The 72,089-nt window shown below is 35.3% G+C and overlaps 4 protein-coding genes across 15 annotated transcripts in view; 2 read left to right on the top strand and 2 right to left on the bottom strand.

The window, feature by feature from the left end:
- Positions 1 to 6,358, top strand: part of LOC112775238 (uncharacterized) — a 7,305-nt gene extending 947 nt beyond the window's left edge. The window contains exons 2-5 of one of the 2 annotated variants that reach the window (XM_072227948.1): positions 165 to 479; positions 710 to 1,106; positions 3,260 to 4,662; positions 5,978 to 6,358. In XM_072227948.1, coding sequence (XP_072084049.1) covers positions 326 to 479; positions 710 to 1,106; positions 3,260 to 4,613 — 1,905 coding nt within the window. In that variant the 5' untranslated portion in view covers positions 165 to 325 and the 3' untranslated portion in view covers positions 4,614 to 4,662; positions 5,978 to 6,358. Of the gene's footprint in view, positions 480 to 709; positions 1,107 to 3,259; positions 4,663 to 5,977 lie in introns of both variants that reach the window. The other variant, XM_025818732.3, reaches the window with a different exon arrangement.
- Positions 6,359 to 27,203: 20,845 nt separating this feature from the next.
- LOC112777120 (putative pentatricopeptide repeat-containing protein At5g37570) lies at positions 27,204 to 40,723 on the bottom strand. Of its 7 annotated transcripts, none has more exons than XM_072227699.1 (5): positions 38,809 to 40,708; positions 38,251 to 38,377; positions 37,641 to 37,855; positions 37,326 to 37,392; positions 27,204 to 27,627 (listed from the first exon to the last, which is right to left on the bottom strand). In XM_072227699.1, the coding sequence occupies exons 1-2, from the start codon at positions 40,441 to 40,443 to the stop codon at positions 38,366 to 38,368; spliced, it is 1,647 nt and encodes a 548-aa protein (XP_072083800.1). In that variant the 5' UTR covers positions 40,444 to 40,708; the 3' UTR covers positions 27,204 to 27,627; positions 37,326 to 37,392; positions 37,641 to 37,855; positions 38,251 to 38,365. The 7 variants fall into 7 exon arrangements, with proteins under 7 accessions (XP_072083800.1, XP_072083797.1, XP_072083799.1 ...); XM_072227698.1 differs by lacking the exon at positions 27,204 to 27,627 and adding an exon at positions 32,051 to 32,355 and having other exon boundaries at positions 38,809 to 40,653; XM_029295875.2 differs by lacking the exon at positions 27,204 to 27,627 and adding an exon at positions 36,929 to 37,216 and having other exon boundaries at positions 38,704 to 40,708.
- Positions 40,724 to 44,148: 3,425 nt separating this feature from the next.
- LOC112776209 (protein ACCUMULATION AND REPLICATION OF CHLOROPLASTS 3, chloroplastic) lies at positions 44,149 to 51,293 on the top strand. 4 transcript variants are annotated; one of them, XM_025820264.3, is made up of 16 exons: positions 44,149 to 44,745; positions 45,439 to 45,497; positions 45,960 to 46,024; positions 46,358 to 46,492; positions 46,719 to 46,767; positions 46,966 to 47,078; positions 47,158 to 47,229; positions 47,372 to 47,482; positions 47,742 to 47,923; positions 48,031 to 48,309; positions 48,422 to 48,492; positions 48,609 to 48,994; positions 49,893 to 49,997; positions 50,119 to 50,256; positions 50,572 to 50,738; positions 50,961 to 51,293. In XM_025820264.3, the coding sequence occupies exons 1-16, from the start codon at positions 44,426 to 44,428 to the stop codon at positions 51,016 to 51,018; spliced, it is 2,310 nt and encodes a 769-aa protein (XP_025676049.1). In that variant the 5' UTR covers positions 44,149 to 44,425; the 3' UTR covers positions 51,019 to 51,293. The 4 variants fall into 4 exon arrangements, 3 of the variants coding, with proteins under 3 accessions (XP_025676049.1, XP_025676050.1, XP_072084048.1); XM_025820265.3 differs by having other exon boundaries at positions 44,173 to 44,745; positions 48,034 to 48,309; XR_011877763.1 differs by having other exon boundaries at positions 44,210 to 44,745; positions 49,871 to 49,997.
- Positions 51,294 to 57,740: 6,447 nt separating this feature from the next.
- Positions 57,741 to 61,709, bottom strand: LOC112777483 (uncharacterized protein At4g15970). Of its 2 annotated transcripts, none has more exons than XM_025821865.3 (5): positions 61,611 to 61,709; positions 61,070 to 61,333; positions 59,579 to 59,941; positions 58,244 to 58,725; positions 57,741 to 58,117 (listed from the first exon to the last, which is right to left on the bottom strand). In XM_025821865.3, exons 1-5 carry the CDS (start codon positions 61,611 to 61,613, stop codon positions 58,063 to 58,065), a joined length of 1,167 nt encoding a protein of 388 aa, XP_025677650.1. In that variant the 5' UTR covers positions 61,614 to 61,709; the 3' UTR covers positions 57,741 to 58,062. The 2 variants fall into 2 exon arrangements, with proteins under 2 accessions (XP_025677650.1, XP_025677651.1); XM_025821866.3 differs by lacking the exon at positions 61,611 to 61,709 and adding an exon at positions 61,459 to 61,584.
- Positions 61,710 to 72,089: the final 10,380 nt, after the last annotated feature.

Genomic DNA, 72,089 nt, shown 5'->3' with positions numbered 1-72,089 from the left:
AGGAGAAAGAACACATATATATCATCAAGTAATAGTGTTCATGGAGCAGCTGATTTGCTTTTTCTCCTTCTTCTTTTGCTGCTTCTGCCTCAGCTCAGATATTATTTCTCTGCTTTAGCTTCTTTTTTCTTTTCTCTAATTGGTGCGATTTATGTGAATTGAAGAGAGGAACCGAATTGCATGCGGGTTATCCAGAATTCTGATTCAGTTTTGGAAGGTTGAAGAAGTTGAAGAAGCAGAAGAGAGAGAGATATATACATATACATATAGATATACTTGGAGAAGGTTAATTATTATAGCTAGAGAGGACTTGCTTTCTTAAGAGATGGCGCAATCATCTTCATCAGCATCGCTGTTTGGATTTAGAGGAGAAGATCAGAACCAGATGAAGGAACAGCATTCCTTGCCTCCATCATCTTCAACCACCTCATCTGCACCACCACAGCAGAAGAAAAAACGAAATCAACCTGGAACCCCAAGCAAGTATCTTCAAAATTTTATCGCCAAAAAAAAAAAGATCCAATCTCTAAAATCAAGCCTTCATGGCTTCATCATTTCATTTCCCACCAACAACAACACAATTCTCTAGCTATATATATATATGAATTATATTATTTAGTCATTTATTTTAGTGAACCCTAATTGTTAGAAAAAAATAGAATAAATTGTAATAATTTGTTGTTTGGCATTTTTGGGGGGTAACGTACAGATCCAGATGCGGAGGTGATAGCACTATCTCCCAAGACCCTAATGGCAACAAACAGGTTTATATGTGAGGTATGCAACAAAGGGTTCCAAAGGGAGCAAAACCTACAGCTCCACAGAAGAGGACACAACCTGCCTTGGAAGCTTAAGCAGAAGACTACAAAAGAGCCTAAGAGGAAGGTTTATCTCTGCCCTGAGCCCACATGCGTCCACCATGACCCTTCTCGTGCTCTTGGTGACCTCACTGGCATCAAGAAGCACTACTCTCGCAAACATGGCGAGAAGAAGTGGAAGTGCGACAAGTGTTCCAAGAAGTACGCTGTTCAATCCGATTGGAAAGCTCATTCCAAGACCTGTGGCACTAGAGAATACAGATGTGATTGTGGAACTCTCTTCTCCAGGTAACAATTTTTTTCAATTACAACTAATTTGGATTTGGGGTTAGGGTTTGTTAGATTCTTTTAATTTTATTTTTTTAGGAAAGGGGTTGAGATGCTTTCGTTGTGTATTGAGTTTGGTTTCCTTTGAATTTGATTGATTAAGATTCTGTCCTCTCTCTTGGTGCCTTTCTCTCTCGTATGGTTTCCTTTGTCATCTTCTTTCCTTTGAAATATTGGTACGATTATGGAGGAAACATCCCACCCCACGTGAATGGTCTATGGAAACTGCCATGGTCATACGGGTTTCAGTAAAAAATAAAAACACACACACATTTATATACACATACACACGGAGGAACAGCACCCCCTCCTTCCTCTCTCTCTCTCTCTCCACCTTTTTCATTCTACCTCGAAAACACCGCTTATTTTTTCTTTTTTTTTTCTCCTTTTTTTTCTCTATTCACGTGTTGCTATGCCATGAAGAGATGATAGAGAGAGAGAGAGAGTAATGTAATGTAAGTGTGGGGTGTTGTGTTGTGTTGTTATACAAGCTTTGTTCTCTTCTGGGTTGGCTAGATGTGTTCAGAATTGCAGGTGCTCCTTTTCATGATAATGTTAGGACCTAATCAACTAATTTCACTCCCTTCCTCTCTGTTTTATTTCGATATAAATTCATATCCAGTTAAATTATTATTTAACCATTCTAAATTATTAATTTTATACAAACGTAACTGTAATTAATTTTTTCATTGTTTTGTGTTACTGCTTTTTTAATGTAATATATAAGATTCCAAGTTTAACTGCACTGCCTAATAATAGCGAGTTGATTTTATAAAAAAAAAGTGGGAACAATTTTGATCTCATCTTGTTGACCATTTTGATGGCTTTAGGAGGAGTCAAACCTCAATCCAGATTCAACACAAACTAGCTAATATAATAACCTCCGTTATCGATCGTTGTTTCTTTTGATTGATCCATTTTTTCCTAAACATTCAATATATTCTCCTGTTCCATTTATTGCACACACAGTTCTTAATATGGCAAAACCAATTGATTGATTAAGCTTCTAAGTAAGCTTTTGGAATAATTGCTTCACCTACCGGTCTCTATCTTAGTCATGTCTTTTTGGGAGTTTTAAGTTAGTTACCATCTTAATCACTTGTTGAGTTTTTCACACTATTACTTTGTCCAACTATATATATACTCCTTTCAACCCCGTTTCTTCAATTTTTTTTTTTCTTTTTGGTTGAGATATACTTATATGTATAACTAAACCCGTTTCATAAAGACACGCAAATATTTGTCCTCGGGTTAATTAAGATATTTATTGTTTTATTCCCCAATGCTAATGTTTTTTACGGGATTTTGGAGTTAAGGTTATCACTGTCTTCTACATGGAAAAGCCAAAGTCCTATTTCTAGTAATTCATGAATACTTCACGGATCCGTGACAGCTTAAATTCCATTGTTTTTTTTCCCCCTTAGCGTTTCTGTAGTTAACTGTATCATTATTATGCATTTTCTTTTAAAGAAAAAAGAGGTCATTAAAAGTCTCCTGAGGAATAATTTTCATCTTGAATTATTTTATGCTTCAGGAAAATTAAATCAACGGAACCTGAAAGCTTTAAGAATGTTGCAACTGATCATTTTATTAACTAGCTGATAAATGAAATAATTCTTAATATATAATATAGTTTGTTAATCAATTTTCATGATGATGAACTTCCAAAATTCTATATATCCCATAGCTGATATATATAATAATAATTATTTTATTTAAAAAAATTGCATTTTGTCTAGCAAATTTACGCCTTAATTACTTTTAACTCAAATCAAATTTATACTCATTACCTAATCCAATTACAGCTCCTAATTATACTATCTCAAAACATTATTGTTTTGCCTTCAAATTTGTTTTTTGGGTCGCTATATTTATTTTACCTCTGAAACATGTACGGCTATATTTATATCATCATTATAATTAGGGTACAGTGTATGTAGTGTAGTGAAAACAAAAGCTAAAAATATTCTGCAATGATAGGTACATGATGTTGATGATAATGAATAGTAGTAAGTACAAATGAAAATTACTACTACTACTACTACCACTACATCATCATAGCTACCACTTATTACAACATTATCATTAAAAAATCTATGTGATATATGATGCAGGAGAGACAGTTTCATCACCCACAGAGCTTTCTGCGATGCATTGGCTCAAGAAAGTGCAAGGCAGCCACCGAACCTGAACAACGCCATTGGAACCCACCTTTATGGAAGCACCAACAACAACATGGCCCTTGGCTTATCTCAGGTGGGTATGGGTATGGGTGTTGGTGTTGGTGTTGGTGTTGGTGTAGGTGTGGGTGTGGGTCCACAACAGATACCCACCGCCATGCAAGAATCTAGCACTGATCTCTTGCGTCTTAGTGGTCGAACCGGTCAATTAGACCATCACATGCTTCCACCACCACCATCATCCTTTAGAACTTCACACCATCAACCATTCTTCATGAATGATCATCAAAACTTCCATGGCCACCAGGGACTCATGCAACTATCTGATCTTAACAACAATAGCAACAACAGCATGGATAATAATTCTCCATCAGGAGGAGGAGGAGGAGCTAATAATAATAGTAGTAACAACAATAATAATAATAATAACAGTAACCTCTTCAACCTTCCATTCCTTTCAAGCAACAGCACTAACAGCAGCAACAACTCTTTCTCTGATCAGCATGGTAACAACAACAACAACAATGAAGGGAACAACAGTTTCTTCACCGGTGCAGGTGGAAGTGCTATAATGCACCAAACAACCTCATCAACTGCACCATCACTCTTCAGCAATTCCCTCGAAACAAGCAACAACAACAACAACAGCGGTTCCATTTCTCACATGTCCGCAACTGCACTCCTTCAGAAAGCAGCACAAATGGGTGCAACTACAAGCAACAGCACCGCCTCACTCCTCAAGAGCTTCGGAGCCACTTCCACAACCAGCGCAGCTGCAAAACCACCTCATGATCATCATCATCACCTGAGGGCGGCAACAATGGTGAGCAGTGCTGCTGCTGCAGCAAACTATGGAAGCATATTCGGGTCAGGGAGCGAGCAGGGTAACCTCCAGGATCTGATGAACTCGTTTGCCACTGTAGCTTCCGCTGGACACTCTTCTTCCATGTTCGAAAGCGGTGGAGGTTCTTCTGTAGGGCTTATGGCTGGGTTTGATCATGCATACGATCATAGCTCAAACAGTAGGGAGCATAAGCTGCATGGAGTGAGCATTGGTGGTGGCTCCGATGGGCTCACTAGGGACTTTCTCGGTGTTGGTCAAGTAGTTAGAACCATGAGCAGTGGCGGCGGCGGTGGAGGCGGCGGTGGAGGAGGAGTTTCTCGAAGAGAACAACAGCAACAACATTGCTTCACGTTGAGCTCGATGGAAGCTGAAAGGAATAGTAATGCTGCGCCGTCAGGGCAATCTTTCGGTAGTAGTGGCGGTGGAGGAGGGAATTTTCAGTGAGCAAAAAAGAAAAAACATCATCAGCTTCAGCGTAAAAGAAAGTACAAAGGTACGTCAACGTTAAGATTAAACTGTAATAATTATTAATTAATATTTACTATTATGACATGATTAAAAAGGGATTTCGTTGGTAATTGTGTGTAAAGTAAGTAGGGAAGGGGGTGGGGTAGGGCTTACTGTTTCATTGGTCCATGTTATTTACAAAGATGCTCTGCTTTTTGGGTTAAGTTAGTGAAAAAGAGAGAAAATAGTAAAATAAAAATGATGTTCAGAAAAGGGTGTGCTCTGACAAGTTGTCTTGCATGGGGTGGACAGCGACGTTGAGCAGTACTTTGTTTCTTCTCTTGTCTTCTGGTTTTTATTTTCTTTCATTTTTGGATATATTTTGGGTTGGCAGAGTCACGAGTAGTGCCTAACTGGTGGGGTGTGACTGTGACCCAACGACTATCTGCTCTTATCATCAACATGCTATTGCCACATCATACAACCTATATTATACATATCTATTATTATCTATATCTATTATTCTAATATTAATTATACCCTGCACTCTCCATATATATTAAACATAAAACAAATATATTTTGACAATTTTGTTAAGTACTTACAGGGAATGTTTGATGTTGGACCAATTCCATAAATTCAGTCGTCATTTTTAGTGTCATAGTAATTCTCAATGTGCGTGACAATAAATGCTAGCTTAATTATAATAATAATAATAATTATTATTATTATCAAATTACGAGCTTTATAATCACAAAAAAAAAAAAATTACGAGCTTTATCCTACGTATCTATACTGGTATGTGTTTTGTTTAACTTTATTTAGTTGATGCAATTTTTTGTTATGAGTGTTACACGTGTTTTAAAAATATTATAAAAAAAAATTATTAAAAGTTATAAAAAGATACGATTTTTTATATTTTAATATATTAAATATATCAAAGGTTTTAAACAAATTATTATCATATTTATTAAAATGTATTTCAAGACAAAAGATAGCTAAACTTGTTAATTACTTGTAAGAAATTATATTTTAACTAATGTTTCTTTTCTTTTAAGCTGAGCCAAAATTAGCTTTCGTTCCACAATAGTAATTTTCAATTTTTTCATTCATTGCAAGAGATATCCATGTCAATTAAATTAGATTAATCCCAACTAATAACGATATATTATAATAGGAAGAATTTGTTTAATAAGATGTTACAAATTGTCATAATATGGGATTCTATTTAATTGTTATGAAGTATGATCCCCCCCCCCCCCCCCCTTTTCTCCTCCTCTTCTCTTATGAAGTTACTCCTTTTAGTGTTTCACCTATCAAGATCAGTTTAATCCAATTATTCATGGTTCCGCTGTTTGCAGGGGTTTCAACTTTCAACTTGATCCATTAAAATATGACTACCTAGCTTCACCTAGTTCTCGCCTTTTGAGAGCAGTAACTTGGAATCATATGGGAGTTCCTGGACTTTACTAATGGCGCAAGCGAATTAGGCTTGCTCGACTTTGTTACCTCTTTATTTTTATTTTTATTTTTTCCTTTTCCCCCTCTAATTAGGATTATAAGCAAAACTAGTTTCAAGATTTTCGTGGTTTAATTTTATAGATTCTGTTATTGGACGACACAGTAGTTATATTTACATATTTAAATTAGAGCACCAGTTATGACCTTGATCATATGCTTTTTAAGCATCAATGTGATTGGACAACTTAGATATTAATGGGTCCCTCACTCCCTTGATATCATATGCTTTTTTATTTCTTTGGTCGGAAATATACTAATTGCTGAAGATGTTTTGGTCAAAGACATCATAAGGCTTTGCTTTTTTGAATGCCTTGGGCATGTTCTGGGCCATCTGTTGGGCCCGTTAAATTTAGACCTAACTGGTATTTTGAAAAGGATGGCTTCATCAGGTCCAAAAACAAATGAGAAAAGCATGGCTTCATTGTATAATATAGCATTTTTTTTAATATCAACTTATCATGTTCGGTAGGATAGTTTCTGATAATCTTCTTTTGGGATTTGTCCCAAAAAGTGTTCACTCAAAAACTGATATGTTTTGATAAAATCACCAAAATCTTATTTAGATTAATTATAAAAGCTTTAATTAATCTCTTACTCTAATAAAACCTTAAATAGTTATGCAAGTAAATGGCATGTTAATTTTGTATGTTTATTTGCTAAGATTTAAATTTTTCGTTTAAATTCTATGTGACTAAGACCTATTAGATCTTTTAGAAAATTGATTGTCTTTCTAATATTCTTATGAAAACGAGATTTTTTGTGGCTCTAGAAGTAATATTCAAACTTCTCTTAATTACATGGAACTTAGATGAGGAATCCAAATCACAAATAGTTAATGTATTAAATCAACATATCATTGAGAGAAATTAGCTCAAGAGTTAATGTGTTACGATTATAAATTTTAGGGTCCAATTTAAGTCCATTAAAATTGTAAAGATCAAATTAAATTCGACTTCAAATTTTGAAGGACCAAATTGAATATTATATCGCAGTTCATGGAGAAAATAGCAGAGATTTAAAAATCAAACCCGATATTAAATTGAGTTGGAGTGTAAGCCATTAGTTCAAAGTTTAATTTTGTTTTTGTTCGTGTAGTTCAAAGTTCAATCACTCGGTTTTTTCTTTTTAGCTTACAGGAGCTAATCAAAGTTTATAGAAAAAGTTTAGGGACAGTAACTTTTGTATTTTCGGGCTAACAGTAAATGATTTTTCATTATTAGATATAATCTCACACTATTAAAAATACTATTAATAGTCAATTGATAGTTATAAAACACTAAAATGACTGACTCCTGAGATTCCTCAAGTTTATATAGCATATAAGGGCCTAAAAGGCTAAAACAGTAAAACACTAAAGCTAATGCCGGTGAGACATAACCTTTTCAAAAGGAAATTATCTGAATCCCATATGTTCCATTTGCTTGTAGGAAGAAGAGACTACGAAAAATGCAATTCTCCGGTGTGAATAGACAAGGCCGACTTGGTTTGGCTCACAACTACATAGTGATCTCTGGAGTAAAATAGGACAATTGATTTGGGCCATATGAAAAACTAGAGTAAGGAGCTAGCTCACACAGTGGCCAAGCTCACTCTTCTTTCAAATTGTGGCAGCTATAGACTATAGTAAGCAGAGAAGAATCGAGGAGAAAGGTGCGCCAGAGAAGCAACAACTACAACACCTCGGTAGGAACTAGCCCGGCGGTATCTCAGCCACCGCTTCGGCTTGGAGATGGAGGCCTCTGAAGTCAGGGATGAGTATCACAACCTCAAGGACTTCCTCCCACTCATCTGAACTATATTGCCAACCTGCAGCGATGAGAAGAAGAATCAGGATGCGGCGGCGCCGTCTCTTCCCTGTTCTGGCGAGCCGGAGTCCCATAACCACAGCACCGTGCAACCATTGGAGAAGTGAGAACACAACCAATTTCAGCAACATCTTCTTCCTAATTTCGAATTGGAGCAGCATTTGGAGATGACAATTTGATCAGAGAATCTCGTCTAATAGGAAGGCGCGAAGAGAAGCGTGTATTCAATGGAAAAGGCTACTAGGTGTGGAGGAGTTAAACTTAATTTTATAAAAATGTTTAGACGCAAACTGGGTTTGGTTGGAGCAGCAATGGGGCCAGTTTTGATGTCTTTGCTGCAGAGAGTCTCATTCTACTTGTTCTTCCTCGCATCTTTGATTATTATTATTATTATTATAGTCTCCATATGATACCTACATCCAATGCTACCCATGCATGTCGCGATTTCCATGATGGCTCACCAAATCTCTGCTTTTCATCTGGTCGCATAAACTCTGCTAACATGTATTAAATTGTATGAATTCCTCTCTGGTGCTTAATCCAAAAATGAGTTTCAAGCCAGAATGTAGAAATAAGACAGGATTCCGATGTACAGGATTCAAAATATTTCAGTAAACATTTAGCGAACTTCTATAAATTCGATTATGTCAAGTCTTATATCATGAAACCATTTCTACAATATTAATTAAAACAGAATTTGACACCTTGGAACCCCGACGATTGCAGGGGCGGAGCTAGATGAACGATTAGAGGGGAGCCAAAAATATTTATATAATAAAATAAGACTAAAATAAAATTTTAAGAGGAGCTAAACTGGAATTTACATATAATTTACATGTAAAAAATTAAAATTGTCCCTTTGCTACAATGTAGCTCCGCCCCGGATGATGGAAATGTTCCTCCTCAACTAGACTAGACGCCCTGGTTGGTATAGATGACAATTCAAAGTATATCACACTGCATTGCACCAACGAAATGTATGCAAAATGTGATCCAGGTTTAATAAAAGTATACATGAGATGCTGAAACACTAGGAAAACCATAGGTCACACCTTTCAATATGTAATCTGCCAAATTATGAGTAAATATCCAAATTGGTCCCTGAAAGATTACTCGATCTCCAAATTGGTCCTCAAAAGAATAAATTAATCAAAATTTTCCCCCAAAAATTTAAAAATGGTAACGTTAGTCCTTCCGTCTATTATTTGACTGACGGCGTTACCATTTGCTTACCTGGCCATTAGTGTGACATGTCAGCCAAAGTTTAAACGACGTCGTTTTCTTTCCTCATCCCTTACAACGCTTCATTTTCCATCCCTGTTTCGTTACATTTCTCTAATTCCAACCTTCTTCTGAAAGCAAAACATCTCTCTAATCCCTTCGTCTTCGGTTCTCACCTCCACCAAGACGAAGCATTAAACGACGACTATCGGCCTAGACCGACGACGACATTGTGTTGGAGTTGAAGGTGACTGGTTTGCGACAACTTTGGTCAACCGAAAAGTGCACACCATCAACTTGCGTGAGAGGTAGGTTACCTTTTTTTTGTTATTTTCTGAATTTGATTGTGGTTTTATCTCTTGATGAATGTGCTTCTATGATCGTTGGAAGTCCATTGTTACTGTTTGCAATGTTAGGGTTTGAAAAAATATGTTCAGACTTAAGGATTTCGTGGTGATCCATGAATGACTTTGTTTTTCGAAATTTGAGAACAATGTTTGCGCTCTGTATAACTGCATGTGTGTGTTTTATTTTCGTTTTTGTAGTTGATGATGAATTTGCTTTGCTTGTTTATGAACAAAATTTCCAATAGTTTAGTGTGTTGCTATTTTGGTTGTAGATGGAAGATCCCCTATGACCTTTGTATTTCATCATGGTGGAAAGTTCAAAACAGATGAATCAGGATATCTGTTTTATGAACCAGATAATACTGAAGTATTAATGGGTGTAGAAGCAGACACTCTAGATGTGTTTTTTGTGAAGGATATTACAAGGAGTTAGGATATACTGAGATGAACAATTTCTTGTGGAAGGTTCTTGGAACACTTCTGGATAATGGCTTGAGGAGGCTAGAAAATGATGCTAATCTGTTGGCATTGGTTAAGGATTGCAGGAGGAATCATCACCTCATAAACATCTATTTTGAGCATGTAGTTTCTAAGCCACACGTGGTTGACTACATGAGCGAGGATGATGATGATGTACTATAGTTGCTAACCATCCCTGAACCCCCAGAGAAAGTGAATAAGGACCACAATGAAGCAATGTCTCAACTTTATTGTAAGACCACAAAAAAATTACCTCAGCCAAAAAAGAACAAATCTCAGCCCACCAAGTTACTTTCTCCTCAACCCACACCTCAACCCAAACCTAAGCCTACACCTAAGTTCACACCTGAGCCAACTCCTCAACCCACACCTCAGCCCACACCTAAGCCAACACATCAGCCCACACAAAAGCCCACTTCTCAGCCCACATCTAAGCCCATAAAAAAGCCCACCCATCAGCCCAAGTCTTAGACTAAACCCCAGGCTGCTAAAGGTTCTGCCAAGCCTACACCAGCCGATAAGATCAATAAGAAGGTGAAAGATACAACCAAAAAAAGATCTGGAAGGCAAGTTAAGGCAACTTCAGTTGATAATGATAGTGACTCTCATGATTCATATGAGAGTGCTGACGATAGTTTGTACAAGTCTCCAAAAGTTGTAGGAGATTCTATATACAGTAGTGACAGTGACAGTGGAGTTGATGGAGGACAGTCTTCTAGGGCCAAGAAACTAGATCATAGAGAGAAGCATAGGCCTGCTGCTGACAGAGCAACGGACAAAGCTATTAACACTGACGACTCCAGCTACGAGGATATCGAATCTGATGAATGCTCTGATGCAGGTATTGTTTATTTAATTGTCTATGAGTTATTGACAAACCCCAATTTGACGGTTTGTTTTGTATTGATTTTTGGGGATTTTATCACCTTTTACCCATATTTATTCAAGAAATAGCATGGTTTTGTATATTCTCCTTTAATTGTGCTTGAATGTGAAAACATGCTTTTTAGGACTCAAAATAGCTAAATTTATTTCACCTTGATTCTATTAAATGTCTTGATATGTTTGTTAAGTGATTTAAGGTTTAGGAGGCAAAGATTGGATCAAGGGAATGAAGAAAGAAAGCATGAAAAGTTGGAGAACTCATGAAGAAATGAAAGAACCGGAAAGCTGTCAAGCCGACCTCTTTGCACTTAAACGACCATAACTTGAGCTACAGAGGTCCAATTGATGCGGTTCTAGTTGGGTTGGAAAGCTAACATCCGGGGCTTCGAAACGATATAAGATTTGCCATAGTTGCATCGCGCATAGGGGCGCGCACGCGCACGGTACGCGGACGCGCCGATGGTGGCACATGACCCACTTAATGCAAACGTGGCCAGCGATTTTAGAAGCCTTGTGGGCCCAATCCAACTCATTTCTGATGCTGTTTAAGCCAAGGATTGAAAGGGAATCAACATACTTTTACAGACTTTTCATACTTTAGATGTTAGTTATCATTAGTTTAGTTTTAGCTTAGTTTAGTAGTGAGAGTTAGTTTCTAGAGAGAGAAGCTCTCACTTCTCTCTAGAATTAGGATTAGGTTTAGTTCAATAACCTTAGATCTAGATTTTAATTCATGCTTTCATCTCCTTCTACCTTTCAATTCCTTGTTGTTACATTCATTCTTCTTCTATTCTTTTGTTGTAATTTCCTTTATGTTGTTCTTATGTTTTGTTGTAGATCTACTTTTGCTCCTTCTATTTTCTTTCAATTCAATTAGAGGTAATTCATAATAATTGTGTTCCTTTTGATTGTTGTTGTTAATTCATTGCCATAATTGTTGTTAGATTCTATTTTTGTTATCAATTTACTTTGCTTTTCTTTTATGCCTTCCAAGTGTTTGATGAAATGCTTGGTTGGATTTTAGTATAGATTTTGTTCCTCTTGGCTATGGTAGAGTAATTAGTGACGCTTGAGTTATCTAATGTCTTTGTTGATTGATAATTAGAAGTTGCTAATTGATTTAGATACCACTAAAGCTAGTCTTTCCCTTGGGAGTTGGCTAGGACTTGTGGAATCAAGTTGATTCATCCACTTGACTTTCCTCCATTATTAGAGGTTAACTAAGTGGTAGCAATGGACAATCGTGGTCACAATCGAGGAGGATAACTAGGATAGGACTTCTAATTCTCACAACCTTGCCAAGTGCTTTTTAGTTGTTAGTTTATTTTCATTGTCATTTACATTTCATGTCTCTTATCCCAAAACCCCAAAATACAACCCCTAACCAATAACAAGACACTTCATTGTAATTCCTAGGGAGAACGACCCGAGGTTTAAATACTTCGGTTTATAGAATTTAGGGGTTTGTTACTTGTGACAAACAAATTTTTGTATGAAAGGATTATTGTTGGTTTAGAAGCTATACTTTACAACGAGATTTCAATTGTGAATTCTAAGCCACACAAAAATCCATTCGTCAAAATGGCGCCGTTGCCGGGGAGTTGCAATGGTGTTATGTTATTGGTTATTGTATATATGTGAATATTGTGAATAGCTTGATTTTTGGATTGCTTGTTAGTTTTGCTTGTTCTAGGACTTTGTTTCACTATTTCTTGTTAGCTTTTGTTTCTTATTTTTACTTTTACTATGAATTCTCACTTTGGCTATGAGTGTGATTACAACTATGTTGTAGGAAATGGGAACTTCAATGAAGATGTGCATCAAGGATGGGATAACCAAACGTGGGAGGAGCCATATGCATATGATCAATCCTCTTGGCAACAACCTCCACCAATGCACTATGAAGAAGAGCCATTCTATGATGCATACCAATCCAATGGTTATGGTGACTCACCTTGTGATTTTCAAGAACCACCACCACCATATGCCTATGATCCATACCCTCAACATAACTCCCAACCATACTCACAAGCCCCTTCTTACCAACCATCTTCATATGACCCTAATCCATATCCATCCTACCAACAACCATATGAGCAATATGAACCACACATAGAGCCACCTCCTCCACATTATTACCAAGATGAACCACCTCCAATATATGAAAATTTTCAACCACAAGAGGAATTCTACCTTCCACCACAACCTCACATGGAAGAATATTCATGTCCATCGATCCAAGACCCATATGATCCTTATCATGATATCCAAGCGGAACAAAAGTCAAGGGATCGTCTCAAGGAAGCATTGGATCAATTTCAAGCAACCATGGAGTGTGTTGTGCAACAAGTGGAAAGAGTGGAGAATATTGAACCACCACAACTCTACCAAGAAGAACCATCTTCCTACTATGAACCCCTCTCCCAAAATGATGAATCCTTCCATCCACCCCAACCTCCAATGGATGACATCCTTGATGTTCTTGTTCAAGGACAAGAGGAAATGAAAAGGGATGTGCAACAATTCACGGCCGCCTTGGATGAGGTGGTAAACCGGTTAGCATCCCAATGCTTGAACTCTCAAGGAACTCCCATGGCTACATGTGGGGAATCAAATGAAGAGCATAACATAAAAGAGAGATTGGTGGAGAATGAGGGAAGTTGCTTTGTATTGGAACAATTGGAGGAAGCTATGATTATTGAAGAAAGGGAAGAATTGGTTGAAGACTTAGGAGATGCGGAGCCTCCATGGGAATCTAGAATTGAAGAAAACCCCTCCAAGATGATTGAAATTGATGCTAGGAAGGAAAGTGCACACCTTCCAAGACATATTCCATATGAAGATTTGGATGGGATAGAGCAAGAAGTGAGTTCCCTTGGTGATGAAGATCAAGCATCAAACCTTAGTGGTGAAAAATCCTTTGAGCATGAAGAACCTTCTCCCAACAAGATGGAAAGCAATGTGGAGGTAAATTTTTCTTACCCTCCCATTTATGACTTGAGTAGGAGAAAAGGTTTATATAAAATTGTTGAACAAAGGATTATAATTGAGAAGTCTTGTGAAGAGGTGGAAATCCTTAGAAAAAGGAGGATGGGAATTGAATACGCCTTATCAAAACTCTTGGAGTTGTCTTTGCCTAGGTTGCCATCTACTCATTCATTTGAGTGGGTGAAATTTATTTCTACTAGCTTTATTATCCCACTTGAATATGGTTTGCTTGAAACGGATGACCAACTTAGGGAGCTTTGTGGGATGAAGCGTAAACGAAAAAGGTTTTGTGGTTGGCGTTGCAAATCAAGGCTCATTATGGTTGATGCATCAAACATGAGATATAAAGGTTGGAGTAGTGCTCAAATAGATGGGTCTAGGAGGATTGTTGGCCACTATATAGAGAATTCACCTTACTCACCACCCGGTTGGACTAATAATGATGATCAACCTCAAGACGGGTGTGAAAACAAAGTGTGGGATCCCGGATTACAAGAAGAGGATCAACTTTGGGAGCCCCAAGCTTGTGAAGAACTCCATCAAGACTTGGCTCAATCTATGAAGAATCTTGGGGCACAATGGAGAACCAAGCATTGGTGGGAGTTCCAAGATGAATACAAGCACAAGCCACCTTGATGAGGAGCTCCCCATAAGTCCAACTTAAGGACAATAAACAAAAGTGCTAGTGGGAGACACCCCACCATGGTAAAATCCTTTCATTTTTTCTTTTGTATATATTGGTAGAATTAGTTTAATTTCATGTTTTGTTTAGTTAGTTGAGTATGTTTGGTAGTTTAAGTATGTTAAATAAGGTTTTATGGTGTTTTGGTAGCTGTTTGGAGGTTTGGAATGCTTGGATTGGTGCAAAAAACATAGAAAAAATTTTTCAAAAACAGCGCACCTTCCACGCGTACGCGTACATGGCGCGTACGCGCACTTCCAGCATTTTCGACCATCCACGCGCGCGCGCCATGCGTGCGTACGCGTGGATTGAGAAGTTCCAACCTCCATACATTTTCCAGAGAGTTGTGCCTGCGCCACGCCAACGTTGTGCCTCTAGCACAAACCCCACTTGCGCACACGCGCACATGACGCGTACGCGCCACTCTCGAAATAATCCAACGACGCGCGCGCGCCATGCGTGCGTACGCGTGGATGCCCTTTCTTCCATCCACTTATTTTCTTCTCCTCTTTCCAATTCTTTCCTTCTCCTTTCTTCTTCCCTTCTCCTACCCCTCATCCAACACTTCCAAACACCTTGGATAACCATTTATTTTAGTTAGTTAATTAGTTAGTTGGTTAGTTAATTAGTTAGTTTTAGTTTAGCTTTCATTTTATTTTCTCTCTTTTCATTATACGTGTTGGATTATTGACTTTGTTTATTATACGTTGCTGCCCTTATTGCCTAAATGCTATTTTAGCATGAATGTTTTTAGATAATCTTTGTTGGATTCTATGATTGAGGTTATATTTTGTTACTTGGTTTTGAGTTCTTCATGCTTACCTTTTGAAAAATACCAAGTGATGAGAATTGTCTTCGAGCTTATAACTCTTTTGAATTGCATGTTGTAGCTAGCCACCATGTGATTTGAACCGTATTCTTTGATTAGGCAATCTCTTGATGGATAATGTTGAGCATTTACCTTAATGCTTTGTATTTCATGATTATATCCATCCATATGTTTGACTTGAATGCTTTCATGCTTCTCTAATGCTTGTCTTACCTTACAAGCTTACTTAAAGCATCTCAAGCACACTAGGATAAGTGAAGTGCATGCTTCTTTTGTGACATAGCTTTTATGCTAATGTGTATTCTAAACCGCGCAATTTAGAATTCACACACCTAATATTTCTTAATGTCACACTAATTCACTCACCTCATTCTAGTGATTTACCTCATTCCAACAATGTATGCTTCCTCGCTTTTATATCTTCTCATCTTATGGTGTTATATTTTTGTTTTTCATAACGAATGCACCACAAGCAACCATGGAAGCGGAAGAAAGAACACATAGCAATCCGGAGAGTCGCCGTACCCCCTTGCTCATCTTTGAGTGCACCGAGGACGGTGCAAACTTTTAAGTGTGGGGAGGTCGTCCGACCGGTCGGCGATTTTGGGTGACAAATTTCTAATCCCAACACTTTTGCATTTCATTTTAGGTTTTTTTGGATTTTTGTTGCATTTTCTTATTTTTGCATATATATACACAATAAGCTTAGTCAAAATAATGAAATTTTCCAAGGATTTCTATCTATAGGGCACCAATTGATTTGAGTGGAAAACTTTTCATAGAACTTGCTTGAATTATATATTTTGTGGAACATGATTTATGAGCTAAGAACACAAGCTTGTGAGATTTGAGCCTAACGGTGTGGTTACATCTTATAACCACTTATTTTTCCTTCTTGTGTGCATTATTCTCTTTCTATGATTGTAATCTTTGATTTGTTTGATTCTTTATGTCCATTATTTTGTGTATTCATGCATTTATATGATTGAGGCCATCAATTCATTAGCTCACTCACCCAAATGGCCCTACCTTTTATCTTCCATTGTTAGCCAAATTTGAGCCTACGATTAACCCACTTGTTCTTAATTTAGCACATTACAAGCCTTAAAGCGAAAAAACAATGAATGTCCTTTATTTGGATCTTTGATTAGCTTAGGCTAGAGTGTGTGTATCATTCAAGTGTGGGAACCTTGGGACATTGGGTGAATAAAAGGGTAGTTTTGTATTATTATTGTAAATATTGGGAATTGGGTACATGCTCATGTATTGATTAAATGTATAGACCTTATGCATTGGTACTCTTGTATATAGTTTGAGAGAAAGAAAAAAAATGAGAAAAACAAAAAAAAAATATATGAAAAGTATAGAAAAAAATGGAAAAAGAAAGAAAACGAAAAAGAAAGAAATAAAAAGGGGACAAAATGCCCCAAGGTGAAGCTCAATAAGATCAATGCATATGAGTTGTGAAATGAAAAGAAAATGCATGAGTATGTGAAAAAGTGAGAAAATGGGTAGTTAGGTTAGAACTTAATTGTATAGGATGTCATACGTTAGGTGGGAAGTTTAAGCTTATCAAAGATTCAAATTTCAAGCTCACTTGACCAAATATGCATCCTACCTTGACCCTAGCCCCATTACAACCAATGAAAAGACCTCATGATACTTGTATGCATGCATGAAATAAATGTTGATTGTTAGAAGAAAAACAAATCTTGGAAAGCATGAAATAGAGGAGAATTGAGTGAATCAACCCTAAACACTTGAGCGAATAGAGTGCAAACACATCCGGTGAGGGTTCGATGCTCAATTACATGTTTTCACCTATGATCATCATTCTTCATGCAAGTTTGTAAAAATATTTAATAACTCAATTCAATTGTGGATTAGACTTGCTAGTCCTTAGCCCTTGTGCATATATGTTTCTTGGGAATTGATTTATTTTGACCAAGCACTTGCATTCATTTAGATAGTTGCATATAGGTAGATTGCATTTAGTTAGTTTCCATTGAATAAATGCCATACCCTTACTTCATTCTTGGTTTAAGCATGAGGACATGCTTGGTTTAAGTGTGGGGAGGTTGACAAACCCCAATTTGACGGTTTGTTTTGTATTGATTTTTGGGGATTTTATCACCTTTTACCCATATTTATTCAAGAAATAGCATGGTTTTGTATATTCTCCTTTAATTGTGCTTGAATGTGAAAATATGCTTTTTAGGACTCAAAATAGCTAAATTTATTTCACCTTGATTCTATTAAATGCCTTGATATGTTTGTTAAGTGATTTAAGGTTTAGGAGGCAAAGATTGGATCAAGGGAATGAAGAAAGAAAGCATGAAAAGTTGGAGAACTCATGAAGAAATGAAAGAACCGGAAAGCTGTCAAGCCGACCTCTTTGCACTTAAACGACCATAACTTGAGCTACAGAGGTCCAATTGATGCGGTTCTAGTTGGGTTGGAAAGCTAACATCCGGGGCTTCGAAACGATATAAGATTTTCCATAGTTGCATCGCGCATAGGGGCGCGCACGCACACGGTACGCGGACGCGCCGATGGTGGCACATGACCCACTTAATGCAAACGTGGCCAGCGATTTTAGAAGCCTTGTGGGCCCAATCCAACTCATTTCTGATGCTGTTTAAGCCAAGGATTGAAAGGGAATCAACATACTTTTACAGACTTTTCATACTTTAGATGTTAGTTATCATTAGTTTAGTTTTAGCTTAGTTTAGTAGTGAGAGTTAGTTTCTAGAGAGAGAAGCTCTCACTTCTCTCTAGAATTAGGATTAGGTTTAGTTCAATAACCTTAGATCTAGATTTTAATTCATGCTTTCATCTCCTTCTACCTTTCAATTCCTTGTTGTTACATTCATTCTTCTTCTATTCTTTTGTTGTAATTTCCTTTATGTTGTTCTTATGTTTTGTTGTAGATCTACTTTTGCTCCTTCTATTTTCTTTCAATTCAATTAGAGGTAATTCATAATAATTGTGTTCCTTTTGATTGTTGTTGTTAATTCATTGCCATAATTGTTGTTAGATTCTATTTTTGTTATCAATTTACTTTGCTTTTCTTTTATGCCTTCCAAGTGTTTGATGAAATGCTTGGTTGGATTTTAGTATAGATTTTGTTCCTCTTGGCTATGGTAGAGTAATTAGTGACGCTTGAGTTATCTAATGTCTTTGTTGATTGATAATTAGAAGTTGCTAATTGATTTAGATACCACTAAAGCTAGTCTTTCCCTTGGGAGTTGGCTAGGACTTGTGGAATCAAGTTGATTCATCCACTTGACTTTCCTCCATTATTAGAGGTTAACTAAGTGGTAGCAATGGACAATCGTGGTCACAATCGAGGAGGATAACTAGGATAGGACTTCTAATTCTCACAACCTTGCCAAGTGCTTTTTAGTTGTTAGTTTATTTTCATTGTCATTTACATTTCATGTCTCTTATCCCAAAACCCCAAAATACAACCCCTAACCAATAACAAGACACTTCATTGTAATTCCTAGGGAGAACGACCCGAGGTTTAAATACTTCGGTTTATAGAATTTAGGGGTTTGTTACTTGTGACAAACAAATTTTTGTATGAAAGGATTATTGTTGGTTTAGAAGCTATACTTTACAACGAGATTTCAATTGTGAATTCTAAGCCACACAAAAATCCATTCGTCAGTTATCCAAGTTGTTTATCAAATCTGATGAATGCTCTGATAGTTCATGGCAGGTAAAAACATCAGTTGACAATCACACTTGTGCAAGAAATCGAAAAATAGAGCTGCAACTCAGGAATGGACTGTGAACAAGTTATATCCAAAACTTAGGAAGCACCCTAAAATGAAGCACAGGGAGGTGTATGAGTGGTTTGTTAGGAAGTGCAATGTGAAGCTCAATAGTTCATGCATTACCAGAGCTCTTAAGAAAACTAGGAAGATAGTTGAAGGGGACGAGATTGCACAGTATGGGTTGATATGAGATTATGCACATGAATTACTTACTGCCAATCTAGGTTTCACTGTTCAAGTGGGTGTCATTCTCATTACTGATAATCCACCTCAATTCGAGAGATTTTATGTCTGTCTTGATAATTGTAAGAAGGGTTTAAAGGTAGGGTGTAGGCCATTAATAGAGTTAGATGGAGCATTCCTGAAAACCTTACATGGAGGACAGCTCCTCACTGCATGTGAACAAGATGCAAACAATCACATTTTTGTGATTGCATGTGCTATTGTGGATGTGGAGAATAAAGACAATTGGAAATGATTTCTGGAGCTGCTCCTTTCAGACTTGGGAGACTATGAAGCAAAGAACTTGTGTTTCATCTCAGACATGCAAAAGGTGAGGACTAATTTGACTTGCGATTTAATTTTTAAGGACCATTCTGATTTAATGATGATTCTTTTAAGGACCTAACTGACAAAATATCTTTTCGGGATTCATTGTTGGTGCAGGGGTTAATATCTGCTGTGAAAGAACTCCTGCCATTAGTTCCACATAGATTTTATATCTGGCATTTGTGGCAGAACTTCTCTAAACAGTGGGGCAGCATCGAGCTTAAAGACTTGGTGTGAGATTGTGCAAGATCAAGGACTCCAGTTGAATTCAAAAGGAATATGACTAGAATCAAGAGGATAAATCAACAAGCTTGGGACTATTTAGCCAAGTAGTCGAAGGAAGCCTGGACAAAAGCCCATTTCAGTGAAGGGCCAAAGGTAGACAACATATGCAACAATGCTTGTGAATCCTTCAATGCAAAGACCAAGCATGAAAGAGGAAAGCCTATTCTGAGCCTGGCAGAGGAGGTGCAAAGAATAGTTATGAAAAGCATGACTGATAACAGACTGAAGCTAATGAATTATCAAGGAATCCTTACTCTGGTCCAACAAAGTAGGCTTGAATCTCTTATTAAGTTATCTAGAAACTGGGCTCCTCATTGGTCCGATGATGACAAAGAGGTATTGTACGAATGATGGTTATCAGTGGCTAAGAGAATGGGGGGTTGAATCTTATCCCCTTTTCGCTGAGTAAATCTTGTTGTCCTTTTAAAATGCTTAAGGAGATATTTCTGCTTTTTGTCTTGTCACTAGTCAAGAGACTTTTTCTTTTTGTCTCGTAACCAATGAGGAGATAATTTCCAATTTTGTCTCCTACGAATGGAATCAGAATTTGAGTAGAATAGAAAGAGAGAATCACACCCAGAAGTATCCTAGTTCAGCTGCTAAGTGCAGTGCAGCCTACATCTAGTCTCCATCACAACAATGATGGAACTTCACTATAATCAAACATATTACAGACACCAATTCTCCCTAAGAACTACCCTTCCTATCCGGGACAAGTCCAGGATCTATCTCCAATCCTGAACTTGACTTGGTCACCTACCAAGCTTTCAACTGCTAAGTGCTAACCCAACTTGCAAGAGGATTCCCACAGAATCATGATACACAACACAGATGTACAAAGGACCTCTAAGGCATCTATGACTTTTTCTTTTAATTTTGTATCCTCTGCCTTTTTCGCTCATTGTCTTTTTTTTACAAACCTCACACTGTTTGCCTTTTTCACCATGAGACTCAAGACAGACAAAACTAAAGAAAAATACAACATGAAACACATTGAAGGAGAAGAACTTCTGTTAGCTTGGGTATCTATGAGAACTCTGTGCTTTACACTCCTTTCTCCTTGCTTCAAGCCTTGGCTGTTCACCCTTATTATAGAAGAGAAAGCCTCTAAGGTTGAAACGGTTCAACCGAGCTAATCTTCTTCTTCTTCAATAACAAAACTGGTTCGGCCAGAGAGAGAAGAGAGGGAACCGCATGCAAAAATCAACATGCAATTACCTCTTCCTCATCCCATCTCATCAAGCTTCATCAATCTGAGCCTTCCATCTTGACTTGGTCCCCAAGAAGGATTTCTGATCCTTGATGAGTGCTTGATCCTTGATAGCTCCTCCTGCTCCACTTTTGCTTCCTCCTTCACGTAGCCTCTCTAGCTACCTTCTGTGATGGGTGACCACAAAGTAGAGACGAGCCATTCCCTAGGGATCTTCTTCTCTGACCGAGTTGGATCTCTTCTATTTTTGGGTATGGAGAGCTTGAGACTTCTTCACCACATCTTACCATTAGTGGCAAAGATCTCAGCCACACCCTATTGTAGATCTTCTTTCTGCTAAGGACATCATCACCTTAGCCTTTTTCTTGCTTCTAGCTTCACTGCTACAGTGCCTCATCTCTGATAACTTGCTTCTTCTTCTTCTCTGTGACAGGACCGAAACAATAAGAGAGAAGAGAGAGAAGAGAGAAAACTTTCAATGTAATTGAAGAATGAAATTAAAAATGGATTAATTTCCCACTTCCCTTTGCTTAGTAACGTGTGAGAGTAATGATGGCAATCAAATCAATGTGAGCTTTCTCTCTCATGTTACCAAGGCATGCAATAAATCCAAGTTAATCAAAATTTGAATTCCACAACCCATTAAGAAAGGCATCCGTGGAAGGCATGCTTTTCATTTAATTAAAAAATGGAGTCCATCATGTTAAATGAGTAACCGAAACATTGTGTCCCATTTTCTTTTTGATTTCAGACCAACCACTTTGTTGGGCTTCAAATTAGTTTTCCTAGCCCAACAAGCATAGCAATAATTCAGTCACTTATATTTAAACATTTTTGCACAAGGCTGAAAATTAACTTCATACTAGGCTTGTCATTTTTCGGCCCAAAACAAAATCTGCACAACACAAAATTATTAATCAACTAATGTGCATCATAATTTAAATTAATAATTTTGTAATTAATTATTTTAATAATGTTTGATCATCATCAAATTAATTTGGAGTTTTCCAAACTCATCAACAAAGTTCAAGGATGGCCAACTAATATGGTGGTAGACTTGGGTAACCGTACTTGCTCTTGTAGGTTTTGGCAATTGACAGGTTCAAATCCTAACTCATTTCAAGTTGTAGATAGATACCATATTTGATACTTCACTGAATAAAATTTGTTTTTGTGAAATTTATAGAAATGCCTTGTATGCACGCAATATCGGTCATTCAAGAAAAAAATGATAAGAGGCCTGAGGAGTATTGCCACGAATGGTTGGCAATGGAGGAATACAGAAGAACGTACCAATACAATGTGAATCCCGTAAAGGGACAAGAACTATGGGAGAAAAATGGTTCTCCTGCACCTGTTCCACCACCAATAAAATCTAAACCAAGAAGACCAACAACAAAGAGAAGGAAGGACAAGGCTGAAGGACCCACTGGCACAAAGACGAAGATGAAAAGAAAGTATAATCCAAATTGGTGCATGTACTGTGGAGAGGTGGGCCACAACAAGAGAACTTGCAGTAAGAAAAAGCAAGACAATGCTCAAGAGAAAGCAAGGCTAATGCAATTGCAGCTTGCAATTGTGCCACCACCACAAGGTGCTCATGGTCCGGAAGCAAACGACGTAGCTGACACTCAACCCATTCAGACACTCCCTACAGTCCCATCAACTGTTCCAGATGAACAGACTGAAATTCTTGTTAGTCAAGATGCTCAGCTTCTACTGACACAACAATCACACACCTCAACCAATGCTACTCAGGTTATCTTATCTTCAGTTTCAAATTGAACATTAGTAACTTGTATCTGCTAAATATTAGTTGATTAAGAATTTGTTTTGTTTGAGACAATGATGAAAACTGTTTGCTGCAGACTAGAGTCAGAGGAAGGCCTCCAAAACTCCATGTCGCCAAGGCCAAGGCAAAGGAAAATGCCTCTCCAAAGCCTGTTACTCTAGGACCAGTTGTTGTATCTGCTGAAACCATTAAGGGTAGTAGCTCCGCAACAGCCAAGAAGCTTGCTAGCTTCATGACATTTGTTCCAACCCCGGGTTTCATACCTTCCAGAAAAAAAAAAGACATGGAATGACTTGAAGACTTGAAGATATAAAATATAGGGCAGTTAGTATTTGTTATTTTGTCAGGGCCAAAATTTGCCATTTGTAAACGATGTGGTAGTTGTGGTATATTGGATAGCCCTGTTTCTTGTATAGCCCCTTAGGTAAGAATAGCCTTAGTACAAAATGATGTTAGACTTTTTGAGCTTACCCTTTTGACTATTAAATTCTACTTTTGTGTTATTATCATCTTAAAACAGTGTTGTTATTTGAATTTGAGACAATGGAAACTGGTAGACCATTGGTTATGTTATGCTAATCCTAGTTCACTTCATTTTAACTCTGTTTCTTCTGATTTGCTAAAATTATGTTATCATCAAGAAAAATAGTGCATGTAGAGACTTTTGTAATAGTAAAAAAAAGATGAACATGGCATATCAACAGGTTTACTCAGAAGTTTGTTCATATACAATAACAGCAAACTAAGAAGGTTCACAACATCCACAATTTCATAATAACTGCTTCACTTGGCACTAAAGAACATAAACATAATCATAACCACCACAAACAAAACTATTAATCCAAAATACAGCTGCATCCTAAGTGTTCTAACTTCAGCTTCTAAGCTCATCATTCTCCATGATAGGTTATGGTTCAAGACAACAACATCACTCTCTATTTCTGCATCAGTTTTAACATCTCCCTTTGCACCATCTAATCCTTCATACTCATCATCCTCAGCCCACCTAAAGAAATTGCAGTGGCTGCCCTTCTGTAAAACATTAGGTTACAAAAATCTCAAAATCCTACACAAATAATTAAGAGCTTGAAGAAGACTATATTCATAACTCACCCGGTATCTTGGACAAGTATGGAACAATCTATCTGGATTCTCTATTGTCCCAGACTTCTTGATCACTGTCTTCAACCCACAAAAGCACACTTGGTCCGTGTTCTTCCTCCGTCAGCGCAGCGAAGAGCTCGAAGTATTGCTTCCGTGTGATTGCGACAGTTGTCGACTACGACCCCCACTTACGCTACCCATGAAGCAGTTCAACAACAATTTTGGCCTCTACAGAATCAATTTGCTGCTGCATCAATAATGACATTTAACAGGAAGAAGGGATTAGAGTTTACATATCTAGGACTAGTTTGACATAAATATTGAAACATATCTTGTCATCAGCCATTCTGCACCAACCTGGCATGCTAATATGACACACTGACGGCCACATAAGCAAGATTTAACGGCGTCACTATCGGAATGAATAGAAGGGAGACAGAAGGACTAACGTTGCCATTTTTAAATTTTTGGGAGACAATTTTGATTAATTTATTTTTCTGGGGACCAATTTGGAGATCGGGTAATCTTTCAAGGACTAATTTGAATATTTAATTTATCAAACTTCCCAACACTGATCATATGTGGCTCATACTATTTCAACTCTGCGACATTTTGACCATGTACTTAGAATCTACTCTACAAGGTAAATGCTATCTTGTTCTTTTATACTTACAGAAGAGCTCCAATAATTGCTGCGAGACATCTGAAAAGTAGGCTGATAGCGATTCAAAAAGATACCTTCCAAAATAATAAAGATCGTTCAATTTTTAACTGCGTAATATTTATCCCAATCTTGATATTAAAAAAGGATGTGGAATGAGGTTACCTTGAAGAATGGATGGTGTTGTCTGGAACTCTTGCCAGATGTTCCGATCAGCACAAGATCCATGTTGAGAAACTTGCCGCAAGATATGCAGCTCCAGCAGCAATATGTTCAGGTTTAAATTGAAGCCAAAGAGAGCTCCAAAGCCTGCAATACATGTTTCGGCTTCAGAAGGTCATTCGAGACAAATAACTACAGCCAGCATTGGTCAACAAATAGCTAGAAATAGGCAAACTAACCATCCGAGGCAACAATAATAGAAGATTTCTGGACAACTTAGCATATGATTTTACAATAAGCAGGGAATATAAACTTAGATCATATAAACATATTCAACATTCCTACCAAGTGAAAAGCACAAATTTATTCACTTTTCTTACCAACTATACAAGCAGCAACTCAGGAAGAATAATATTCCAAGAATCTGTGCAGGGTTGCTGATATACCAAACTATAGCAATATCTTATACTCATTTAGAGAACATACTTCCAGGATCAAATCTGCTGTAGGGGCTTTAAACTCCTAAAGTACATGCAATTAAAATGAGAAAGCATGCATGTAGCGCTGCAAAATTGCAAACAACTGAATCTTTCAAAGCTAATGCCAAAGCCACATCTTCTGCTCAACATTTTGACCTGACGACTCTTGCTATCATGCATTCATGCACATTGGAATGCTTATTATGAATGCAACTTATTCCACTCTAAACACCAGCCGCCTAAGATATCAGTTGTTCCATTTCCCAAGGAACAGGGATAAAACATCGCAGGAGCAAACCTCCCTTAATTATCAACATGGAGTACATTATAATTTTCAGAGAAATTGTGCAGAACTTTCTAAAGCATTAAAAGTGCTACGAAGGGCAGATTTTTTTTCTTTTTCTTTTTTTAAGGTGCTACACAGTTCTCAACACAATACCATATAAATTGCGAAAAACTTTCTAAAGCAATGGAGATCCATAATTCAGAGTGCTAACAGACTCAACATTGATGAGCAATAACAAAGATTAATAAATTATTTTCTTTTTGTCAAATATGTAAACATATGCTTAAAAGAAGCAGAGCCACCAGTGAACCACTCAGGCTGCCCCACTCATTAAAAATGTGTGGAGTGGCTTTTGCCTTGCTTATTATTACAAAGAGTTAATACTCAAATTGGTCCCTGAAATTTGACCCTGACTCAATTTAGCCCTCAAAATTTTAATTGACTCTAATTGTATCCTGAAATTATGACCCGTGCTTCAATTTGGCCCTTACGTCGTCTTCCGTCACCAGAAAGCTGACCTAGCAATTTTGGTTGACACCTGGCACCATAACAGTTAGATGACGTGACGAAATATTTGAAGGCATCAATTTAACACCTAAAAATTTCAAATAAAACCTAGCAGCCCTAATTTTCCCAAATTGCAAGAGTGTCTCCAAGAGTTGAGAAGAATGTTGGAGAGCAGCAGCCAAGGCTCAGGTAGCTCTAGTAGAGCTCGTTCACATGGTGGCTGGGTGAAGAACGCACACCAGGTGGGAATGTTCCGCATTGGTGCAGTTGTGGGTTGCGTCCTATTCTTCGGTGGTCTGGGACAGATTCCAATCCAAAAAGACCATTTTATGGATGTCCTAACTATAATATGAGTTGGTTGAATTGTTGCAAGTTGATTGTGTATCTTATTTCTCAAATTCCTGTTGGTTTTGTAGTTGTTCTTCTTCTCAATTTTTTTTAGATTTTTGGTGTTGTAGACTACCGATAAGAGATGGTGCGGCTTTTTTAAATGGGCAGATGTTGAAGAAGAAGAAGTCATAGTTGGCAGAAATGAAAGTTCAGTTAGTGAAGACCATTGAAAAATATCTCTGGGATAGAAAATTAGTGCAGTTGAAGCTAAAATTAGAATATTAAAAATGTGAAATATTATGTTGTCTGTGTTTGTTATTATTTTTGGATTTGTGATTGTAGCTTATGGATTAGGTGGGATGAAATATATGTAACTGTGATATCAGTTTATGTGAATGAAGCATTGTTATGTATTTGATGACAAAATAGAAATGAAATCTTATGTTCTCTTGATAATGATATATCCTGTAAAAATTCTTTAAAACTAAGATTATATGAAAGAGGAGGTATAACTTATGACCAAATAAGTATCAAAAGAGCATAGTTTGATCAAATTGGTCAAGTGGTTGTGAGTCTGTATATAAAGACAAGATCAGGAGCTGGTTCTAATAACTATATATGTAATATGTACTTCCATTAGTGAATAAATTTAAGTGTATAGTTTATTTGTGAAAACATTGAATACAAAATATCATAGTCATTAATCATTGTCAATATCACAGCATTAGCAATAGCAGTATCTATATCATACTTTAAATATCCTAGATAATATAGTTTCAAAATATCCTAAACCAAAACAGATTACTCTATATAATAGAGTATCAAAATATCAAAAGAGCATAGTTTGATCAAATGTTCTCTACAAAATATGTTCTACACAACTTCTAGTCAACATTGCAAATTGTTTTCTATTTTGTTGTTGGTGGTTTGAAGTCCGGGGTGGGGACGAATTTCATAAACTCTGCCAAGCGTGCAGATGTCCTGGAACTTGCTCCTTGCTTTGGGTCTACCTTGAAAGTTATTTTCCTCTTAGATTGCAGTTTGTCGGGCTTTGTCACCTATTGTAGAGGTGGAGGTGGAGGTGGAGGTGGGTCTGATGGAGGGACCTAGTGAAATTGTTAATAGAATTAGTGACCAATACAACTTAGGGGGGGCGAGTGGAGGTCTCGACCCCCAACTTTTTTAAAAAAAGATTAATAGTAATAAGTTATTAAGTATGATTTAATTTTTTTTTAAATTTATTTAGTATTTAGTCTAATATAAATAAAAATTCAGTCTAACCTAAATATTAATGATTTCTAATATCTAAAAAGTAAGTAACAATATTAAAAAAATATGAAAAGATATTATTACTAATATTTTTTAATTAAATAAAATTTTTCAATTCCCATAAAGTAGATTTTTTTCTTCTTGTGAGCGTCCTTCTTGATTCATTTGGTATTAATTTTCTCTGTTTTAACTACTACAACTGAGAGTTCTTTTTCAGCTATGAATATTGAGAAGAATAATTCAGAAACAAAATAAAAGATAAATTTCTTGCTAATTGTCTTTTAATTATATTGAAAAGAAAATTGTAGAAAAATTTGACACAAATTCTATTATCGATAAATTTTATGAAATGAGGAATCGACCACTTCGTTAATAAAAAGTACATATATATTTTTTGTACTTTAAAATATATTCTCTATCAGTATATTTTTGTAATGCATTTTACATTATATAATTTTTTGCATAATTTTTTAATATTATATATATTATTGGCCCCCCATGATACTATTTCTGGATTCATCCCTGAATACAACCCAATAAATAAAACCAATCAATATATAACCAAGTAGTAGCATTTGCTGGATCTGTAGTTTCTCCAGCCTTAGAACTTTTTTCTTTTCCAACTCATCAATTAGCGAGAACAGATCCATATACCAAGAGTCAGATACATTGTTACAATTTGGACTCAACAAATCAAGTATAAGTGGAAAATTAAAGTATGAGTAATAGTCCCCAACTTCAGAAAATTGTTCTCCATTTTTTCAGCTTACCAATAATATTTTCATGACCACTAAATGCATCAGAAAATTTAACAATGTTACTGTATATCGAGTAGCCTAAAAAAACAACCTTACAGCAATAACAGGCTTTCTTGTTTTGTTATTACCAAGTATTAGAAAATTCATAAGCACTAAACTAAAGAGTTGCTATAGTAATACAATTGTCTAAATATATATAGTTGTACAGTTATACTATTAGAGAAACATAAAAGAATAAGATTATTCTTTTAAATTATTGAAGGAATAATACAATTATTCTAACCATGGTTGTTCCAATAAAAAAAATATGTAATTTCAATCGAAAAACACTGGACAGATATTAAAGAATTTCGTTTATAACAGATTCCATAGTGAGGCAGAAGTTTCATTCTTGTACTTGAAGTAAAAAGAACGGAAAGAAATAAAGAAAAATAAAGAAAACATAAACAAGGAAATTATTCATGTTCGATCTCTAAATCAATGCATGCTGTATAAACTAATAAAATTGTGAAAGAGTAGGAAAAGCAAAGAAAAGAACTTTTATTGATTGTTGATTGATTGAATTGTACTGAAGTGACTAAATATATATAGAGCATTGTCCTATAAAAAATAAAAGCAAATAAAGATAAGATAAGAAGATAAGAACAACTAAAGATAAGATAAAGATAATAAAGACTAAAATTATAATTGAATTTATGTATTCTGTTGGGCTGAATTTGTGGGCTGTGAGACTTCTTTGTTGTTGTCATGGGCTAAGGTAGAAGAATGGTTTAATATGCCCCCGCAAGCTGGAGGATGAAAGATATCGAGAACTCCAAGCTTATTGAGATTAAGATGGAAGGGTTGAGGAGACAAAGGCTTTGTGAAGATGTCAGCTAATTGCCCAGAAGAAGGAATGGGGAGAAGTTTCATCACTCCAGCTTGAGCTTTTTGTCGAACCAAGTGACAATCGACCTCTAAATGTTTGGTCCGTTCATGAAAAACTGGATTAGCAGCAATATGAAGAGCACTTTGATTATCACAATATAAAACTGGTGGGCGGATAGGAGAGATACGTAAAAATTGTAACAGATTTATTATCCATTGAAGTTCACAAGTTGTGTTGGCAAGTGCACGATATTCTGCTTCAGTGGATGAGCGGGCAACGGTGGTTTGTTTCTTGGTCTTCCAAGAGACTAAAGAGTTGCCTAAGAAGAAACAATAGCCTGTTAAAGATCGCCGAGTGTCAGGACATCCGGCCTAATCAGAGTCACTGAAGCCGAGAAGCTGAATTTCTGATTCTCTTGAAAAAAAAATTCCTTTGTCAGGGCTAGTTTTTAGATATCGTAACACATGTTTGGCAGCTTGAAGATGAGATTCAGTAGGAGTTGCCATAAATTGACTTAATTGTTGAGTGGCATACATGATGTCTGGTCGAGTAGTGGTAAGGTAGATAAGACGCCCAACCAAACGGCGATACACAGAAGGGTCAGATAGCAAGGGACTTTTGTCTTGATATAATCTTGTGGAACTATCCATTGGAACAGAGGTAGGTTTAGCACCTAATAAACCAGAATCCTCCAAAAGATCAAGACAATATTTTCTCTGAGATAAGCAAATTCCCTTTGCTGATTGAGCTACTTCAATACCCAAAAAATATTTTAAAGGGCCCAAATCTTTAATTCGGAAGTGCTGGTGCAAAATAGACTTAATGGAAGCAAGTTCAGAAATAGAATCGCTGGTGAGAACGATGTCATCAACATAGACTAGAAGTATACAAATTTGAGCACCAGTAAATTTAACAAATAGACTATAATCAGATAAAGTCTGCTGATATCCATGGGATAGCAAAAGATGAAAAAGTTTGTCATACCACATACGACTAGATTGTCGTAGACCATATAATGACTTTAGTAACTTGCAGCATTGATTTGGGCGAGGAGATGTGAACCCGGGTGGCAAAGTCATGTAAACATCTTCAGAAAGATCCCCATGTAAGAAAGCATTATTGACATCTAACTGATGTATGGGCCAATGCTTCATAGAGGCCAATGCCAAAACTAATCTAATGGTGGCAGGCTTGACAACAGGAGAGAAGGTTTCCAAGAAATCAACACCTTCAGTCTAGGTGAATCCTTTGGCCACAAGGCGAGCCTTATATCGATCAACTGAATCATCAGGCTTGCGTTTGATGCGATAAACCCATTTACAGCCAACCGGCTTAACACCTGCAGGACAATCAACAAGACGCCAAGTTTTGTTCAACTCAAGAGCATCCAGCTCATCTTTCATAGCACTACGCCAATTGGGATGTTGATTGGCATCTTTAAAGAACTTTGGCTCAACGTCAGAATGTAGAGATAATAGAAACCTTTTATGTGAAGATGAAAGAGAAGAAAAAGACATGACTGAAGATAAATGATACCTGCACTTTGAGAGAGATTGATTGGTAAAGGTGAGAGACGAATTGCACAAGTAATTAGAGAGATATGCTGGAGGTCGGTGAGGTCGATCAGAATGACGAAGATGGGGTTGCTCAGGTGGTGAGGAAGGTGACAGGGGATGAGGAGGTGATGGTGGACTAGTGTCTAGTGCAGAAGAAGAGGAGGGTGTGGGCCTCAAAAGAGATTCGGTTGTTATGGATTCAAGTTGGTTAGGACACGATAGTGAGGAAGAAGGAGAGGTTGTTGGAGAGAATAAAGGATTAGATGGAGTTGGGTCAATGGGTATGGGTGAGGGTTCAACTGGAAGGGTTGGTATTTTTGGGTTATGTGTGTTGATAGAAAAATTGTTTGGTTCAGAATTTGGGTTGGAGAGAGAAATTAGGTCATTTGTGTGAACCAAAGGAAAGACTAATTCATCAAATACAACATTTCGAGAAATTTCAATTCTTTTGTCATCCAAAAGATAAATGATATATCCTTTAAAACCATTTTGAAAACCAATGAAAACACCCATTTTGGCTCTTGGATCAAATTTTGATCTATTTGTCATTAGGGTAGACACAAAACATAAACAACCAAAAACTCTAAGGTCATGATAATTTGGTGGATGATTAAATAAAATCTCAAATGGTGTTTGAAAATTAATTGCAGAGGATGGAACTCTATTAAGCAAATAAACGGCATGTTTAACAGCATAAGACCAAAAAGATAATGGTAAATTAGATTGAAACATAAGAGCACGAGCTATATTTAAAATATGTTGATGCTTGCGTTCTACCCGTCCATTTTGTTGAGGGGTTTCAACACAACTACGTTGATGAATAATTCCCTTGGAAGCATAAAAATCATGTAAAATAAATTCTGGTCCATTATCGGAACGGACAGTTTTGACTTTAGAGTTGAATTGTGTTTCAACTAAAGTAATAAAATTCTTTACATGATTTTGCACTTCTCCTTTTGATTTTAATAAAATAGCCCATGTAAAGCGACTAAAATCATCAACGACAGTTAAGAAATATTTATGATTATGAATAGAATTTTGTAGAAACGGGCCCCAAATGTCAAAACATAATAAATCAAAAATTGCATTAGCTTTATTAAAGCTTTGAGAAAATGAAAGTTTCTTCTATTTAGAAAAATGACAAATATCACAAGTTTTATCATAATGCATAGAAATAAAAGGAAATTGCTTATGTAAATAATTAAGTCGTTGTTCAGAAATATGACCCAAACGAAAATGCCATAGCTCAGATGGTGTAATGGTTGATTTTGTTTTGATAGTATGAATGGAATGTGAAGTTGATGGAGTGTGAGTGAGAGTATTTTCAACAACATACAAGCCTTCTCTCATTCTACCAAAGCCAATCGTCCTCAAAGTGTTGGTCTGTAAAGTGCAAGAAGAAGATGAAAAAGTGAGTTGACATTGAAGATTGGAAGTAATTTTGGATATGGAAATAATGTTAAAATTAAAGTAAGGTAGATAAAGAACATCATGAAGGATTAAAGATGAAGAAAATTGCACAACACCCTTATAGGAAGCAGTGACTTTAGTGTTATTTGGTAAGTGAATGATAATGGGAGAGATTTTGTAATATGAAATAAACCAAGATAAGTTTGATGCAATATAGTCTGTGGCACCAGAATCAATAATCCAAAAATTTAAAAAGGTATTTTTGTTGGAAAAATTATTTAAAATAGAAAATGTGTTTGAAGAACAAAGATAATGAGTACTCGGATTAGGCAAAAACCCATTTTGATTTGATGAACCATTATCTCTATATTCTAAAGAGGGAGACTCGGTCTTTTTGAGAAGTGCTATGAGAGCTTGTTGTTGGGCTAGTGAGAGGTCCAAAATTGGGTTTGGATTCAGCTGATGGGTATGCCCTTCAACATGACCTAGGGCTGCCCTCTCATCATACACTGGAAGGGCGATTGAAGGAGTGGCGGCGGCGACAGCAACAGAGTGATGTGGACTACCAGAGTGACGTGGATGCCCTTGTGGGAACCCGTGTTTTGAATAACAGACTTCAATCGTGTGGCCACTACAACCGCAATGCGTACAGAACTTAGAGGAACCACCACGTCCCGCGCTGGAGGGAAAACCACCGCGACCCTTGCCGGAGGAAAAGCGACCACGACCGCGACCTTGTGAGGGGTGCCGCGAATCGACGGCGGCAGTGATGGAACGTGGATCGTCTAGAATCCCAGCGGTAACTTGTAGCTGTTGTTCATGTTGGATGACCAATGCAAAAACTCTGGTTGCTGGAGTTAATTGGTCTAGGAGAAGTATTTGAGATCGCACCACTGAAAACCGTTCATCCAATCCCTTAAGAAAGCGAATTATAAAATCTTGTGATATGTGAGATGTTGCTGGACATGAACAGACCGGGAGAGGGCGAGAACTGTCGAGTTCCTCCCAAAGAGACTTTAGTGATGTGTGGAACTCGGTGACAGACAGAGTGCCCTGCTTAAGTGCATAGATTTCTTCTTATAACTCAGCAATTCGGAGAAGATCACTCTGAGCAAATCGTTCTTTCAAATCGGTCCAGACAGAGGAGGCAGTGGCAAAATAGAAGACACTTTGAGTTATAGAAGGGGACAAAGAATGGAATAACCAAGATAAGACCAAGTTGTTGCAACGTTCCCAAGCCGAGAAAAGAGGATCCCCAGGTAGAGGAGAGGAGATAGAACTAGTAAGAAATCCATATTTTTGGAAATAATAACCATAGTGAAAGATCTATTCCATGAATGGTAATTGTTTCCTGTGAGAACAGGGGTAACCAAGACTGAGGTAGGATTTTCGCTTGGATGAATATAATAGGGATTGGTTGTATCTTGAGTTAAATTGGAAGGTTGATTATTTATGGTAGGCGGGGGAGTTGAAGGAGTTTTAGGATCTGAATCGGTTGGTTTATCCATGGATATCAGCAGAGCTCAAGAAGAGCTCTGATACCATAATAAAATTGTGAAAGAGTAAGAAAAGCAAAGAAAAGAACTTTTATTGATTGTTGATTGATTGAATTGTACTGAAGTGACTAAATATATATAGAGCATTGTCCTATAAAAGATAAAAACAAATAAAGATAAGATAAGAAGATAAGAACAGCTAAAGATAAGATAAAGATAATAAAGACTAAAATTATAATTGAATTTATATATTCTGTTGGGCTGAATTTGTGGGCTGTGAGACTTCTTTGTTGTTGTCATGGGCTAAGGTAGAAGAATGGTTTAATATAAACACTATATGAAAACCTTAAAATGGCTCAATATTTAATTTGTGTCTGTCTACGGTAAGAAACACTTGAGTGTTCTAGCACTTATTAGTTATTAGTCTTTACTAAAATTGTTATGAAATACTTTATTTTTATAAGAAATTAGCCCATCCACAATTAAATTAAAATGGGTTATGAAGGAGTAAAATTGTCATTTTAAAATAGAATATGAAAAATCAATGACTGCTCAAACTGAAAAATTCAGTTGATCATAGTCACATACATGCAAAAAAATTAAACCCTAACACACAAGAACTCTATCATCATCAACAACCATAATCAACTACATTCACCCAGAGTTTCACTAATGAAGTAGAGTGAAAAAAATGAAAAACAACTCACAACCAATATTTTGAAAAAAACAAAGCATGGTATGTTGAGAGCAACGATTTTGTTACTAACCTGTTTTTGAAGAGATGGTAACTCTCAGGTAATTAATCTTCACAATGGGGGGCGAAACAAGTAAGAAAAGCTTCAAACCTCCGTTACAACGACACCCATGGTTCTTCACTGACGGGAACGTATACGAGGGGAGGAGGAGGAAGGAGAAGGGTCAATTGGGGTTTCACTTTTGAAGTGGTTAATGTTTAGGTTTTCATTTAACCCCTTTCTTATGTGAAACGACGTCGTTTCTAAATATTTTCGGCGCCAAGAGTAGAACGATGTCGTTTTGAGAGTGCCAGGTGTCATCCAAAATTGCCAGGTCAGCTTTCCGGTGATGGAAAATGACGTAAGGGCCAAATTGAGGCACAGGTCAAAATTTTAGGGTACAATTAGAGTCAATTGAAACCTTAAGGGCTAAATTGAGTCGGGATCAAATTTCAGGGGTCAATTTAAGTATTAACTCTTATTAAAGAGTTTGAATTAAGTTCCTCTGAAAAAGAATTTGGATGTTTAGTTTGTTAAGCTCACAAACTGGTTCATAATAGATCAATTTCTTTGATATATTATTTATTTATTTGATTTACATTTATTGCTAAATAATAAGCATGTAAAAATGGAATCAAACCCTTAAAAAATACATCTCTTCAGCAATATAAATACATTTTTCCATAATAATCAGATCCAGAAAAATGGCAGCATGCATTTGATGTCCTAGAAGCTAAAAATGAATAAATGATGACCTTGATATGGCTGAATTCTTTTGGACTACAGAACCAGTACTTTATTCAATAAGCAAATTTAGGAACTTTTAAAATTAAGAGATCAACTATTACCGATGACCAAAAACATGAAGAGATTTTTTTATTTATGTACGCATAGAAAAAATATTATTTTCCATAATGCACATGCGTCAAAAGTGTTTTTGAAATGCGCATGGCCATTTCATGCCAAGCATTCACGAAATGGAATTAGTCTCCATTTTAAGGGAGGTGCACACGAAATAGGTGAGGAGTATTGCGTACAGTACTCCTCAATCATTTGGTGTGCACCTTCTTTAAAATTGAGGCTTAATTCCATTTCGTGAATGCTTGGCATGAAATGACCATGCGCATTTCAGAAACACTTTTGAGGTATGCGCATTATAGGAATAATGTTTTTTCCATGCGTATATAAATAAAAAAGCCGTGCACAAGTTTGTCTTACAAACACAGGAAAACCACTAAAGTAAAAGGAGTTAGGCATCTAGAACTGCAAGCTACACACGCTACCCAAGCATCTAGGCTTTGCCTTTGAGTCATCTACCCCTAATATATGACACACATCCATAATTGATTTCAATTTGGGAGGTTCAACATCTACATTTCGAAATAACCTAGGTTTACACAAAGGATGAACAGACCAATTCCAAATCATGAACAATGCTCGTATATCACAATTGGATCCCTGGGAATGCTACACTAAAGAAACTTTTTTCGAAAATGGAATTAAGAGTCTGACAATTTTAAATAGCCATATATTACTTTCTTCTTCCTGTAACGAAAAATACCCATTCCCATTACAAACTTAACCAGACCTAACCTTGGACAAAGAAACTACAAACGAATTACTTGAACAGATGAAAAATCAGTACAAATTTTGAAAAATAATATTCATCATTTAGAAAGTATTAAAGAATAAAACATGCACGCACGCACACACACTCACATCTTACACTAAAGTCTAAACTGGGATAAAAGAAATAATTTCAAAATTTAAAACACTCGTGGAAGAGAAAGCTGTCCAAACTATTCATTTGATTGACCAACAAATTCAATGTGGTTAGAGAATGAGGGAATTTAGGACAACTTTCACAAACCAAAGAAATTTCAATTATAAGATAGTATTAACAGCTTTCACTAACCAATTACGAGAACACGTGAACCAGAAAAAAGGGATAATAAACAAAAATTCAGTATCGGCATAGGAACTGAGCAAGAAAGACATCAACATCTTGTCAAATGAGGAATGACTAGCATTTTTTTTTTCAGGATAAGAAATGACCCAGACCATATCTGAATTTTGAACTATTTGAAAATTTTTGTTGGTTTTTTCAAATAATTTCTAATTTGTATGACCATCCAACCCATTTTACTAAAAAAGCAATGTATGATCTCCCAATCCATTTGACTGGCTATGATCTTTCTTTTTCCCTTTCAACAAACAACTTAATCCATGCTTCAATTTTGGACTGTTTGAAATTTTTTGTTGGTTTTTTCAGATCATTTCTATGATCTCCAACCATTAATTAACAAAGCAAAATCATTTCTAAAATCTTTCAACCCTTTTTAGCTGAGACTTCTTTTTTTCCAGGACAACAAATGACTCGGTCCATTTATGAATTTTGGACCGTGTGAATTTTGGAATGCTAGGCCAACTGCAGAAGCAATGCAGGTCCCTGACACTTATGAAGTTGGCCTGGAATTCATTTGCAATTGCTTTTGCAAACAGAGTTTTGCCGCAGCCCGGAGGGCCAACGAAAAGAACACCTTTGGAAGGTGACATGCCGAATTTCTCAAACTTCTCAGCATGTTCCACTGGGTATTGAACCGTCTATAAACAGTAAAATAAATCTTTTATATTAATAAATTGTTGAAAACATACCTAATATACAACACATTTAAGATTCGGAATATGAAATCAAAGTTTCGAATTTTCACACCTCTTGAAGCTCCCTTTTAACATTTCTCTAGACCTCCAATATCATCATCATAGGAAACATTTGGAACCTCCATCATGGTTCATGTAAACAATTGCCAAATTAAAGGTCAACATAATAATAACAGAACATTTTCATTCAATTTTGTAACTGAAATAATAACAGAACTTAATAAATACAAAGGATAAGACATTAATATGCTAAATGCATTGTATATATTTGCAAGAGTAGTGTCTTTCTTTTCCAAAGTTTATGCAATCAAAAAAGATTAATCATGCTTAGAATCATTCAGGTTGAGAATTCAGCAAGGGAACTCACTGTTGCACGCAACACAGATGGGTTTGAAGAAGTCAAAGCAGTTTGGAAGTGCTCATTGGTGACAACCATAGAATTGAAAATCTCAATATCACTCGATTCATCCTCCAAGTCAATCACATCCATCTTCTCTCTTATACAATGCAGAACAAAATCTCTTATTCAAGGTCTGCTCCTAGATAACCATGAGTGTCCCTTGCAACTCTTTCAAGATCAACCTGAAAAAACACAGAAAACAATTTAGAATTGTTAAGCATAACATTTACAATTTAGATTTAAAGTGAGGAACTTGAACTTGTAATCTTTCTTTTCACTTTTCCTGCACCAATCAACTACGTATCAGAACAATAGATTACAAGTTCAAGTTCCTCACTTCAAATCATAACTGTAACATATATTATGCATGTCAATTTTTCTCTTTATTATCTTGATTTCTAAACTCCTATTATAAACACCACAACATTTCACAGCTAGATCAAAGAATTATTGCTATCAGAAGTCCATTTCCTATTTTATGAATAAAGCTAGCACTAGAAACACATAACTAGACTTTATTATCACATTGAAATGATTGAATTAATAATAACAGTAGTATTGAGAGAGATAAACTCACTGATCAGAAGAAGAGGATTGACCCTTTTGAGGAGCAAGTGAGGTTGGATCAGCCATGACCTTTATCAGAACTTATTCTTGGTCTTTCAATATCATACTCCAAGCTTACACGATGTTTAGCAGCTTAGCTATATATGCAAAAGTTTATGCTTTGTGTTAATTCATAATACACGTTAACTATCACGCGAAAGTGTGTGTGAAAAAATAGTCGAAAATAATTAAATAAATTAATATATTTGACTAAATTATTTAAAGTAATACATGTTGAGATCTTAATTATCATTTTACATGAATAATCACCTCTTTTTATTAAATATTTTCATAAATAATTATTCATGTAAAAATATCTTTATACAGATGATAACTTCAATCCTGTCAATGCTATTTCAATTTAACAACAATGGAGCAACCACTAAGCTCCCAGATCAACTGAAAAAATTGCATAACCTCTTACGTTATGCAACCAAAATTTTCTTATTGACAGCTTCGTATATGCAATTTTGGAAGCTTAAAAGGCCAAAGAGCCCAAGTCTGGATTAAACTGACTGCAACCAGGTACCTTCCGCACCCTACTGTTCCTCATCTTCGTTCTTACAAGGGAGACATCTATCCATCGATCTGCTGCTGCATAGATGTTAGACAACAGCACATAGTTAGCAGCATTTTGAGGCTCAATCTCAAAAAGTTGATTAGCAGCAATCTCTCCTAACTCTGAATCACCATATGCTTTACATGCCGCAAGAAGTGCACCCCAGGCAGCAGCATGAGGCTCCACCGGCATTACTTTTATAAGCTCATAAGCATCCCGTAAATTCCCTGATCGACTTAGAAGGTCAACCATACATGCATAGTGATCAGGTGAAGGACTAACGCAGTACTTTTCCTTCATGGAGCGGAAGTAGTTCCAGCCCTCATCAACAAGTCCAGCATGACTACAAGCTGTTAGAATGATTTTGAAGGCCACCTCATCCGGAGTTAGCCCATCCTTCACCATCCTGTTAAAGAACTTCAGTGCATCTTCCTCAAATCCATGAATTGACAACCCTTGTATCATCGAACAATATGAGACTAGATCACGGTTAGGCGTTTCTTCAAATAATTTTAATGCCCTTTCCATGTTTCCACATTTAGCATTCATATCCAGAAGCGCTGCAATCACGTGGTCCTGTTTCATATCAATAGAGCTCTTGTTTACATAAGAATCAACCCATCGAGCCAGTTCTAAATTACCCAACTGAGAAGAAGCCGACATCAAGCTAACCAATATGAATTCATCAGGTTTCACATTCATTGATTCCATCTCAAGAAATACTCTCAAGGCCCTGTTAGGTTGACCATTCTGTACATACCCTGATATCAAAGTAGACCATGCAACAATATCCTTTTCCGGAGCTTGGTCGAACAAGAACCTTGAGATAGCCATGTCACCAGCCTTTGCATAGCCATCAATCATGATCGTGAAAGAAACAACACTCTTTTCTGGCATAGCATCAAGCTCTACCCTAGCATTGCCCAAATCCCCCACCTTCACAAAACCCCATATCATCGCATTCCATGATGCCACATTCCTCTGCGGCATTTCATCAAACAGCCTCCTTGCCTCCACCATATCCCCAACCTTCACATAGCCAACCACCATAGCAGTCCATGAAACTACATTCTTCTCGGACATTCCATCAAACACCTTGCGAGCGTCACCAATCTTTCCACATTTCCCATACATATCGACCAGACAGGTTCCAACAAACATATCACCTTCAACCCCACACCTCAACGCCGAGCCATGGAGCAATTTTCCTTCCCAGGATCTGCACATGCTTGAACAGGCCTTAATCACAGAAGAGTAAGTGTACCTATCGGGAAGAGACCTATGTGCCTTCATGCGAATAAAAGCAGAGAGGGTGTCGAAAAAGTAACTTCCTTTGGTGTGGGCTCCAATGAGGGAGTTCCAGAGGAAAGGGGAAGGACCAAGGACGCGGTCGAAGACGGCGGTGTAATATGAAGCAGTGGCGGCAAAGGAGGCGGAAAGGGAAATGAAGCGGGAGATGATGAGGTGATCTTGCTCTAAGCCTCGTTGGATGATGGAGGCGTGGACTTGGTAGAGGTGATGAATGGTCTTGCAGGCCTTAAGAAGGGTGGTAATGGCGGCAGTTGAACGCGGCGGTGAAGAAGAGTGTTGAAATATTGAATTCATTCGAAGGAGATGCTTTTTGCTCTCCCTGATTTCTCTCCTTAAGTCATCCACTTTGGTACATTCTTGATAAATTTACCCACCAAAAAAGATTGAAAGGAGAATAACAAAGTGGCAATATGGCACTTCAATACGTTCTGCGAGGAAGAACAAATAGAATGAGACTCCCTGCTGCAAAGATACATCAAAACTGGTCCGATTGCTGCTCCAACCAAACCCAGTTTGCGTCTAAACATCTTTATAAACCCAGAAGAGTCTTGTTATTATTACTTATTATGATAGTGGGTTAGGAAATTATAGTGTTGTGTACTTGTGTTTGTAACCGGTTCTCTTCTAGGTGCGGGTCGGGTTTTCAGCCCATGGCACTACCAAAAAATAAAAGCATTAGTATCACCAAAAGTATTAAATAGTAAGCTTCGTAACGACCAACGCAAGTTGGCACAGATGGATGAGGGTCTGTGTCCCTTAACCATCTTTCCCGAGTTGAAGATCAGTGAAGAAAGGAGCAAAGATTTTGCGTGAAATCCCATGTGACAGAGGTAGGCATGCAGTATATTAGATAGTTTTGTTCTGTTCTACGTAGTGGTAAGGTATCCATCATTATGAATTTTACTTGGGAAACTGGTGTAGATTGATGAGAAACCATGGATGTTATGTTAGTAGCTAGGGTTTTTGCATTGGGTGGTGTAGGTAGAGATTATCGGAATGCTCTGTTTTCAAACCGAAAATATAGGCATTTCTATAATGGCATAGTGACTGAAGTAGTTGTTAGTTAGAAATTTTAGAATATGATCTGTTGTTGTTCTGATTTTATATTTTAGTAAAAATGTTGTATATTTTTTTCAATACAGATGGAGAAGTTGCTGGATATAATATTCCATCATGGTGGAACGTTTAAGAAGAATATTGATGGAAAGTTGGTTTACTCACCTGACAATAGAGCTTGCTTAGGTGATTTAGATGAGGATACACTTGATGTCTTCTTCGTCAGGAACTATTTCAAGGAGTTGGGATATGACAAGGTAGTTGAGTGCTAGTGGCTGGTTCCGGAGAGGAGCTTGGAGGTTGGATTGAGAGCTCTTACCACTGATGATGAATTAAGGGAGATGTGCTTCCATGCACAGAGGAATGATGAAGTAGTCGATGTTTATTTCGAACATGGAGTTTCGACACCTAAACTGATGGAGGGGAAAGAAGCTATTCTGTGTCTGGATTATATTCCATAAGAGGAGCCTGGTGGTGACTTAAACAAGAAGAACACCCCGGAGGATACCTTAAATGAAATGACACATGACAAATGTGATCCTGACCCAGTTCCTCCTACTCCAATCCCATTCCAAACAGTCCAACTGCAATCGCAGTTCCTGCTAACACCTCCACCACAAGACCTATCCATGATGACACCAAGTCCATGGCTGATCATGAGAACCCCAAACTCCATCATATACCCAACCCAAAACCCACTACAAAGCCCAATACAACCCCAACTGTCAAGCAGAATAAAAAATTCAAGCAGAACCAGAAGTCCAAGAAAACTCAACCAAAGCCCAAGCCCAAGTTTACTTCAAAAACCAAGGCCAAATTTAACCCACCTAAAAGAATCACAAGATATCAGGGAAGGGGACAGTGGAGTGCTAACAAAGGGAAGCAAACTTTTTATGTAGATTTAACTGCAACCAGATCAAGCAGTGATGAAGAGAGTTTAGAGGATGACTCTTATGTCCCTGTGCAGGAGGCCAGCTCTAGTAGTGATGATGAGTTAGTTACACAACCAATTAAGAAAGAGGTCAAGAAGGTTCAAAAGGCCTCAGCCATGACCAAAGAAAAGGAAAAGATGTATAAAGACACTATTATGCAAGATGATGATGCAATTGTGGCAGACTTATCTGATGTAGAGGTGGACCTTCGTTTTTTAGGAAGTCCAGGAGACGGATTGATGTATGATGCTCTTGACCCGGGTGCAGAATCTGATGGTGCCAACTCGTGGCACTCGGAGGAGATGAAAACTTCTCCTAAAATATTTTGTTGTTTACTTCCTAGATTTAACTCCCCTTTTCACACTAACTCATACAAATTATTACACTTTACGCAGACACTACCACCAACAACAACAAGGCCGCCTAAATTACCAACCAAACAGAGGACCTCACCACAACTAGTAACTACTTCTGTCGATCCCATGCAAGGAGCAAGTGCAGACACATCTTCAAGGTTGGCAAGGTTTATGAAGTTTGTTCCAACACCACAGTTCAAGGCACCAATGAAGAAAAACCCTTGATTTTGGATGTTCTAGCAGCTGATTTAAGAATATATATGGAATTTGGGCATTAGTTGATATTTTGGGTTTTTTGTTATTTCTCTAAAGAAATGGCTCTTAGCTAGGCTGTATGGTTTATTTTGATTTTCTGGTAGTAAATAGTTTAACAGAGTTTATGCTCGAAGGTAGTTGTTTCAGTTTGTTTATCCTTATGTGGTCAATTGATACTGTGTTACATTGACAATGTCTTGTTTATAATCTACAACTACTATTATCAATTTACCTCTTCTGTTCATTCAATTTAGATTCTATTTTTGTAAAATCTATCTACAAATAACACACCAATAAGCTAACAGTTCCCCTACATTCATTAACAAATGCTTTCAAACACAGTTCTTACATTTTTACTATCACAACTAAAACAACAACTAACAGAGAAAAAAAAAAACAGTAATCCTAACATTTGTATCATATATTTCTGGGTCTTTAACTCAGCCTCTAAATTGCCAATCCTCAAAGCAAGACTGACGCTCACTTCTTCATTGTTGTATGCAGCAGTGTCTTCCAAAATTTCTTTATCATCTTCTACAATGTCTGCACATCGAAAGAACCCACACCATCTTCTTCCACTACTATGTGAACATGAAATTTAACAGTTACCATCAAAATAGTCAACAACAAATCTTCAGCAAACATTCACGTTGTAATTCAGGCATCCAAAGAATGGCTTATTTGGGTGGGTTTCCGTTCCAAACCATCAGAGCACAGGACGTTTTTCACACCCACACCGCTCTGTTACTCGCGTGCCTCTACTCTGACTTGGCCTCCTTGTGGTTGATCGCATAGAAGAAGATGTGCTGAGCTACTTCTGAGTTAGGATTTAAAAAGGGATCATGGACCAAATTGGTGCATAAACTTTCATTTGCCACATCAACCAACCGTTAGACACTCCAGCGTGGCACTCATTCGCCACGTCACTCCCGCCGGCAAGGAATATGACCGGAAAATATGAGGGGGACCACGTTGATGCATTTTTTCAATCGGGAGGACTTAATTAGTGCAATTGGGAAGTTAGGGACTAAATTAGTGCATTTTATGAATCTCAGGGACCACTTTGGGGTTTAACTTACTTATAACACTCTTCCTACTTCCATATCCAAAATTTTTTGCCGTATATATCTATTATTTATTTTCTATTTACATATATAAGAAAAATTAGGAGAAATTTAGGGACAAATTGCATATTTAAATAAAATAAAATTCAAAATTATTCATTTGTAATATTTGTAAAATGGTTAATTTTGAAATCCATTTTATTTAAGTATATAATTTGTCATGATTCAAATTATATAATTTTTTATTTCTTTCTTTTTTAAGAGGTAGATAATTTTGTAATTTACCTTAATCAAAATAAAACTCAACTATAGGAAGAAAAGGCCAAAATTTAATTTGAGAAAAAAAATTAGGGAAAACATACAGACTTCAGTGGTCCTCCTTTCGCCACCAACACTCCTCGCGTGATTTTCGCTTTGGTATGATTTGAAGCGCTCAGCTCAACAAAGAAATGAGCGCATTTCTACATATCCACAAAGTACAGTACAGCACAGAAGAAACATAGAATAGCTTAGCTTATTAGCTCAGCTCAGCTTTACGCACTAAATGGACGGAAGCCCTATCTTCTCTACAATACTGTACTCGACCCTTCGCTTAATCCCTTAGTATAAATAAATGGAGCTTTCTGCATTCCCGACGTTCAGAGCAGTTACCAATCCTTCGATTTTCCCTTTCTCTTCGAAACAAGTTTGTTGCCGGTGCTCTTTTTTTCTTCGTCGCCGCGACTATGGCCTTCGCTGGAATCGAAATTCGAAACCGTTTGTTCGCATCAGGTTGTGCTTGGAGAATGCTTCGTCGTCGAACGGTTATGGCGGAACCGAGAGCGGAGAAGCTAAACCTGAGTTCATCGAAGTCATCGGCATTGGCAGTCGGAAGGACGCGGTTATCGATTTCTGCTTGAGATCGCAGTTTCAGTTGTCGTCGCTGCGGTTTTGGTAATCTTCTAGTCTCCGCTCAGAGATTTTATTCTTTCGTAATTTTCTCTTGTGACGATTACGGTGAATTCGAAATTTGAATACTGTTTTGGTTTACGAGAATACGTGTTGTTTTCACTTGATAGCGTTCGAGAATTTGATGCTCAGAGAATTTGATTGTTGTTTGCTGAGTCGAGGACTCTGACTTTAGATCCTAGTTTCGTTCTCGGAGAATAATTGTTCTAATAGATTCTCAGAACTGGAAAAATTAGCAAAATCATTGTGTTTTTTTTTTAGTTGTTACTTTCGTCTAAGGTCGTAATGACTTTCTAGCATACAACGACAGCAATTCACAGTTAAAAGTTATCTGATAGTTTCGCTCGTATGCTTTTGCCAGAATTGAAAGAGATAACTGTTCTTCGTATGGTTATTTTCTCTTCATTAGCATAAACACGAGCAATCCTATATTCTTAAGACTAATACTCTCAGCAGTTAAGATCTGATCTAAAAGAAAAGTATGGACAAACGCTGTTAATGGTTTCCTACTTTCCCTGTGCTAGATTTTAACTAGAACATCACTTCAGAGTGTGCTAGAGATTATAGCTAGTTTTACATTGTTAAATTATCTCCTACATTTGGAATAATAAAATAATTTCTTCTGGAATTGATTTTTAATTCCATTTTGAATTGCCTTAAGTTCTAAATGTTTTGCAGGAATATCTTAATGAAAGAATCACACGAGGCTCAATTACAGCGTAGATCAAGGGAAGAAGGTTGTTCTGTTGACTTAATTTTACTGTGATACTTTTTGGATCAACTAGTTCTTATTTGTCTAGTTTAATAAAGAAAGTATATGAATGGAATAAGGTTTTCTTTTGACTTAATTTTACTGTGGTACTTTTTTTATCCAATACTTCTTAGTTGTCTAGTTTAATATAGAAAAATTATATTGGGAATTCTTTCATTTTTGGTGTTTCTGGAAATAAAATGTCCCATTACAGTAACATCCTTCTTGATTTTTTCCTTCTCATATTATTCATTTACTATCAAAGTTGAAGCCTAAACTTCAAATTAGAAGACAGACCATACAATTAAATAATGTTTAGTTAAAAGAAAAAAAAATTGAAGGGGAGGGATGACATGAATGAATTACAGTTCGGATATTCATACATACCTCAGTGTTTTCTCCATTGTTAAAAGCCACTGAACTACATTTGTTTTGGTTACTTTTGCAGAATTTTCTCCAACAGTTGTCAAAGCTCCAGTATTTATGAAGACATGCTCAAAGACTGTTGTCCTTGTTTGTACATTCCTTTCCTTAAAACTCTTGTACCTTGCTTCAACAAAGTTACCAAAATATTTCAGTGAACTAGTTTGTCCCATTCAGATTATGTGAAGTGCACATAAGTCAACTGAGACGCTTGAATTTGTTATATGTCACTTTATAATAAATATGTTTATCTTATTAAAAGGAAATTTTTACTGCAATTTACACGATAAAGCTGATTTACATTGCTTGTGGTTGCACTCCTAGCACAGTTGCATAATTTATGGGATCATAAGACATTATTCCATGTTGAATTTTGTGTAATCTAATGTCAACCCTCCCCCCCTTCTCATTGTGCTTTCTTAGGTGGCTAGTGCAGGATATGGATTGGACCTTACTGTTGCAGTTGATATTTTTGAAACTCTGAGGTCCAGAAATGGGTTAGCAGTTGCTATAGTTTTGAGGCCTTTTAGCTTTGAAGGGTTAAGACGACAGGATGAGGTACCTTATGTGCTCTGACTGCCTTTGAATAAATATATAGGTCCTCAATCATATTATCCCTTTCAAACATTTTTTCATTTTCACCTACAATGTGATAAAATTTCCATTGGCTCTATATCTGATAAATTATGATAATGCCAGTGAATGTTATTAGACGTCTTATATAGTTTTCGTTCTATGATTGCAATAGAATTCTTGATGTGATTTATTTGAGTCAAACTCTCAGGTGAAGGATTTGATGGGGAAGCTTAAGGAGAGCGCGGATTTAATTATAGGTGAGGCTCCATTGATCAAATTGGAAGAATAAAACTATGACAAAAGAAAGACTAATGCATAAAGATTTTATTATAAAAATTTCTGGAAATACTTTTACCATTAAAAGAAATATGCAGCAACTGTTCATGCTACTGGTGTATGATATTTTCACATGATAATCCTGAGCAGGTGCTCATTTTTGTTGATTTTTTCCACAGAAATTGATATTGATGCACTGCTTCAAAAAGACTTGTTGACTCTAGATGAGGCCATGAAGACTGCAAATAATGCAGTTTTGTTGGCTATTAAGGCCATATATGTATTAAAATCTGTAAGTTTTTTTTTTAGTATATTTCGGGTTGTTTGGTTATACAAAATAACTATAAGATAACACGTGAATAGCTTTGCAGGAGATGCATAGAAAACTTGTAGATAGATTGCAGGATGGTGTGACTGAAGCCAGCACTTCAGAAGTTAATAAAGTAAGTTTCTAACATTTTTCTCTGGTAATGTTTGACCTTTTGTCCCCATCAAAGTTACTTGACACCCTTGTTTTTATCTATGTTTTGTGTTCCCAAATATTTTCTCCCCATTCCTTTGTATAACAAATGCTACTATTTACAGATATTGGCAAACTATAAAGAAGCAGGGATTGGATTTGGAGCTGCATATAACATCAAAACCTCAATATTGCAGTCTACATTAGAGTGTCCTTTCCTTGGTGTTCGTTTAAAGGTATCTCCAATTTTTTCATAGTCATGCATAATAGGTACAATGTTTTCATAGTTAATAACAATTTAAAAGTATTTAACTTGCATTGGTTCTTTCATTAAACACTGCTGTTTCGTTTCCAGAATGATTTGCCTGTCATCTGTTCAGCATAGCATGGTTTCCTTTAAATATTTATTTTAAACTTAGGAGTTCACAGTTCTAGTATTATTCTGATTCGTTCTTGTCTACCATCTTAACTTAATACAATCACTATTTTGTTCAGGATCCAACTAGCATTGTTATCTGCATTCTTGCTAGTTCAGTGCCCATTAATCATAGCGATATAGCAGCCTTTCTGCGTACATTCCGTCAAACTACAGCATATACGGGGGACATATTAGTATCCACAATCTATGAGCCAAATGTTGAGCCCAACTTATGGATAACAACTGTCCTTGCACTTGGGTGAGTAACTTGACACGGATGCTTGATGGTGATATCCTTTTTTCAGTGTTTTTATTGTTTCTCATTTCATCAACATGTTGAGTTTCCTGTTTTGTAATTGTAAATAGCAGTTCAAACGTGAAACAATCTGTCCAGAGTGTTGGTATACTATCCAGACTGGCCCTGCATTTTCCTCGTCTTTTTAGCTTTTGGGGGACGCATAATCAGCAACAAGTTCACACAGGGAAAGAGTGTGCAGTAACTCCTCAGAAAGTGATGGAGTCTTATGAAAGGGATGAGGAGCCAAATAAGAATGCTGCGCATTTTGTAGATGGCAGTTTTAATAATCACAATGAACAGTTGGAGCCAAGAGTGAGCAGCAGCAGCTCCAAGTTGGCTACTTCAAGGTTTTCTCTCTATCTTAGGCTCCCCCAAATGAAAAGGAAAATCGTTTCTAATTTTTTAAACAAAGTAATTTTGCTTTTCACCTTCTCGATGTTGGCTTCTGAACTGTATTAGGTTTTCTGAGAAAGAAGATATGTTTGACTCTATAGCCCAGAATTCTGTCCCTTATGACTCTATTATTGAAGGTGGTAATTTTGAGACACTGAAATTTTGACTACCTTGTATCATTGCTGTTGAACCATTGTTGAATAATTTCTTTTTCTGTTGTTCTTTTGTTTAATTTCAAATTGAGTTGTATTAGATGACTATGCTTTTCAAAGGGAGCAACTTGAAAACTGGAATCTGGGTCCTGGATATGAAGTGGCAAGGGAGTGGGCCCAAGAACGGGTAGCTGATGCAACACATATGATAGATAATCTAAGCATATTCCACCTTCCTGTAGGTGTGAGGCCTTCAGAAGATTTGAAAGATTGTTTAAAAGTCTCATTCATGACAGAACAGAAGGAACCGGAATCTGTCAATGAAGTAAATGTATCAACAATAAATGAGGGAATCCCTTCTTGGAATGTAGTGACTGATGCAAGTTTGGAAGCAGTAAAGGGATTGGCATCTTCACTTTTGAAGGGAAAAGATGCTAATAAACCAAAGAAGCATGGAGTACTATCTGATCGAGCTGCTTCTATGCTGGTAATGATGCTTAATGGCTGTGAAATTTGTTGATGACTCATTCATTTATGTATTCCTGAAAATAAATTTGATGAATGTTCTGTAATTAGTCAATATTTCATGAGTCAAGGTATAAATTCTGTAGTTGACAATTTAACAAGAGATATTTCTCTATAAAATTTAACATTCATCATGCAATTGTCATTTTCTACCCTCTGATGGCATTGTGTACTTTCTTGGAGGGTTCCTTTATATGATTATCATTGTTCAGGTTTTATTTTGATTTGTTGATTTGTTTGAGGAGCCTATTTTATCCTTCTTCATTACAGTGGTCCTTCTAGTAAGTTTTTGTTGCAAAAAATGTTCTTTGGGCATTAGCTCAAAATTTAACGTGCCTTATTCTCCTTCTACTATTTAAAATTAGGCTTGAGTGGAGATTTGCTCACTACTTGCAGAAATATTAAAGCTTCATTTGAGAATATTTCTAATTTTACTTGAATATTAATTTCACATGGCTATCACCTGAATTTGGCTTTAGATTAAAAAGGAAGTTCAATTTTTCCTTATATTATCTATAATGTGTAGGATCTAGATCCTTCAGTTCAAGCTCCTAGTTATTGTTTGACTTAGAAGAGCATTCCGTACTTTGGACTACAATATAACTTTGGAAAAGAAATAACCCCCAAGACCTTGCTACCTATGGAATTGATTTAGTGCAAGGCAACTTCAAACCCCATAGAATACCAAATTCCAGAACAAAAACTAAATTCTCCTTTTGAAAGTATAATTCTATTGGGTTTTAACTTTTACATTGCAGCCATCTAATTATTTAAGATTTTCATTATTCTCTTGTATGCTTTCTCAATTTATTCTAATCTCAAATAATAAGGAATTTAGGGTGACTATATTTTATACACAGGAGGCAGAACGGGACTTGTCAAAAAAGTGGAATCCTGTTGTGGAAATGCAATACAGGGGAGGAAGATACAAGGGACGATGCCAAGGAGGTCTTCCTGAAGGAAAGGTGAGTTCTGAGTTTCTTCCAAATCATTTGTCTAGCTAGACTCTGGAATTTTAAGTTTTCTGTTTTTTTTTTCCTCCTCACTGCATGCTGGGAGAACAACTATATTAAAATTTACATTCAGGGGCGTCTTATTCTTGGAGATGGAAGTATATATGATGGTTCATGGCGCCATGGTAAGAGATCAGGGCCAGGTACCTTCTATTTCAAAAACGGAGACATGTTTCAAGGAACATGGAGGGATGATGTCATGCACGGCAAGGTTCGTTAGATTTTGATGTATACTTTCCAATGATGATTTGTTGAAGCTAAAGATGACGAAAGTGATTAGCATGTTAGATAAGAGATTGTGTGAGTTTTAGCAATAGTTACAGCGTAATATAGAAAATGATTTGATCCAACTTATCATTTCTAGAACCAGTAGCAATCTATCATGTCGATCTTGTATGGCAATTTATCTTGATTTCAACTGCTATAAAGTGTATGGGGGAATCATAGTACTTGATTACACACCAATCTTTGATGGTGTTTCGATGAAGTTGTACTGGATGGTAATTGTTGTTTATTTATTATCCAGGGTTGGTTTTATTTTCACACTGGTGATCGGTGGTTTGCAAACTTTTGGAAGGGAAAGGCCAATGGTGAGGGGAGGTTCTACAGTAAGTCTGGTGATGCCTTCTTTGGGAATTTCAAAGATGGTTGGCGTCATGGCCAGTTTCTTTGCATCGATGCTAACGGAACTAGGTATAAGTATTTAGTCTTACTGGTTTTGTTGCTTGTATTTGTACATGACTTCTATCTTATCACTTATTGGCATGTTGATCATCTTTCCTCAAAAAAAAATAAAAATAAAATCAAGGTTTAACAATTTATACTCAATACAACACCCCTTGGCGTGAAAAACAAGAATTTCAGTCTTGTGTTTTTAATTCAAACATATGTTGTGTTCAACTGTATTTTGGACAGGTATACTGAGATTTGGAAACAAGGTGTTCTTTTAGACATCAAACAGTTATACAGATGACCAAGCGGCATAAATATGGTACCCTAAATTCTGTTTACTGTGACTCTCGTAATCTTGTCTCTCGGTCTTACTTTTAGGTTTTGTTCTTGTTTTATTTTACTTAACCTATGTTGTATAGGTGTTAGTTGTTGGCAATGTTATATGTTTTCTTTTCTCTTTATGCTACTATATGTAAAGGGGAAGGGGATGATCAGGAGAAATTTGGTGCACTATTTTATTTTTTGTTTTAAAAATATTTTTCATATATCCATAAAAAAATATTTTTTTATTCTTAATATTTGAATTCCAAATTTTTGGTTAAAAAATAAAATATTTATCAGCTTAATTTATTTATTATTATTTTACATTAAATTTTAAAAGGACTGGAGCACTGGTTATTATTATTGCCAAAGGCAGTTTGCTTTTTAGAATTTATTTTTCTTATTCTTTATTTTAAATGTGTTATGTGTGTGTGTATGTGTGTGATTTCCTGCACAATTCGTGCATGGGGGTGTACATCTGGCTTTTTATGCTTTGACAGATGCCGGGCTTCGGAATCCATGTTCGAGTAGGTAGGTATATGAATTAGATTGCGTTAGGTTTTCGACAACTACATAAAATTTAGACAAATCTTGGTGACATGGACCAAAGTTAATCTAGCATTTATAAAAGTTAATTATGGCTTTATTTCATTTGATATCCATGGACATTTACATATGGACATTTACATGTAGTCTTTATGTGAAGATATTTGAAAATTGGAAGATGTTTGAAAATTGTTAGATGATTTAATATATTTGACGAAATTATTTAACAAGTTTTAACTATCAACTTCACATAAAATCATCTCTATGAATTCCCACCATCAAATAATTATCTATTTTAATGATGTTACATCAAAAATTTAATGTATTTAAACAATACATTGGTTTTGCATTGTGTCAAATTATTAAAGTGAACAATTAATTAATACTAGGAGTATATATTTCTAAATAATACGTGATTTCTTATAATATGAAAGAATTTAAATCTTTTCAAAATGAGTCTCCGAAAGTTTGAAAAAACATTTTATTCATCTTTAAGTGGATTGCTAAAGTATTAAAAATAGAAGATTTTTCAAGAATTTTGCTGAAGAAGTTAAATGGTTAAGTTTTAATAATATTCGATCCACGAAAAACTTTAAAACCTCTATTTCCATTATCTTTAGAGAATTTAGCACTAATTAGTTAATTTAATAGTATCCTGCACGAAGGTGAATAATTTCTTAGGAGAAACATTAGGAGTCAACACTTTTAGAGAAAAAAAAATAGAGAATTTATCAGTATTAGTATATAAAAAATGTTAGTCGTGTAATACTTTTAATCTCGTAATTATATTCATCATAATATAGCCAGATATGTCTGATTTCATACTCGTATTGCTCCTTATCCATCAGTTTCTTAAGGTAGCGTTTGGTGGAGAGATAGAAACGAAAAGATTGAATTCCTTAAGGTAACATTTGGTGGAGAGATAGAGACGAAAAGACTGAGATTGAGAAACAGAGACTAAGAGATAGGGATTAAAATAAATCTTAGTATTCTATTTGATAAAAAATAGAAGACAGAAATTGAAACAAGAATGAAATTTTAATTTAATTTGCATAAAGGATAAAATTGAAATTAATTAATTAAAATGAGAGTATTTTAGGTATAAAATGTTATTAAAGTTTTATTCTCCACCTCTAAAAATTTTAGCCCTCTGCGTTCTCACTTTTTGGAAGTACTGAAATACTAAAATTATTTTCTTATGCGGCCCTTATACACCAGCTGTTCTGCGAGAAAGATTTATATTATAGTGTTGTCAATATTTATCGTGTAGTTCAAGAGTAATTATAACCATTCTTTTTAATTTTTGATGAATGACTTTTAATCCTTATAATAAAATGAAGAGTAATGCTACATGTATACCAAAATTAGTCACGTCACTAATATAAAATGTATGTTGGAATATAAATATATATTGAAAATAAATTAAACTGCACATGTATTTATACATAAATATATTGATGACTGATTTTAGTGGTTAATTTTAGTGTATAAATAGCATTTTTGTATAATGATATGGTTGTAATTGTTTTACAATATACGCATTAAAAATGTTTTTAGAGTATGCAAGATATATGGTTATTTTGCATCATGTTGAATTGAAAACTCATAATGGCGAGTTTCGAAATTTATCATGGAAGTTTTATGAACGAAGTATATGAAATAATAAAATCATGTGCGTTAATCAATAGTATAAAATTAAAGGTTAGAAGATTATATATGTTTTAGTTCATCTTTAAATGTATTTTACTAAATAGTGTGATATTTTTTGTTAATTAAACAAATTTTAGTTTTTTATTTATTATATTTTAGATTCATAGTTTAGATAATCAGCTTTAGAATTTAGAGTGTTTTATTTTTTTATTTTTAATAATTTGTATAAATTTTTGAAATATTGCACTCTTTATTGCACGTTTTATTTTTAATAATAATTTTTTTTTCAATAGTTAATTTTTTGAAATATTGCACTCCTTATTGAAGTACATTAGAACTAGCTATACGCATTAACTTTTTAACTTTTTAACTTTTTAAGTATTTATAAGAATTGTTCTTTCTATTTTGGTTTTTATGAAAGTGAAAACAGGAAATTGAATTGTGGAGAATTGGAGATCTAAACAACAAACTTTGAAAATTTTAGTGACAAAGAATTTAAAATTTTCAGAAGTAAAGCGAAAAGAAATCAAATATAGAGCCAAAAATACTATTTAACATAAAATTAAATAAATCTAATTAAATGTAGTTGAATTCTCATATTTCTTGCATGTTCATAAGTTTACTATTATTTTATTATATTCTTAGAAGTCTAGAACTCAATTAGTGATAGAGTAGTAAGGTCCGTTTGGAAAACTTTAAAAGTAGTTTTTTTGAGTTTTTGACTTATGAAAAGTAGTAGTATTAATGTCTTGTGCAATTTTTAAAATTAAATTGTGGCTTTCTAAAAAATTATTTAGGAGTTTATAGAGAAGTTAAAAAAAATGATTTCTCTCACAATACTACTACTTTTTACTATATTTTTATAAATTAAACACTTTTAAAACTAAAAATTTAAATATAAAATAATTTATTTATAAACTACTTTTAATATAGTTATTTATTATTTAAATTATTTTTTTAAAAGAAAGTTAATTAAGTTGTTTACTCAAACTGTGCCTAAAAAATGTAATTTATTGTTGCGTATAAAACGAAAATTAAGATGAATCTAGTTTACGTTTAATGCAATAATAAAGTTGTCTGACATTTGAATCATAAATGCCAAAACCTAATTGAAAGTCCTGCATATTAACTACTACTACTACTACGGGATTTATTGTACCAAAAGACCATGACGAATTGACAATGCAAACCTTAATAGGATTCTCACTTCTAATTACGGGAAAATACAATTCGAAAGGCATTTCAAAGAATATACTATCATTTTTATCTATAAATATTTAGAATATTGATAAAATTATCTCAAAAAAAAAAAAACTTTGTATCCATCATTTATCCAAAAAAATAAAAATAACTTTGTAGCTGTAAAAGAAGAATTTCAATTGAAAATTTTATCCAAACCTTTAAAAATTATACAAATTTTCAAAATTATCCCTCTTATTCTTTTTTCAAATTTTAACAAAAAAGAAAACCCCACCCCTCTCTACTAAATTCTTTTTATGTAATTTTAACATGGATAAAACAATTAAATCATTCAGGACTAAAAACATATTAATAAACCTTAAAAACTCCAAATCTTGAGGTTTTAGTGGATTTGATGTTAGAGTTTAACTAAAAAAATTAATGAAGAAATAAAAAAAAATCATTCAGTTCTATTTTTAATGTATATGTTATGTATTTATTAAAAAAATAAAAAAAAATAATAATAATTTTGATATCTGAGTCTAGTTTTGAACTTTGTTGCTTCAATGAAGAAAACATATATAGTTAAACATAAGGAATTCAATTAACTTTTATACATAATTCTTAGAAGAGTGTGATTAAATTCAGTGTTATACTTATTGGTTTATTTCGAACAAAAGAACTTAAATCAAATATACTAATATACCACAATTGAATTTAATTAAGGATTGAAATTAAATTCAAATAACAAAAGCACTGGAATCATAGTATTTAACATTTTTTAAAATAGCTACAAAACAAAAGTTTACTAACGAATGCAGGTAATATAATGAACATCTTTTTATGTCTATACTAACATTTTTTTTATTGACAAAACAAAAGTATTAGGCTCTTTATGATAGCTAATGCACTAACTCCTATCTTTTTCTAATGAAAAGTTTTATCGTTAAAACACCTTTATGGAAAACCTGCATGTTGCTCTTGGTGCAATTGTTAAGAAGATTAATATATAAAATTTTTTGTAGAAAAAATAAAAGTTTGAAGTTTCAAATTAGATATATAAAAATAGAACCTTTGTATTTTTTTCTAAAGACACTTATCACCAAAATTCTAATAAAAATAGAACCTTTATCAAAATAAATAAATAGATCCTAAATAATGTAAACGAGAGCTAAAAGAAAGTTTAATTTCTAAACAGCCTTAAAGATGTATATGTTTCCTTGAGACTAAAATTGAGATTAGAGAATTAAGACTGAATATTGTATTTAGTGATCAAAATTAAAATTAAAATTTTAGTTTTAAATAATATTTTTTTTAAAAATATTTTTATTTAATTTTTTAAATTTTAAATCTACATCTTAATTTTTATATTTATCTTAAAATAAATATGATAACGAAACATAACTCTGATAATTACATTTTACTACAAACACAATAAAAAAAATTAGTCTCTCAGTATCTGTATCCCAATATGTCTCGATCTCAACCTCCTTTCCAACCCTGTCTAACAAAAACCTAGTCAGTAAGTCCCGATATCTTTTCTTCGAAACACATTTTTAGTTGGTTTCCTGGTAAATATTATCCCTCCAGGAGCGCCAGGGTTTAAAGGCCAATTCAATTTGGCCTAAACGATTGACTGCATCATTAACATCAAGATTGGTAAGTAGTAACTAGGGTTGGTAATGGATAGGGTAGGGAAGGGTTTGGAGCCAACTCTAATTCTATTCGCGAATTCTGATTTTTATATAAATTTAACTCTACTCTATCTGCAGGTTGAGAATATCTCAACCCTATCCCTATCCACTCTTAATCTGCGGGTAGTCGACCCTAACCACGGGTTACAAAAAAGATGTAACATTATTATATAACTTGATGATAATTTAAAATAGAACTGATTTTTATGTAAAAAAAATATTATTAAATTATCAATTAATGATCTTTTTTTAATGACTAAGGCTTGTTTGGGTGAGTTTCTAAGAAAAGATCTTTTTTCGAGTTATCTTTTTTTTTTTTTAAATCTCATGGAAAAGTAAAAGTAATTTTATGTTTGAATATCTCATGTAAAAATATCTTTTTATTTATCAATTATGTTTGGGTATAACAATATAAAAGTACTTTTTTATTTATTTATTATATGAAAAATATCTTTTTTTTAAGAAAAAAAGATATTTTTTATTTGTTTTAGTAAGAAAGATGTAAATTACAGCTTCTCAAAAAAGATGTTTTTTTTAATTTTTTTAGTGTTTTTACTTTTACTACTAGAAATTTGTCAAACACGCTAAAAAATAAAAAAGATCATTTTTTATTGAAAAAAAGATCTCTTTTTTATCAAGATAATGACCCCAAACAAGCACTAAGGATCTTTTGGGGAATGGATCTCTTAATTGTTAAAAAAAATTGAGAGTGTAAAGTGTGATCTCTAGCTCTTCATTACTCTCTCTTTTATATTTGTTTTTTGTCTCACTTATAAAATTAATTGTAGGAGATCACACTTTACGGGAGTGGATCCTCTCCAGTGGAAAAAAAACCGGATGGTGTCCAGTGTAAGATCTCACTCTTCATTGCTCTCTCTCTCCTATTTAATTTTGGTCCCACTTATAGAATAAAAAGTGAGAGATAACACTTTATTCTCTCAAGTGTTAAAAAAAATGGAGAGGATCTATTTTTCACACTTTACTCCTTCAATTGTTAAAAAAAATTAAGTGGATCCATTTCCAAATCTTTTACATTTAGTGAGAGATCTTTGGTTAACATCCAGTTGAAATATATTTTTATATAAATATATAATGTATACATATATAAGGTGCGGGAGGAGTGGATCCTCTTTAGTGGAAAAAAAACTGGATGGTATCCAGTGTAGGATCTCACCCTTCATTGCTCTCTCTCTCCTATTTAATTTTGGTCCCACTTATAAAATTAAAGGTGAAAAATCACACTTTATTCTCTCAAATGTTAAAAAAAATAGAGAGGATCCATTTCCATATGCGAGTTGGTCACATAGAGTTGAGTTTAACCCGCACGCTACCCTACCCGACCCACATGAGAACCCTACCCACATCCTACCGGACCGGATGAGATCGGATTGGATACCTGCGGGTAGGGTACATATTGCCACCCTTAGTAGTAACTAGAGTTACAAAGCAAAGGAACGGAAGCAAGGGAAAAGGTTCAAGGCAGATGGGAGAAGAAAACGGAGGGAAGGGGGAAAACACGGGAATCTATAACCGACATCATCTTCTCCAACTCTAATATGGCCCCCTAGACTTTCTCATTTCCAATTTCTCACAATAAGTGTGTGATTTTTCAAAAAGTAAAAAAGACACTTGATTTAAAAAGAAGAAAGTAGTTTGAGAATTAGAGGTCGCTTGGGTTTCTCGGAGATAGGGGAAACTAGTTAAACACGTGCACAACATTGCGTTAAGCACAGAAATTTCCCACCTGGAAACACGTCAAATCAATGAATTGAACAGCATGTTACAACTTTCATATTGCCTATATGCTTTTTAGTTGGAGTGATACTTCACTTAAAGAGTTTTAGCAAAACTGATTTTTCCTAATCATACCTATATCTAACCTTTAATCCTTGAGAACTCTGAACTTCCACCTGTACACGTGAGAAATGTAACGCATGCAATCGAACTGATGCACTTCAACCTTGAACATTCTTCTCTGGTGTACCATTGAGTTTGAAGATAGCTTCAATGCTGAGGAGAAATTTTACACCAGTAAGAGCACATTAAAGAAAGGAAAAGAGACAAAGACTAGTTCCAGAATAGTAAGCTGAAGACAAGGTAAGGTTATGAATAGAAAGGCTTGAGTATACGGCCAACCTGCATTTCTGAGGAGCCCTCCAGGAAACAACCGACAATCTCTTCAAACTTGGAGGCAAAGACAAATAATGTTTCCAATCCTGAAGCATAATTCTGAGATCGTAAAGCTTGTTTTCCATACCAATGCAACAATTTGCGTGCATTGTACAAACTTGATTTAGATCCCTACTTGGTTCACAAAGGCCACCAAAATTAGTTGTATCCAAGAATTTCATCTTTAGTCCGATATCAGAAATGAATGGGTGAACTTTGATGAAATTGAGGACATCTTGGTCATGGTATCCAGGATAGGTTGTCCGTGACGAGTACCAGAATTTGTAAAACTCTATTGACCTATTATTGGACCTTACAAAGTTGAACCCTCCATTGGGTCTGTTCTGTACATCATCGAAGGTACCTGTGAAATGATCACATGCTACCTGGAAGTCTGCATCAAGGTGAAACCTTGGGAAAGGGTCTCTAAACCACATGACATCAACGTCCTGTAAGAGGAACACAAGTATCTAATTTAGACACCTTAGAAATGTATATACATAGGTTTAGAAAACATCAAATGCATACTGGATCTTTTCTGTCATGTCTTGAATTGAGAAAAAATTAGAAGGCAGGAAGATATAACATACTAAAAACCATGAATGCACTTTGTTGCAGAAAACTATGTACTGATATACTTTCTTCTATCAGTTGGGTTCTAATTTGGTAAACTCAAAGGACTTTTGATAAAGCATAATATTATTGTTACATCTAATAATATTATTGATTCAATAAAGTTAGATGCAGGTATATATTTTCAGAAAACATAAATATTTGTTGCATCTTTAACTGTGATGTCTGGAGCTGCAAAAAAATTAGAAGGTGGGAAAAGGGAAATTGCCATTCTAAAATTCTTCATATCATTAGTAACTGAGGAAGAGTACTGCTGCAAGATGATTTACATGGAAAAAATGAACTCCTAGTTTGTGCATAACCACCATTTTAAAATGTTATAATTCCCTATCAAACTAAATAGAGAAAATTGCAGCATACTTGTACCTAGCCTAAAAGATCAATACAACAATATGCATTTGTATTTCTGCAATCAATGTATTATTTACTTGAAAAAATGCCAACCTAACTCATAAAAAGGTTCCAAATTCAACTAATAAATAACCATTCCAGATTCCATCATTCATGTAACAAAGAAACCTCCCCATTGAGCATTAGTTTTTGTCTTTTGAAGAAAACCAATTGCAAAATTGATGAGCATCACAACTCCGGGAAAATTTTTACGTCTGTTAGGATTTAAGCCAAGCAATCTTGAGCGTGAAGATGTTAGTGATAGGATATAAAAGTTACCGTGAACACAAAATTGTACCCCATTTCAAGAACAGAGCGGAGAAAATCGATCCTTCTCCACATCATCTTCAGGTATGTAGGAGTCATAAAGAATGCTTCTTCATGAAAGTCAGCTTCGGTATCAAGAGAAAAGCAATGGGAGTGTATAGCTTGACAGCGTGCAAACGCCTTTTGATCCAATGCAATGATAACCAAATGGTTTAAAAGCCTACGGGTACGGTCTCCTATTTTAAAGCTCTCAAGGAAAAGATCAACGAGTGAATTTGGAGCTGCCCATGCTTCATTTAACGTGGTCAAGATAACCGTTTTGTCCTTCATTGCCGCATCATTGAGGATCTTTCCAAGTGGATATTCATTCTTTGTCTGCAGAAGAATCAATTCAAAATTAATGAAGAACACGGTTACCGTTCCATGGAAAAGTTGGCATAAATAAACAACCATAAGTACTAATGAAACTAAATTAGTACTCCAATAGGAGATTCAGTTTAACATTTTCATGGTAGGACTCTCTTTGATCGCAATACAAAGGTATAAAAAAACGTAAAAACACCGACACTGCTAGCAGAGAGCAATGTATCCACATTTTTGCTACACTCACCGAAAATTCACCATTATCAACGAATCAACAAATTAAAGGCAACTAGAATTTAATATCATTAAACCACCAATCAACATATAATGTTTCTAGATTATGTTAATGGCGACAATTTTTTCTTCAATTTTCCAGTATAAATAATATAAACATTGCATGAGGAATACGTGCAGAACTTACCAGCTCAAGGCAAACTTGGTGAACCAGAATATCAATTTACTTCCTTAGACTACTAAACATCCTGCTATTCAACATGCAGAGCTTCTTTCTTTCGTTTATTTTCTTTTCCTTTTTTTTCCGCTTTCAACATACAGATATTTCTATACATGTACAGTATCTAATTCTCCAACATTGAACATTCCTAAAACATTTTTTCCCTAATACTTTCGAAAATATCCAATCGAACAAAATCATTTATCCGATTGCTGCTGTACTTCATTATTTCTGCTTTCAAAATTCCTCACTCAGATTGCTAAAGAACTTGCAAATATAACAAGTACCGATCCTTTAATAACACATATTTAGTCGAAAATAATACAAGCTACTCAGGATAAATTTTCGCAAATCAACGCCGTCTCATTCTATATTTCAAGGTAAAATACAATTTAAAAAACACAATGTCCAGAATATTTGATGAAAATTCTCAAGTCAAGTACAGATAAAATTGAATTTAAATCAGTTGGAATTGAGGAAGCTCAATGCGCATAGGCATATCAACAAACACGAGCCAGCACAGCGCAACTACGCACTTTCAATTTTCAAATACGTCCACAGTAGAAATTAAAGTTCACATTGCTTTAAATAAGGCAAACAACGCAATAAAAGATTACAAACGCTGTAAATGCAAGAGAACATAGAAACCGTGAGTAACACAAAGCAGAAAACTTAAAGGAACTTACCGCCACGGGATCCGTGGACGCCGACGGAAAAATGCTCGGAAAACTAGACAGAGGATAAGAGGAGAAGAAATGGTAGGATTCGACATCTCTGATGAGAACCAAGCATGAGAGAGAAACAGTGGCGAAGAGGAGCGCAACGGCGAGTGCTCGCCGGAGGTGGAGGACTTTAGCCTCCGGCCACATTTCGGCGGCGGAATCACCGACAGCGAAGAGGCGCGTCGTTGCCGTTGGAAACAGTCTCCGGCGAGAATGAAGATGTCGTAGCTGACGTCATCATCGCGTTCGGTGGAGAGAGAGAGAAAGAAAGAAACAGAGAGGAGTTAGAGTTCTAAGAGTGCATGGAAATGAAAACGAATGAAAATGGAAGAAGCTAAGCTAAAGATAGTAACAATAGTGATGAAAGAAGTGTGCAAGTTGAAAAATCGAGATTCGAGGCAAATCTGTTACGAACGCGGAACGCATACTCTCACGTTCCTGCTGTGTGATGTGACGTGAGTAGTGTGAGAAACTGAGGTGAGGTTTGATGCTCTCAATTTGTTACCATTTTTAACTGCCTGCCGACGTGGAATTTTCTCCCTTCTAAATAAAAATTGACTTAATCTAAACTTTGTGCAGCTTTGAATTCGATTGTGGAGACTAGAGAGTTTTCATTTCACCACCAAAATATAATAAGAATATAGAATATTTTTCCTGTTTACGTAATGTTTGTCCTTACTGCTTTAATCCTTACTCGGTTGTGTTAGCTGATGAGTCAATCCAGGGGGCGATAAAAGAAGATGACGGCCGACGCAATGACGTAATACCCAATCTGAATAATCTTCGGTTTCAAAGGAGGTTTGGTCCTCCACCAAAAAAGGTGATTTCTCCGTCCTCAATATGAGGGGTTTATTTTTCATTTTTTGTTTTTCATATTGGAGTGGTAATGATATTTAAAAAAAAAATATAGGTATAGAATGAAAATATTAAATAATGTGAACGATAGATATATTAGATGTTTATTTCACTAGTGTACAGATGATTATTTTAATATTAAGATTTAAATGGATAATTTAGAGGTGTAGTATGTTTTTATTTGATTGATAATTGTTTATGTTGTTCTAAATGGTCATTGTTTACCTAATATTTCTCTTTTTTAAAATATAAACTATTGAGGTGTTATTCTCAAATGTAAAATCGATTAATTAGAGAAGTAAAAATTAAACCGTTTAATTTGTTAAAAGTACACAATTTGGAGCCTTCCACAATTTTAAAAAATACAAAAAATTATAATATTACGATATATCATTACTTTTATTTTCATAAAAAAATATTTTTTCTTTTAATGATAGTTAAGTACTTCAATCAAGGTGATTTTTCTCTAACAAAAAAATTATGTCCTTTTTGTGTCATTTATTTTGGCAGATTTAGATTAATTTTTATCTTATTAATATCTTTAAATTTAAATTAAAAATAAAAATAAATATATAATAACATTAGGGATGTTAGAAAAATTTGTATCCGTATGAATTATTCGCAACAGAAAGATTAAAAAAGACCCGTAAAATTTCTATAACGATGGAAATCCGTCTTTGTGAATAAATAGAAAATTTTTTTCGAAGAAAAATTTAGTTAAATGCTCTTTAATATATATATATAAATTGTGTAAGTAATCTTAATTCTTTCTACTAATAATAATAAATAATTGTTATATTGTTTTGTTAAAATATTTTATTTTATTTTAATTTATTTGTTGAAAATTTTGCGTATGTTGGTTATACTAAATTTGCGTTTGGATTGGGCTTAATTTGATAAATTTAATTGAATTATATTAGATTTTATTATGGTTGTGTTATATTTTTTTAAAAAAAATCAAGTTTAACATCCAGGAATACCTACGAACATTCGCTTCTTGTGTGATGAAAAATAAATAGAAATATGTGATAAAAATATAATAGAGGCAACAAACATTTTACTACACGGGAATAGAGAAGGAAGAGAAATTTCGGGTCAAAAGAAACTCATTTTCATTTCTATTGTGCTAAAAATATGGAATAAATGGTCGATGTAAAAAAGAATTCAATGGTTAAAGTCGAAGATCATATATGCATGAAGCACACCATAGTTGAAGAAAATAAGAATATGTTAGATTTGATGGTCAAGTTACTTTATGTTAGCTGCGCAAGTTCACTTGAAGTTCAAGATTACTTGGGGTCCGAGTTTGTTTGAGGTCTAAGACTACTTGAAGTTGAAGTTTATGTCAGTTAATTTAGAATTTTTTCTCTATAAATATGATTAGTAATTCCAATAAGTTAGGGGAGCTTTTATTCATTCACACACTCACTCACTCTAAAAATTTCTAATCACACCAATGCTGGAAACAAGAGTCACAAATCCATGTAAGTATTAGGAGACTCCATTTTTATTTCAGCCATTTTCATTTCTGTGTTTTTCTTTTCTGTTATTTAAATTCTGTCATTTTCATTCAAGCACTTGTCAATTTCTGCACATCTTAATATAAGTCTTGCAATTTTTATTTGTTTATTTTTTGCACTTGTTCTTTCTTACTTCTACCTTTCATAATTACTTTTGTTTTTACACTTTTATTGGGCATGATCTCTAAATCTTAAGAGCAACCTACAAAAAGGAGTTGTATCTGCTCTTCGAATTGAGATCTTGATACAACCTTGTAGGGGTGTAATCGGTTCGATTTGATTCGGTTTTGGACTGAAAACCAACCGAACCGACCTGTTCAGTTCTCTGATGACATCAACCGTTCGGTTTGCTATTTGTGACACAATCAAACTGAACCAGACCAACAGCAGTTTGGTTCGGTCAATTTTTTTCGAATTTTTTAAAGATAATAAACAGAATTTAAATTATCATAAAATAAAGTTTAAAACAGTCAATAAACTAAAATAACAAGAGTACATCACATCCGAATTCAATACCATTTCAACTTGTCCCAACAATTAAATATAAAAACAAAGACAATTAGAAATGTCTAACAAACAACAAAACAAATAAACTTTAAAACTAAATAAAATCCAAAACAGCCACCATGCTTAATCTGAATCCACACCAGATTCATCATCGTCTTCTCCGATTGGTGCAATTTCTACAAAAACAAAACAAAGAAATCAATATAGATTATAAATTATAAACATAAGCTATGAAAGAAACTTTAAATTTCTATTTTGCATACCTAATTCAAGTTTCTCAAACTCCTCAATAAGTTCCTCAAAATCAGTTGTTATTGGAGAAGCACGAAGCCAGATTTGTATGAAAATCAATGCCTGACTTTGGAGTTAAAGAATTCCTGTAGTTGTTAAGCACTCTTCCACCAATGCTAAAAGCCGATTCTGAAGCAACAGTCAAGACCGGCATTGCTAAGACATCTCTAGCTATTTGGGATAAGATAGGATACTTGTTGGAATTCACCTTCCACCAATTCAATATGTCAAGAGTATTTTGATCACGAGACTTCTCTAAACCATCCATCAAATACAAATCCATCTTATTCTTGTTGATGATCTCATAAAAATGCACCTCCTTGAAAAAATTACCAGCCATGTCGCCATTAGGTACTCCCACATCTGATGCACCATCTGTTATTGCTAAAATATAAAATCTACCTCCATTATTTGCATTCACATATCACTCAAACATCTTGGAGAAGGTATCTTTCACTTTTGCACCCAAAAAATCAGCATCTTCTTTATCATACATCTTTTTAAAGTTAAAGTTCACAAACTTCAACTTGTATCTATGATCAAGAACCACAGCAACAAAAATCATCATATTGATATTTTTATGTTATTCAGTACTTGTCATACTTAAGCTTTATCCTCTCAGCCATACTCCCAAATAATAGATCTCGACTACCACAAGAAGTTTTGAACACTCGCAAAATCTTACAAAACTCATGAAAATATTGAGAAAAAGTCACAAGCAAACTACCAGACACACTCTTTGTAACATCATGAAAAAATTTCAAGAATTCCATAAAGGGTTTGCATAGTCCCAATCAAGATTCCTTTGAATACCACCTTGCATTAGAGAATATTCTGTATCTCTCTCCCCTAATCTCTTGAACGCCTTTTAAAACTTCAAACCACTTTCAAGCATAGTGTATATAGAGTTCCATCTAGTGGGAACATCAAGTTAAACAATACATTTGTCTTGTATCCTAGCTTCCTTAATAAAATTTTTTGAATCTATCATGTGACTAGGTGAAGCACGCACATATCTAATAGCATTTCTTATTTTGCTAATAGATTCATGCATCTCTTTCAATCCATCATTAATAACAAGATTAAGAATATGTGTACAACACTTAACATGCAAATGCTCTTATTTCAAAGGATGTAAATTCCAATAATCCATTCTAGTTCTTAGATAAGATATTACACTATCATTAGAACTAGTATTATCAACCATAATTATGAACACTCTAGATATCCCCTATCCCAAAAGACATCTCTCAATTTTTTTACCAATTGTTTTTCTTTTGTGGTTTTTAATAAGACAAAAATTGATAATCCTCTTTTGCAATTTTCAATCATGATCAATGTAATGAGCAGTGAGACACATATAATTTAAATTTTGCACAGAAGTCCAACAATCAGTAGTTAAACAAACAAATTGATTTTGTTGTTTGAACACAGTTTTCAACCTATTGTTCTCACTAATATAAAGATTCCAACAATCCTTAGCAACAGTAATCCTTTCCAGAAGTGGAAACTTAGGTTGCACAATATTCATATAGAATCTGAATCCCTCTCTCTCAACAAACTTGAACGGTATCTCATCAACAATTATCATCCTAGCGAGGGCTTTTCTACACATTTCAGCATCAAAAGTAACTACAATAAATACCCTATCTCCGTTTTTTTTTTGTTGAAAGGTAAGGATTGTTTGACTAGGGTCATTCGAGTCCCTAGAAAATTTTTTACATTAGTTCAACATATGATATCGCATATTAGTTGTACCATTTCTATGAGAGTCACATGCATATGATACACCACATCAATTACATTTAGCCATAGGACGTGATGGCTTGGACTTAGGATCCTTTGTAAATTGTTCCCAAGTCTAAGACCTAGGTCGATAAGGTTTTCTGTTACCTTCATTGGGATCATCCTTGTCATCCTCTTCATCAGTTTCCACAGTGCTTTGAGCTAGATTTGTAGGAGTTGCTCCCGGAGTTGCACCCACATTAGTTGAATCAGCCTTCCTCTTCTTTGATCTAGGATGAGACAGGGGTTTGGTAAGCACACCGCTGTCCGTTGAAGAAAGTACCACAGACTCAACATTTTTAGGCGTTGGTTCATTAGGCTGTTCATTGCTTGTTGGCTGCATATAAACATAACAATCAACAATTATATTCAACAATAAAATACAGCAATTTTGTTGAACAATTATATTCAAACTCATGTTTCTAATTAAGCACAAACTAACAACAACAATCAGAGATAATAATTTTAGTCAAACTCATCAGAGACAATAATTTTAGTTAAACTCGTCTTCCTAATTAAGCACAGACCAGCAACAACAATCAGGGACAATAATTTTAGTGAAACTCATCTTCTTAATTAAGCACAGACTAGTAACAACAATCAGAGACAAAAATTTTAGTCAAACTCATCTTCCTAGTTAATAACAGACCAGCAACAACAATTAGGGACAATAATTTTAGTCAAACTCATCTTCCTAATTAAGATAAGTTGATAACAAATTAAATTGGTTAATTACTTTAAAGTTGATTTATTTTGAAAATGTAAGAGACACTTTCAATGTACAGACTATAGAGAGCGTTTGTCAACTTCTGTTAAATTAAAAAAATGGATTATTCTTCGCAAAATGGGTGAACAATATATTGATTTGTGAATTTAACTAATATATGTGCCTTTAATCAACTATAAAAATTTGAAATTTAACTTCTAATCTCCAAAGAAGACATTATTCAGTTGCTTTTCGCAGGAGAGGGATCGGCGACTGGAGTGCTGCTCCGCTTAGGGTTTGTTGCGACGGCTTAGGATTTGTTGCGACGGTGCGGACTGGATGACGGCACGGACTGCACGAGGGCGTGAACTGGACGACGCTGCGGACTAGACGACAGCGCTCTCCATCTCTTTGCTACGCCTGGGAGTTTGCGATGGAGATGAATGGACGACTTGCAACGACTTCGAGCGACGATGGACGACTTCCTTGATGGTGGACGATGCTCTCCGACTCTCTGGCTCTCTCAGGCTCTCATTCTCTCAGGCATGGCCACATGGAGGAGGAAGAATGGAAGATGGAAGTGAGTTGTGGGTGAGTGGGTGTCTGGGTGAGGGTGACTGCGCGAGTGAAAGGGAAAGAGAGTTAGGATTTCAGATTTAGGCTTTTATTACTAGGTTAAACTAAGGGTAAACCGGTAAAAAGAACCACTATGGAACGCCTTCCTCGGTTCGGTTCGATTCCTACCAAGCCAACCGAAAACCGAACCGAACCAATTGGTTTAATTTGAAAAAAAAAAACAATTTTTTTTGGTTTTTCATTCGGTTGTTGTAAAATTTGGTTCGATTTTTGAGGTATTTTTCGGTCCGGTTCGATAACTTACACCCCTACAAGCTTGGTTGACACCTCCTGTTGAGATCGAAAAAAGAAAAATTAGACGAAACAAATTAGCACGCCCAGTACGACCTTAGGTAAAATTGGCGGCCTAAAGTGGTTGTTGTGTATGCGTTTGTGAAATGGTAAATTTATACCCTATAGCGGTTCTAAACGCATCTATTTCTATGTCATCTCAGTTGTTCTCTTCAACAGAAGGGTTAGACTACGACTCTAAAGAAATAGTATTATATCCACAACCACAAGTCACTGAATCGACACAAGTACCTATGACTTTTACTAGAAGTTTCACTAGGCATATGAACAACATAAATGTGACTTCAATGGTTTCTCCTAGTGTAGTCGAAGTAAATTCGACTACTTGACCTATGTATAGGTTACCTCAATATTCGCCCATTTTTGGCTAATCCACTTATTCCTGGGGTATATACAAATGTTCGGTCGAACCCAATTTTTGGAATAAATCCACAAAGTTTTGTACAAGGATACAACCCGTACTTATATCAATATATGATAGCCAATCCTCCCTATTTGAGACCAATAATATCGGGACCCGTGATATCACAACTACCTCAACAAGGCATTTTGTCAACATTGACGCAACCATATGTAGGGGCAATATCAACTCGGAATGATTTGTCGATTCAATCATCGACATAAATGTAGGTACCTTGTTCGACCCCTTATTATGAATTTGACACTTAAAGAAATGCATAAAGGCCTATTAGTCTCAGAAAGGTCGAGTAGAATCACTGTAGATTCCTTCTCAATTTTTAGATAGCAAATAGCAAAAAACCATCATGATTTGGTCAACATATTGATTCAGCAAATGACAACTGTCTTAAACCTTTTAATTGAAAATAGTAATGCTAAGTTTGAACATGTAGCGAGATAGATGAAGAATTGACTGGGACAGTGCAAGGTAACTATAAGGCACCAAATCCACTAGGAGGTCGTCAACCTCACTTGGAAGGTCGACAGTCACCTATGATAGTTAACAGGGGGCAAAACCTTGATAATGCTCGACAAAATCAATTTGCCCAATGTGACATTGCACAAGGTGATACACAAGCTGTCTAGCATATGCTAAATAGGGTAAGTTTCAACGTAAAGTTGACATACTAACCATATTCTATATCTTCTTTTCCTGATCATGTGTTGCAAGTAGAACTTTTCAGAGAAGTCAAAACCCAAAATTACTCACTAAATTTTCAGGAGGAAGTGGTGAGTCAATTGTCGAGCATGTGGCTCACTACACAGTCGAAATTGAAGTTCTAGCTAGCAATGAGTAACTTAAAATGAGATACTTTCCTTCTTCTTTGACTGCGAATGCTTTCACTTGGTTTTAAATTTATATCCCAAGTCGATCCATTCATGGGAACAGTTGGAGAAGAGTTTTCATGATTAATTTTTCAGAGGAGAACGAAAAGTTACACTCTCTGATTTGTTCTCAATCAAAAAACCCAATGCAAAGACAATGGGAGATTATCTTATTCGATTAAAAAATATGAGAAATAAACGCTATAATTTGATCTCAGAGTCTGAAATTGTCAAGATATTGATTAATGGGCTTGACTTCTAAATTAGAAAAAAGCTAGTTAACCAATAATTTATTGACCTTGCTTAATTGGTGGACAGTGTTCAACAGATCGAAATGTTACAAAAAGAAAAAGAACAAGAAGATGAGAACTTTTTTGAAAAGAAATAGTAGCTTTTGTTGGTTGTGTGATGTATTCTGAGTTGAAGGTCAAAAATGATGTGCTTGCAATCAAAACAAAAAACAAGTCATATTTTATGTGTCAATCTTTTAACTTTGTCGATAAAAAGGTATTTCCAAATAAGGAAATTATTAAAAACATGTTAAGATTTTCTAACAAGACATTATATATGAAGGCTGGCGAAAATCTTTGCGAGTTGACCTCAAACTTTATTGAATTTGAAGGGTTTGTTGTCAATACGATGGTGAAACAAGAAATGCAGTTTAACACCAACATGCTCAATGTAAGACCTGTATATCCTAAGGCTGGTGAATATTTGTTAGAATTTCTGACTCAACAAAGAAAATCGAAAACGAATATGACTATGTGCTTTAGGCACATTGCAAAAGAGAAAAAGAAAAGTAGTCGTCAAACAGTCAAGATAAAAGATGCATTTGTAAATGTTGATATAGAAGGCGGAGATCAATTCGACTACTTTAGATTGAGTTCAGAGGTGGTTTCGAAGTTTTTAATGCTTCTTCATCAAAATCGAAGCAAAGTCGAATATCATATATGGATGAAGCACACCATGGTTAAAGAAAATAAGAATGAGTTAGACTTGATGGTCAAGTTACCTTATGTTAGGTGCCCAAGTATACTTGAAGATCAATATTACTTGGGGTCCAAGTTTGTTTGAGGTCCAAGACTACTTGAAGTGCAAGTTTACTTGAAGTCTAATGTTATATCAATTAGTTTAGGATTTTTTTTCTCTATAAATAGGATTAGTTTCAATAAACTAAAGGAGTTTCCATTCATTCACACACTTACTCACTTTAAAAATTTCTAGTCACGCACACTTACACACAGAAATAAGAGTCACGAGTCCATGTAAGTATTGAAAGACTCCATTTTTCTTTGAGTCATTTTTAATTCTGCGTTTTTCTTTTCTGTTATTTAAATTCTATCATTTTCATTTAAGTACTTGTCAATTTTTACACATTTTAATACAAGTCTTACAAATAAGTTTATTTGCTTCTATTTTATTTATTATTTTATTTATTATTCGATATGTCTGATATATACAAATGAAAAAAGTTTGGCATGATAAAAAAAATAGCAGTTATAGAATTTATTTTTTATAATAATTTTAAATTTTTTAATGTCAGTGATATTATTGCTATAAGCCCTGACAAGTAATTCTTATCATGTAATATGATGGATTAGACGGGTGATACTTGTATGTGTTTAGCCACTGGGGTGCACTCCAATAGCCACCCAAAGACACTGTCTTTTCGTATAATTCTTTAATAACTACCACCATCAATGTTGCTATGGATGTCACTGCCAACCATTGCTACAAAGAAATCCCTTTCACAGAATTCATCGTCCACAGTAGAGGATCAATAAAACGCAATTTCTTATCTAATATCAAATATTACTTCACTTAGCTAGTCGTGTTCTGCAATTCACCACTTCAATGCTTTTTACAGACTGAAAAAAACAAAATAGAAAAGGCTTTACCCATCTTGAGAGAAGAAAATAAATAAAAATCTTGCACCCTGCCAGAAGATGATCCCCAAAAATTAAGTCATATATAAAATTACAGAAATTAATTTACTAATGGATAAAAAAAATGGTGATATTCAAGTATATTGATGTATAGAGTGTTATCCACATATGTGGAGCTGCCATGGTCAGTCAATTACAAAAATGCAGATAATGTTTTAGGTAAAACAAAAAAAAAGAAAAATATGCATGTATGGCAGAATGCAAGCTGTGTTTGGTAAGGAGGGACAACTACGTCTCGAAACGTGTCTTATGTCTCCTGCATGCAGATATGACCAGCATTGTTGTCCACCTCGGAACGCACTAAACGTAGGTTCCAACTTCCGATTGGTAGGCGGCAAGGGCAAATCACAAGTTGCGATTGGCAGGCTTCCTGGCTGCATGGACGACACATGTACATGGAGAGTGCTGAAGCGGTTTTTTATAAACAAAACGCAGGTTGGGAGTGAAGCAAGAGTTTTACTTGGCTGAGGGCGTGTTGGAGTGAAGCTTTGCAGTAGGGTTGTGGGGTGCAAGGGTTTAGGGTTCTGCGTCGATGGAATTATGGCGGTTAGAAATAATGCCAACACCATCAATGATAACAACATATCTCCACAAATTGGTTAGAAAAAACTCACACGCGTCTGTCGTCTCATCCTCGACTATCGCAAATGCAATAGGCACAATGTTTTGGTTCCCATCTTATGCAACCGCAACTAAAAGTGCACCTTTATATTTTTCGTATAGGTGTGTGCCATCAACTTGCACCAATGACTTGCAGCGTCTAAATGCTACAATACACGGATAGAAGCTCCAAAAAATGCGATGAATAACTCTTACACCTTGAATCTCCTCACTCTCACGGTAAACGGGGAGCGTTTTTATTTGAATACGAGATCTTAGCATCTTCGCAGTCATTGCTTTCAACCATAATGCAGAGACTGGTAAGAAACTTCCCAATCACCGAAAACTTTTACAATAGATTTTTGCTTTGCCAACCAAGCCTTGTGGTAACTTACAATGTAGTTGAACTTGGACTGAACTTCTGCAATAATAGACTTTACCTTTATCGATGGATCTACTTCAACCAACGGCCTAATAGCATATGCAATTGTGTCTGAGTCCAACTTGGCATGATCTTGTGAAATCATCCCCATGGTGCACGTGTATTTGCCATTGTATCTCCT

This window comes from Arachis hypogaea, chromosome 19, assembly GCF_003086295.3.
Source record: "Arachis hypogaea cultivar Tifrunner chromosome 19, arahy.Tifrunner.gnm2.J5K5, whole genome shotgun sequence".
NCBI lineage: Eukaryota > Viridiplantae > Streptophyta > Magnoliopsida > Fabales > Fabaceae > Arachis > Arachis hypogaea.
This window is presented reverse-complemented; position numbering and strand designations above follow the sequence as displayed.

Bases quoted from the DNA above. Each gene is read 5' to 3' on its own strand.
- LOC112777120 (XM_029295875.2), bottom strand. From the start codon at position 40,443: ATGAATTCAATATTTCAACACTCTTCTTCACCGCCGCGTTCAACTGCC.
- LOC112776209 (XM_025820264.3), top strand. From the start codon at position 44,426: ATGGAGCTTTCTGCATTCCCGACGTTCAGAGCAGTTACCAATCCTTCG. The intron at 46,493-46,718 runs GTACCTTATGTG...TCAAACTCTCAG, and splicing joins GGTTAAGACGACAGGATGAG to GTGAAGGATTTGATGGGGAA. The intron at 50,739-50,960 runs GTATAAGTATTT...TATTTTGGACAG, and splicing joins ATCGATGCTAACGGAACTAG to GTATACTGAGATTTGGAAAC.
- LOC112777483 (XM_025821865.3), bottom strand. The intron at 59,942-61,069 runs GTAAGTTCCTTT...ATTCTTCTGCAG, and splicing joins CGTCCACGGATCCCGTGGCG to ACAAAGAATGAATATCCACT. The intron at 58,118-58,243 runs GTTGGCCGTATA...ATTTCTCCTCAG, and splicing joins AGGGCTCCTCAGAAATGCAG to CATTGAAGCTATCTTCAAAC.